Source organism: Dipteris shenzhenensis, chromosome 25 (assembly GCF_047967505.1).
Source record: "Dipteris shenzhenensis isolate YYH24624 ecotype China chromosome 25, Dip_SZ_1.0, whole genome shotgun sequence".
NCBI classification, from domain to species: domain Eukaryota; kingdom Viridiplantae; phylum Streptophyta; class Polypodiopsida; order Gleicheniales; family Dipteridaceae; genus Dipteris; species Dipteris shenzhenensis.
In genome coordinates, this window is record NC_141620.1 from 20,530,087 (window position 1) to 20,602,175 (window position 72,089).

The following is a 72,089-nucleotide window of genomic DNA, read 5'->3' on the forward strand; positions in this document are numbered from 1 at the left end:
TTTTTGGATTCTAGAATGATGAGGCATTGAGGGTGCTATATGGGTTTGATGTTGACACAATTACCCAAGATCCTATATTTCTAGGATTAGGTGACAAAAGGATGGAAGATTTTCTATTGATGACACTAGCTATAATGAAAGATGCAAACAAGTCACTATATGACTATCATCCTGATGTGTACCTCTATGCTGCTACAAAAGATTCCACCTCCCAAATGAGGACAAAGCTCAGATATCCACGAGCATTGGAAGAGTTTAATGAATAGAACTTGACAATGCTATTATGATAAGAAACCACTAGCTTTGAATTGAAGTGTGTCGTTGGTATTTCGGTATAATGTCTTTTGTTGGACTTCTAGCCTAACATGAATTGTCGCAAGAGGAATTTGGGATTGATGAGTTCTTGTATTAATGGGACAATTTTCATGGCACATTTGAACTAGGCAATCATGGGCCCACCACCTTGATTGAGCGAGAGGACGCATTCACAAATTTTGACGAGAGGGCCTACAGAGCTACTAAAGTGCAAGGCCTTATGGCATATCATTGGGCATTTCAACATCAATTGGAATGCTGACAAGGACATTTTTATCCATGGCATGGCTAGCATCAATTCTTTTCCTTGAATATTCATGGCCTAGCATTGACAACAACAATTATGTCCTTGGCAGGTAAGAGAGGATAGCCTTAGTAGTGTTCTTACTAGGTTTAGATCTAGGGACATAGTTGAGGATTCAAATGCCCTTATTTTGGATGTATTAGAATTAGTAAAGAAGAGAGACCATGATGAAGCCTCTTTGTAATACAAGTATCTAATCTTGAAAATATTTTCATGCACCTATGGCTAAAATTTCTCATTCCTATATGGCTAAATGGTGAATCTTTTATATTAAACCTACCACTTTTTTTTATTTCTTATATAAACTTGGAATTATAGTGAAAAAGTTATCCCCACTTTAATTAATCATTGTTGTTAGTATTGCATCTACCATTATATCACATTCCATGCAATTAATTGTTGTTGTTGATATTGCATCTACTATTTCAAATTTAACGCAAGGCATTATGATATAACTTCCAAATCAATAAAATGCTCTTATATAGTTTTGGACACTCTAATGATCATTTCTCACAAATCCAAATGGAATTTGACTATGATGCAAAAGGCAAAGCAAAAGGAAAATTTCATCGAGATGGCATGCTCTAATTGGAAAAAAAAAACTTGCCACATTGCAGATTGGGCCATTTGGATACCCTCCAAATTCCCAAGTTTGTGCTATGGTGCATTCTTGTGTTTCAAGACAATCACATCATCTCAATGAACTTTTCCTATTTCAACATGGTGTAATTGCCTCATTTTCCCCTTTACATGAAATGTATTGTATTCAACATAGATAAAGATAGAAAAAGAAATCTTTAGAATGCGATGTACCAAAAAATCAAAATATTTTGTATTATCATATGACGTTACCTCAGTGTATACAAAAAATGAATAATGCACCTCCAAAGGCCAAGAGCCTCCAAGCACTAGATATAAAGAAACTCTATGGCTTAAGGGAGGCATCAAAGTGGAGCCACTTTGCGAGATCTAGATCCTTGTCCATAACTATGATGCACGTTGTGTGGATGGCAACACAAGTTCACATCTTCAAAAAGGCTAACTGTCATCTACTCCATGGCATCATGGAGTGCCCCCATAGTGACATGCTTCTAATTTTGTGTGATCTCATGGAAAATGCATTGGAATGGAGTAGCAGGATAAACTTATTGATACTTGTCTGGAATTTATTGGTTTCTTGAACTATCTTTATGCCTGGTTTCCCGTGCCTCTTCACCTTTAGAGCCTACATGGGTACCTGCACATGGATCCATGGCCTCTTATGCCTGGTATTTCCTCCTTCACTCATCCCTTTCTTGTGATTCCTCATCTTTCTCATCTTCCTCTAATACCTCAAGGTGTGGTCGTTTAGAACCTCCCGCCCATAGTTGAACATTGTGCTTATGATGGCACATTTTTTGTGCTCTCTTTATTCTACCCTTTGAATATGGTGCCTATGATGGGGAATTTTTTGTACTCTCTTTGTTATCCCCTTTGTCTTACTTGGAGCTAGAGTTGTTGGAGATACTAGAGGCTTCATCATGGCCCCATTGCCATGGTTTTTGTTTCTTGACACAGTGCTAATATTTTAGGCAGAACTGGAAACAATGATGGAATTTCATGTTTCCTACATTATCATAGGTCCCCAAAAAAGGTTTCTTGATATCTTAAAGATTTCTAGATAGTTTTCTCTGTTCAATATCATGATCAATTAGATGGGTGGGCGGTAGAGGGGATGCTAGGGGAGCGGGTGATAGATGAGGGGATTCTAGTGGGTCTTATTAGAGATTTTTGATGGGGAGGGGAGGGATGGACCGCTCACAATGAGTGCCATAGGTTGACCAAGGGGAACTCTCTTGACTAGGGGGAGTGTTTTTAGGGGAGTCCAGTGAGTTGGAAGAAAAAGTTTGGGGTAGAGTCCTAATAAGGCATCCAATAGGCATGGCAATATTTTAATCCTTGTCATACATTTTGAGTTAGGATTGGAAAGTTCTTTATATAGCCTTTGTAAAACTATTTTTACAAAGTTCTTTATATAGCCTTTGTTAGGATTGGAAAGTTCTTTATATAGCCTTTGTAAAACTATTTTTAGGTAGCCTCTTTAAAGTCCTATGAGGCCCCTTATAAACTAGGGTTTGTCTAGTGTGCCCACCCTCACCCCCTTGACCCATGCCTTCCAAACAAAGCCATAGTTTCATGCCTGTACTCAAGTTTTGAGCTCTAAACATGCAATTTATTCATCATAGAGCCATATATAATGAAAGAGTATTCTTGATGGACCCATATGCTCCTTGTCTAAGTCTATTTTGCAACCAACATGCAAGTCCTTAACTCCTTGTGGTGGATGCCTTCCAAGCACAACGCCTTTTGTTTTTTGATATAGTATGAAATACTTTTGCAAGTCCTGATGCCTTTTTCTTTTAACACTTTAAATTCCTACGAATTAAAGATCTAGAAATCCAATCAAACATCTCATGCAATGCATTGCTATGAGCGACACCACCACCATACGTTGTGTTCTTGAAGTAGGCTGCTTTGCCTTGATAGTGTGACTTCTCCATGCATGGTGTGTTCCAAATGGATAAAGGCCCCTAATTCTCTACAAACAATGGTCCAAGAGCATAAAGAATGTGATAAAAATATGGCAAACATAATTTTAGTAGCAAAAATAAAAAGAAAGCAAGTGCTAAAGATTGTGATGCCGAGAAGATTACCATGTAATGTGTAATATGTGACTCTTTCACCATTAACTACATAAACTCTTTCACTGCCATCTTGTGCCTTTCATGATGATCTCATTCAATTTGATCCTAGTGAAGAAATTTTATCAATGCATCTAGCTTTGGCCACTCTTTTTCTCTTAGAGTCATTGTTTTAGGATGTGAAGGATTTCTAGTAGTCCATTCACACAATGCATTCTACTATTCCCAACCCAAGCTACATTGAGACAATGTATATTTTTCTTTGTCAATATTGTGGTTGGATAAGAATCTAGCTGCCTTTGTTCCAGCCTTAGGCACCTCGATAGGAAGATTTTGTGTTGCCTCAAATATTTTCTTGACACCTTAAGTTTCACATGTCCTCTATGGAATCCCATGTTTGAAGAAACTCCTCATCTCGTGCAATGCAACATGAAAATACTTCTTACAAAATCAGCTTCAACCATAAACAAGATGTAAATATAACAACTTATCAAGTATGTGAACTTCAACATGTAAAGTACATATGCATAGTCTCTTTAGCAGGATAGGCAAGATGGGATCCCACTCTAAATCCTTCTTGTTGCAATCAGGGGCTAGTGTTTGGTTACAAGTTTTGGTTACAAGAGAGAATGCCATTCTGGCATTATAATCCTATCTTTCATTTTTGTTGAAAACACATGTAATACAAACATATGAATGTTGCATTTGCACCTATATCACAACCATACAAGAACTTGAGTGTCTTCAAATCACCAGCAAGATGTCATTTAACTCGTAATGCTCCATGCCCATTAATTGACAACATTTTCCCTACCTATTGCCTTTGAACGATTGAATGAAAATCTTGTTCTCTTTAGAATCCACTTCAATGTCTCGTGGGTAGTACTTGTCTCAAGGTACATTCCCAGAATAGATGCTTAAGTTATGTAGTACTTGTCTCAAGGTACATTCCAAGAATATGATAAGTGATGTAGAACTTGTGTCAAGGTACATTCCCAGAACAGATGCTTAAGTACAACCAAAGGCAACTGGCATTGAAAGCGTGGAAATATACTCTACTTGGAGGACAATTATATCACCAAGGAGAAAATGGTGTACTACATCGATAGGTAATGCCACATGAGCGGGAAATTATTCTCACCAAGGCATACATTGGACTTGTTGGTGGTCATTGTGGTGATGAACTCATAGCTTGAATGATCTTGCAATCCAAGTTGTGTTGGAGACCTTGTTCAAAGATGCTTATGCCCTGCGTGCCACGTGTGGTGTATGCCAATGCACAGATCGAATGATACCATGAGATCATATGCCTCTTCAGACAACTCAACCCTGGGAAGCATTTTAGAGATGGGGATTTGATTTATGGGTCCATTTAAAATAGCCCAATATACACCAAAACAAGTACGTGTTGGCAACTACAAATTATACCACCAAGTGAGTAGAAGCCAAGGCTCTACACATGATAACTTGGCTCGTGATACTGCCAAGTTCTTGTTTTAAAATATCATCTATCATTATGGTTGTCTAATTGAATTTGTTAGTGACCAAGGAACCCACTTCTCGAATGAAGTGTTTGAATCCTTGACCAAGGAATTTATGGTAATGCATCGAGTTGCCACTACATATTACCATCTATGCAATGGCTAAGCTAAGTCCTCCAACATGACTATCAAATTGATAATTACCAAAATAGTAAGCACACATAGGCGTGATTGGGACACCAAGCTACATGCAGCGTTATGGGCCTACCGAATAGCCTACAAGCTAACAACTAATCTTATGCCTTTTCACGTGGTTTTTGGTCTAGAAGTAGTACCATTTGAATTTTTGTTCCAAGCTTAAGGGTTGTGGTTGAAAATCATCTTGGGGAGCAAGAAGCTATACATAAAAGGCTACACCAACTTGCTACACTAGGCAGACTTTTGATTTGGGCAACTTAGTCTCAGCAGGTGATTCAACACCGAAGAAAAGCTTGACATGGAAGGCACATCATGCACAAGCATCTAAAGAAAGGTATGCTTGTTCTTTTGTAAAACGCTAAGCTAGCTCCCATTAAACTAACTTTAAGCTAGAATGGAATGGACCCTATAAGCTTATTGAAGTCTTTGACAATGGGATAGTACAACTAGAAGATCTCTAAGACCAAGTTATCCTTGAACACTTCAATGGTACCTAGGTAAAACCTTACCAAACTCTTATCTACTTGGTGACTACACCTTGATGTTCTATGCAACCACATTAGCTTGTTCAATGTTTAGCAAAGCTTCATGGTCGTAATGGTGGTCTATTTATGGAAGATCATGGGACCAACGTGGGGTTCACACAGCTCATACTTAAAGATGGTGCCGTCCTCAAGACAACGACCCCTTGAGATGCAAGCTAAAGGAGGTGATTGGGATGCATAAGTACACTACACTTTGCCTTGTTCATCTCCCATACTATCCTCTCCAACGCCCCACCTTTGCTTATAGCTTCCTTCTTTCTTTGTGCAACCTTCATCTTCATTGCCATGGCATCCCCAACTTCCTCTAAATCCTCCAAGCAAGAGTCAAACAAGCTCCTCTTGGGAGTATTCGTATTCATGGGGCTTAGCATATGGTCACTCTCTCACCATGCCATTGGCATTGCACCTCTTTCATCATCACACACTTCTCTTAGACAAAATGTCTCTTTACTACTTTTTCCATCTTATCATTGCAGCATTTTTAATACTCTCATATTGGTTTTATCCACTTTGTAATCACAATTTCTTACTCTTAGGGATAAAATGCACGTATAAGGTTGGACTAACCTTGTGAAGCATCAATGTTTCTTTACCTTGGCATTTGAGGTGTAAATTGAAGTGAGTTTAAATCCATATTTGGAATGAATATCATATCCTCTGGCAAAATGTCTTTATTCATAGAATTGTGTAATTCTATATGTACAAGTTATAAACATTATACCGACACAAAGGTGTTAATAATTTATTATATAAGGAAGCATATTATCCTACTAAACTAGATTAATTAGTTATACGGCTAAAGTATATGACATGAGAAGACAATCAATGCATAAGTAATGTTACAATCACTCCTAAGAAGAAAATAATCTGTTAAATATTTGAGACCTTTATCCAATAAAAAATAATACGTTTTTTCCCATACTAAACAAGGGGGCATGTAGAGCATGGAAGCTAATTCAACTTTTAAGACTTAGGCTGACACTCAGCTCTCTCAAGAGTTGTGTTGTAGTTTGAGTTTAATTGAAGATTCTTTTCAATTGTTTTTAAAATGTGAAATTGTGTAGGTTCATGTATCATAATTGGCACTAAATCGAATTTAGATTGTGTCATAGCTTTGTCAAACTATTAACACTGCCCTGCAGGGAGTGCTCTTCTTACACTTTTCTTAAAAAGTGTCCCTCCAACTATTTTAGGCCACCTCTTACACTTTCTATTCTGAGTGACATCTCTCTCTCTCTCTCTCTCTCTCTCTCTCTCTCTCTTCCCAAATCAACCCATCCCTCTAAGGGCAGTGCTCACGAGTACTTGTACTCACTTGTTTTGTAACCATATTGTATAACATGTCGTAGTTGACACTCTATACAATTTTTGAGAGTGTGCTGCAATTATAACACATTGTGTAATAAATGCATTATGTATTCATAGCTTTGTCCAATTATGTTTTAACCATATTGTATAACATGTCGTAGTTGACACTCTATACAATTTTTGATAGTGTGTTGCAATTATAAGACATTGTGTAATAAATGCATTATGTATTCATTTTCGTTGTCTTAATTACACTCTATCTTAATTTGGATCGTGTGTTACAAGTGTGACATTGTTTTGCATTTATAAATTACGATGCTTAATATCTAGTTTCAAGTTGGCACTTTGTTTTATTTTGAGACAATGTATTGCAACCTTGAGACATTGTAGCATTGTGATCCCAAGTTGGCATTGTACCTTGGTTTTGGTAATGTGTTTCTACTATGGGACAGAGATTAGATTATCTTTAATGTAGTCTTAGGTTGATAGTTCATCAATTAAAGTATAAAAGATTAAGAAAATACAACATAGGTAGTATATATAACATGGCATGGAATTCAAGAAGTACTCAAGGGACTTATAAATCCAAAAGTACTCAAATTTACTCACATCAACTAATTTTGCAACCTAGAACCTCAGCACAAATATAATAATAATGGTATATATACAAGAAATGTAATATTATAAGACATTTGAATGTACAAGAAATGTCATATTATAAGACATTTGAATGTACAAAGATCATCATTCATCTACAAGCCTGAATCCTTGGTTAGGATTGAAATGTAGCCCACATCTTGGTGCAATATCAAAAATTTGGAAAGCTCTGATACTAAAGGGATGGGTTGCATTCTTGGACTTTCCAATATTATGTACTCATCTAGCCTACCTAGTAGAGCTTGTGTAGGAGCACTATAGGTAGAAGATACACATATTACCATCAGATCGGGAATGTGATGGGACATTACATATACATCCTCACTGGTGGAAAAATGGTGTCGTCATGTACAAGTACTCGTGGTGTCACGTGACAAAATTATTGCACCATGTTGAGGCTCAATACTAGATAATGTGCTTTAGTTCTTATCAGTGTCATCACAAGCGACTTTAGAAGAACAAAGAGTTTTGTTAAGAAAGAAGAGTTTAAGAGCCTTGATGATACAATAGGGACCCACTCAGTCTTAGAGAAGCAGCTAAACTATGTCCATCACAATTCATAAGAAACACTTGTATCTTCGATCAAGACAAGCTTGAAACAAGTACCAAAGCTAGCACATCTTCAATGCAGGGTTTGTTAGTGCCCTACTTCAATGCTTTATTGAGATAAAATGAAAAATGCCAAAAACCAAAAAATCCCCATCACCGCTATCCAACGAGTGTATGTTGAAGACATAATGCACCTTCATGTGGATTGGATAGACAAACACCATCTATTGAGAACAAGAAAGGCGTAAGAGAGCCAAGACGAAGAATAGACAAGCTGGTCCACAAGACCTTGTATGTTGATACCACAAGCACACAATCAACCATTCCTTTAATGAGGCAAGCTTTTATCGTGGGCAATTGTAAGCTCAAGTGGTAGCTAAAGAGATCGAAAGACTACATGCTCATGTGGAGACGTTAGAGGCCGAGAACACACGTTATAAAATTATATTAGCATATACAAATATGGATGAGGCATTTGACTCAATCAATTTCACTCAATTCAATAATCTAGATGCACAAGACTTAGGACCAAGCTTGTATACAAGGAACAAAAGACGTGGAGCTTTGACCATGAGAAACTACAAGCTCAAGTTGCTGACAAAACATTATAAAAATATGTCCCAAGATATAGATATGGATGAGGCATTTGACTCGCTCAATTTCACTCAATTCACTAATCTAGACACACAAGATGTAGGACCAAGCTCACAAGGATGGACCCTATGCAACTACTCTTTTGAGAGTATTGATCATGATGGACATATTTACAATTTTATGAAACTTTTTTGGGTGGACATGATGTATGTCTTTAATTTTGCCAACATGCTTTGAAGTGAATTTATTTTTCAAAAGAGAACATTGTCTTCTTTTACATGCTTTGAAGTGAAATTATTGTCCAAAAAAAAGTATACTATAAACATTAGAGGACATTCCCGCGATGCAAGCTGAACACAATGGAGGTGCTCTGGGAAAATAGCCATGAAAATAGATAGCTCATCTTCAATCAATTTCGAATTTTCCTATTCTTTGCCTGCCTTGAGAAATCGGGTGTTCAAATCACAACCGTGGAAACATCCTATGTTTTCAAAGAAAAATTGGAGTACGAGACCACAAGAATATCATAGCACAAAATCTCATTACATTAGAATTTGACGTTGCAAGAGAGAAGATGTCAAGTAAATATCATAACAACCATTCTCATTTCCATCTTTAAACAACAACACAAGGCTTCTCTCTCCAAGCGTGCATCGTAGAACATTCTATGTCACATTTCATATAGATGTAGTAACATTGGTTTCCTCAATCTCACTTGCTTCATGAAGTGATTCTCCTCCTCTTCAACTAAAGTTACCGTCTACCCAAACTTGTGTAATTGGTTCATTGCCATATGATCAAGCTTGATAGTATATGTGACACTTTTCTCAACCGACAGATACAAGAGAGAAGTTCATTATTCAACACATCATCAATCTCATCTATTGTAAAAGCATTTGGACATATATAATTTTCTACACATCCCTTCTACCTAACAAACAATAAACCTTTAAATACGTCCATTGATAAAGCAAAATCTGTCCTAGCTAAACCTTAGCCAAAAACATATCGACAAAAACAACGTCTTCAACACTGTGACCTATTTGAACTACTACCCACGATTGCTACCTAAAACATCACAAATTGATGTAAGCTGTTTCAAGGGGGATGCCATTCACAAATCATGATTGCTTGGTGAGATGACCATGGTTAGTTCTTAATCCCTCAAATCTCGTTGACATTCACCTAGCATTAAATTAACAAGCTTGGCTAATGATAACATGTGAGACTTCAATTCATAAAGAAAAAGTATTTACAAAGCTGGAACAAATTGATGAATGCGGTAAATCTTCTCTCATACCAAAATGTTGCCTGCCACTTATTGAATTGTCAAGCTTGTAAGCAACCTCGATCTCCCAAATTTCAATACAAGAGAGCAAGGTACTAGATAGAAGTAAACCCCTTCTTACAGCCCTAATGCTCTGACATGACTGAAACTAAGGGTGGGCCTAGGAAAGCCAACCTACCACATTGCCACGTGTCAGACGTTACAAGAGTCATGGGTCCCCACCCTTTTATGCACCCATTCCTATCTTGAATATCCTGACAAGCATTCCTCATTTATGAGCCCTATAAGTTAAGCAACTAAAGAACCTAGAACCAGAGAGAGGAGCATTAATTTCCAACACTGAGGGGATATGACAAGCATCCAAGCTATTTGAAGAACCACCTCATTAGCTTTACATTATCCTAGGGAGAATATAGTTTGTGTTTTTTCTCACTAGCTTTGGGAGATATACCATTACTCCTAGAAAAGATTTAATCATTAAATGAAGATCTATTTAGAGGTGCACCTTTTCCCTTACAAGGCCTATGCACTAAAACCATATTCAATTATTCTTCAATACCCAAGATTATATATCGCATTAGGGCAGTGTCAACCCAAACTTTTGGTATGGGTACCAAAAGTCCTTACAAGTCATCAAAAAGCTCAACTTTAAGGTCTTCATACATACCACAATTTTAAATGAAACAATTTGAAGCCTGAAACACTGCCAGACCAAAACAGCCCGTTTCAGAAGGGCTGAAAAGTTTCATTCTGGGGGAAGAAACGTTTCTGGACAGAAATGGCATTTCTGTCTAGAATCGTTTATCTGAAATGTTTCAGGGCAATATAGCCCCTGAACGCATTTCAGCGTAACTATGACCTATGTACAAGCATGTCAAACAACTCACTTTTGCACTTTTAAAGATGAGATGTACTGAAAGTTTAGAGACTTGCACTAGAAAACTTCATTTGATTTGCTCAGATATAGCCTATCCAGTTCCAACTCTTTGGAACTATGACTAAGTACATAGAGAAGCAATTCTCTCTCTCTCTCTCTCTCTCTCTCTCTCTCTCTCTCTCTCTCTCTCGCACGCACACACACACACGCGCGCGCGCCCAGCCTCCCACCATAAAGAATGCAACCATGCACAATGCACAGAAGTTAGAAACATAACTTTGTAGAGATCTAGTGAACATTCCCCTTGACTAGAGGATTCGCCTGACTGCACAACTTCGACATCATGCTGTCAAGGTCCTCTTTGCAAATGTAGAAACATTTAACAAATATCCAAAGAGTTTGAGCATTCAAAATACTTTACATGGCAACTGCTAGCAAAGAAATTGCCTCCATGGAAATGACAAGACTTTCCACTGGGGGGGGAGAGAGAAAAGGGCGAAGTGTCTTTTTATGTGTGTGGCGGGTTGAGACCACTCTACCATGAATCCAAACTGAAAAAATCCAGGCTGGAAGTGTAACGAATAGAACAGCATACACCTAGAATATTTTCATGGTTGGCCAGCAATGTTGTGGCCACCATGCTCAAGAAATATGATAGAAGATCACCTGAACTGCCTCAAGTTGTGACCTTTCAGCATCTTCATTTTGTACTGTAGGGTTAATGCCAGCAGAGACAAGTTGAGAGCATGGATTGGAATCCACATGACCTCATAAATATCCAATGAAACAACTGGCCGACAATGTCTTTAAGCATTCCATTGCAAGAAAGTCAGGAATAATGCTAATTAAAAGTGGGCTTCGAGATAATTTGAGCATACTTGAAGGGTCATTGGTCCTCTGAGGAAACCTTCTTCAGCTCTTTCATATTTGTAGTCTCAACGCTGCGAGGAGAAGAAACAAAGTAAAGCAGTGTAATACATAAGATAACAACAGCCCTATTGTATGCACTTGCAGCAATATTCAAATTTAGACATAGAAGAATAGCAAACATTGTTCTTTCCCTCCGAGTGCGTTGCTGGATTACTATTGTAGATGTTGCTCTTCTAATGTGAAATCAAAAGGTATACAAATTTCAAATTGCTTCTAAATTCTTTTCAATGGAGTAGGTTTGATTTTCATGTGCCTCATCCTTTACATATCCGTGATGGAATCTTGTAAAACTTCAGTCTGCCTCCTTGCTGTTAGGGCTGTCGATACTTTTTACCGCATCTTCAGAAGACAAGAAATGTTCCTTTCACCTTTCCAAAGAAGAGAAGGAAGCCACAAAGCTAGGACACGCGACAAAGAGACTCACAAAAAAATGTTGGCATTTATACTCAAATCAACCAGACAAAAATGCTGTTCAGTTGCCACATCCTTAAGAACTGCGTGAAACTCAAATCTTGGAGGATGACTTTATACAACCAAACCATTTCCAACAGCACTCCCTTATAGGGCAGTCCTAGTAAGACAAAGGTTGATAGTGTTGACAGCACTTTTCCCTAGAGTAATCACCTTGAGTTAGAGTCCTTAAACTAATCAAACCACAAATGAATACACACCACACAAAGAAACAAAACCCTCAAAAGTCAAGCTAGCGAGCTCACGTACCAGATGTTTCAGCACCACCCCTAAGCCTGAGCTCTAGACCATCATGGAAGCTAGTCCGCATGAAGTTTTGGTCATGCATCCCATTCCACATGCCCCTTCCACCAGTCTCCTGACTGCCTTGAACATGGAGCCCCTGGCTTGTATTTATAAGACTAGCCTTACCCTCTGTCTTGAACTTTAGAAGCCATGCCTAGAGCAGTTCACTTTCCATGAAGCCCCCTGCTTTTCGTATAACAGCTTGCTTTTCCTAGAATAGGTTGCATTTCCTGGATTAGCTTTGCCTTTCTTGGATCAGCTCTATGCACCAAATCTAAACCTCTCTCCTCTCAACCTTAGGTTATTTTAAAGCCTCACTTAGACTGAGCCATGGCCCTCGCTCTACACCAATAGTAGGTTTAGTCTAGTCTTAAGCTTGGCGATGACCAACTATGGATTGGACTAGCATTAACGGTAAGCTCCAAGATTAGCCTAGCCTTAACACTAGATTATCCAATCGTGGTAAGGATCTGGTTAGTCCTGTTAGGAAAATAACACCCACCCACTACCATGGGTGAACTTAGGCAAATGATTGAGAAGACTGCCTACGATAATGTAATCTCATTCTAGGGCTGCTGTGTGCTCTATGTAGTTTTGCATTGAAGTGTGCTCCTTGCACTCCCATTCATAAGTATTATTTTGCTCACCTAGGTTCACCTTCTATTTCTAAGCCTTCATAGACCCTTCATGTTATAATTGAAAAGATCATGTGTTAGAGATGGGTTTGCACGCACACTGCATTCTCATTCGTAAGTGTTTCTGTTATTTGAACATGGCATTCTTATGCTCAGTTGGCTTCTCATTCTATGTTTAGATCCTTCATGTTACTTGTAAGCATTTTCAAACCTTTATAGCTACCTATCATATGCTGGTTTACGGCATGATCTGATTTCTCCGGATGCTGGCTCATTGCCTATGGTAACCCGGGAGCATGTGCCAACGACTCATGTGGTGGGCTATTCAAGCAATGGATTCCTTGATCCAGGACATGCAACGGTCCAGAAGACTGATGCTCATAGGCACGGCAGGCATCTACCATAAAACCCTTGCGTGGAGCAGACAACATCCTGATTGTCTGAGTGGTCCCCTTGCTGGGGTGTGGGCTGCTTACCCTTATCCTGCATAGCAACGGCAAATGTGGTCTGCTGTCCCATCTGGGCAAGAGCGATATCCTGCATAGCCATGGCTGTGGTAAGCTGTTGGCTGAACTTGTTAGAAATTACCCAACAGAGGGTATGCACAGCAGAAGACTGATAGAATAGCCCAGGAGCTCACACAGTGTGGTGTGGGGTGTGGAATCACAAACTTCTTAACTTATGTGCATAAAATAGATGTGCACACTGCAGACTCATCAATAGACAATGAACCAGCCAGATTTAGAGACCACCAAAATAATATAATTCCGTCCAAAGCTATGGAGGACCTACTAACCTAACTCACCCCAACTAACTAAACCTAACTAGCCTAACTTGACCTACCTTAGTTAGGACCTTAGACTAAAGTCTAAGGTGAAAAGAAAGCGGACGACGGTGCTGCAGCGGAGTGGGCACAACAGGAGGCACGGCGACGTGAGGTTGACAGTCATGAGGCGACGTGAGCAGCTTGTAGGCGTGTGCCCGACCAGGACGTGAGGTGATATGAGTAGATCACGACATGAGGCGACGTGAGGTCGGGACCCAGCCTGGGATTATCTGGACTTAGATGATGCATTTTCTATATCACAGAGCACTTTCTTGCAGGATGTCAGGCCATCTTTTGGCTCACGGCTTTCTGCATCTATGCAGACTAAGCCGTCTCTTTTGGGCCAACCTATTGGTGTGCATCCGGTTAGTACTCCTTTCACCGCACTAGTCCTACACTCTCTCCCCCAATCTCTCTCTCTCTCTCTCTCTCTCTCTCTCTCTCTCTCTCCCTTTCCCTCCTATCTCTCTCTCTCCTCCTCCTCCCCTCTCCTGCCATCTCTAGCCTTCACCAATTCAGCCCCTATCCCCCTTGATTGCACAATGCCTCTCACATAAGGTCCGTACCTACGGTAACCATCTTGAGTAAAAATCAGCTGAGATGCCAAAAACCATAACAAAGACCAACCCCATGAGGCAATCGTACCCCTAAGGGTTGAGTTTGCAAGCTCAGCTCCCGACCATGGGTTCCCAAGCCTGACGTCTAGACCACCAATGAAGCTAGTCTCCTTGAAGGGTCAGGACATGCAGTGTCCCTTCCTCCAAGCTACTCCTCTCTAGCCAAAAAGCTCAACGTCACTCCAATTACTTGTTCTCAGACGTCCCAACATTAAGCGCCTAGTTTGTATTTATAAGACTAACTCTGGATCTTTAGCCCATATTCTGCCCACAACAGCATTTGAAAACAGCGTATGACACACTGCTTGCACATCAGAACGTTTGAAATCTATCGCCGAACTCCATCAATAAATATACCCTCATAACTGATGATCTTCTATAATAGCATGCACCCTTCATAGACAATATATGTTAGCAATGCATATGATCAAGATATTAAATAATCAATATGAGAATATGTCTTTTAGCAAATGACTCAAAAGTCACACCAACTGGTAAATTATGCTAAAACCAACTTACATACTGTAATCTTTCAATTGACTACCATTAATGTATTTTTCAAGAAACCTTCAAAACACATTGTCCAATACTTTGGTCAACTTGGAACGGATTATTGTCACACCATTTGGTGTCCTCAAGTAGATTGATTAGCTTTATAAAATATTGGCCAACTGATTCCTGAAGTCATAATCGTCATATGACACTGCATCTCCTTGCCATAAACATGCCACACTTTCTTCTCATCCAAGTCATAATCGTCATATGACACTACATTTACTTACCATAAACATGCATTTCCTAGAAAGTAATATTTTCACCTTGTGAGAAGTGAACTGCCATATACCAATCCTTTGGTCTATACCCATAGGTAGGTTTGGATTCCACTATTCAAGAACTATGATACATCCCTAGACCATACCACGACAGACCATCCCTCACATGATCCTACTAGCTTGGACCATCACTAACCTTTATAGGATCCAAGACAGGTTTTGAGGTTATATAAGATTATTGTGAATCCATTTTGAGATCTAGAAAATCAAGCCCAATCTTCTCTACTCTCTCCTCAAAAAATATCAGGGCTGCCTTACCTGTATAATACTACATACAAAGCAACCTTTAGAGAGAGACGTAACTTAAGGGTGGCTTTTTGTCAAAACATTCATTCTTGAATACTCCATCTTATCCAAACATAACTAACCTTCAATGTCCCTCCACGCACCAAGGACATCCACCATGAAAAGATAGATCCTCACACTGAATCCAGTTCAACACGTCAGTACTGTTAGAAAACTAGGGTCAACTCTGTAGGCCCCCAAATGAGTACGGGGGGAAGTGACATCCATAGGAGGGAAGAGGGGACAAGAGAGGCTGCCATGTGGACAGCACATAAAGATCCTTCTTATGTTTGATTTGCATCGACCACATCGGGCAGATCCATCCTGCTGGGACAGCCATTCTTTGGGCCCTGACATAGGGCAGGATAGCAGCCAGTATATGGCCCCATTGGTGGGGCTGTCATTGGTGTCTGCAGCACATGGAATCGCTGTCCACTTGGCAGCCACAACAGCAGGTACAGCAGGTACAGAAGGTCAGCAAGCAGTACAGAGCAGGTGCAGGTTGACGTCAGTCTGTACGGTGGCTTGTGTCAGCAGATGCAGGCAGAAGAAGAGCAGAACAGGTCAATGCACCGGTCAGAAGCAGGAGGCAGCCCATCAGAGGCTGTATGAAAGGAGAGAAGCCCGGTCAGGGCAGTCTGGAACAGGGTCCCGTGCAGGCTGTGACAGTCGGCTATCACAGACTGGGTCAGTCTGTAGCAGCGCCAGTTGGCTGACATCAGCCCAGCCGCTGTAGACAGTTCTTGCCCTCATTCCAGGATCATCCAGGGTAGCAGGAGTCCCAGTAGCATCCGCAGCAGTTCTAGGAGTGCCTCCACTTCCACCTCCAGCCAGAGTCAGCACAGCAGTTCCAGCAGCAGCAGGCACAGCAGCTCCTTTCGTTCCAGAGGCAGCCCCAAGCGATGGACCAGTAGCAGCCCTCAGTCCAGCAGCAGATGAAGCCCCTATAGCCTCTACCATGACCCTCCTCTCATGGGCACAGTTACCTGCAGTAGTCTCAGCCCTTCAGCTTCAGGATTGGAACCAAGATGAATGCCCTCTTTATTGAGGGACCATTAGTTGTACAAAGGGATATTCTGGTGATTGCCACGCCCCAAGAGTAAAGATTGTAGTTAGCATAAAATGAGTGTCCATCATGTGTTATCTTTAACGCATTTCTCTTTCCCCCCCCCCCCCCCGCAGCAGATAGCATTCCACGCTTCCACACTCAATAGTTAGGATGGGCACGGTAAGTGAGAGAGTATTGCCTTTTACAGGGGCACATGGTGCTGCAAACAGGCCCTGAATAATGGCAGGGAGGTTCCCTAAGCCACTGAAGACCTTGCCGAGAGGCACGCAGCAGGAGAGCAGGAGATTTTGCAGCATGTGGAGACCTTAGATCTAGTACAAACGGAGCAGCACATTGCCGTCCAGGTTGGTGAAGGTTGAAAGGTTCCTTCTGCACTCATCCTTTGGTCCTGTTTCTGGACATATCTATTCACATTACGGTTGCAGTATCTGGCTGTCAATTTCCAGATCTGAGCGTCAAGTTCATTCATTGCTTGTGAGCATACATGATCAGTGTCAGATCTCATGGGTTCATAAATTTTCCGCTGTGAATATTGGTCCTAGAAAGGAAGTCCCTAACAAGTAATCTCTAACAAGTACCAAGTCCACATACCTCCACCCTATGCTATACAAGATGTGTAAAAGTAAACCTGCCCGTTGCGTCACTTGACATGTGAGTTCCTGATCCAAACACTTTCACCCTGTGCCTAATCAAGTTAGGTGACAATAGACCCTCGGCACCATGTGAGCCTCTGTTCCAAATAATTTCACTTGTATCTATTAGGGACACGTAAAAGCAATTCGTGCCGGCCTCATCAAGCAGCCACTAGAGGAATGTACTTTCTTGTTAGAGTTTAGAAACCCTAAACCTATAAGAGTCATATTGCATTGAGTTGTGAGCTAGATATTGTAGTACATATTTCATGCTGATTGTTGTTCTCTCCTATTTTCTGCCCTGCCTCCTATGCACTGCAAAATCAACATTAACACCAGACGAACTACCACCACGCACACAAAGAGTAGTCGTGCATCAATAAAGTGACTAGGAGTTTCCGACTTGGCAAATAAAGAGATCATGATTATTGTAATGAGGGATGGAGTGTGGGATGTCGTTAATGTTGGAAAGGTCACCTCCCCATCTGTAAGCCCCCATATGAGGAGAGCATGGGGGAGGGAGACCTAGGGCAGTACCCAACAGGAAATGAGAGAAAGGGGCTGCCACATAGACAGCATCATGGCTGGCATGTGGGCAGCACATCTAGGACTGTTAAGGGCAGGACACAGGGCCAGGAAAGTACGGAGCAGAAGCAAGACAGTCTGGGACAGATTGCGCAGGATCTAGGACATGGAGGCGCACTGTTTGCAGAGGCACAGACATGGCAGGGAGTGCAGGCTCAGATCTGCAGCAAGGAATGTGACTGGCAGTGGGGAGGTGGCAGGCCTTTTATAGGCTGCATATCTGCCTTGAATGGAGGGCCAAAAGCCCTGGAAGTTTGGGCCATAAAAGGCCTGAATTGTGAGCCCTTTAAGGGCAGTTTTTCCCAAGCAGACTGGGTCGGTTTTTTGTACAGACTCAGTCGGTTTTTGTACAGACTGAGTCGGTTGGCTGGCCAGGCCCTTGAGGCCTATAAAAGGAGAGGCCTCAGGCCTCATTTGAACATCATCTGGAGCAGCAATTCCACCAGCAGAAGGAGCAGCAGCAGGGCTATCTTTGGGCCTACAGTCAGGAGGAGAAAGTAGTACCTTGTGCTGCAGACTTAGCTTGCAGGAAGCTGCCCACCTAGGCTGGTTCCCAGACAGCAAGGTGGAGAAGATCATTCTAGACGGAAAGTCTACTCACGCTCAAGGTGGAGCACGCGGACTCTAGTCTAGAGATAGCCAGCAGATAGGAGAAGGACTTTTGTGGTAAGATCAGAGGACCACACCATTGGTGGGACTCCGGATCTGTCTCTTTTGTATTGTGTCCATAGTTGTGGACGGAAACATATTATTTGGTGGTTTCTCTATCTGATTGGTTCATTGTCTATTAATGAGTCTGCACACCTATTGAATACACATAAGTAAATAAGTCTGTGATTCCACACTCACACCGCACACTGTGTGAGCTCCTGGGCAATACTATAAGTCTTCCGCTACGTGTACCCTCTGTTGGGTATTTTCTAACATGGTATCAGAGCCCAAGTAGGAGGCTCACAGGTGTGGGAGCCTGAAGGCAGGGACCTTGCTGAAGGACGACCCTGATTCAGAAGCTCTAGGGAATCGACTTCCACGACTGGAGGATTGTGCCCTTGCGAGGAGGGTGACTCAGGTTCAGTTAGGTGCGTTCAGAGTTCTGGGTTACTGCATTTGAGTTTGGTTGATTTTGCTGCGTGGTATATACAGCAGAGATGTCGACAGCCTCTTCAGCCCCTGCTATCCCTTCCTCCTCCTCCAGTTTTCTCTCTTTCACTATCCCTAACTTTGGAGAGTCTGGGAACCTGGACAAGACTAATTACCCGATCTGGAAAGTGAAGATCCGGAGTCATTTAGTGGCTCAGAAGTTGTGGAAGCTGACCACGGGAGACGAGTCGAAGGCGAAAGACATGGTGGACACTAAAGGGAAGGTACTCATGGCAGTAGACAGAGAGGAGCTTGAAGCTTGGGAAGAAAGAGATGCCCATGCCCTGGCAATAATCATAGGGACTACGGTGGACTCTGTTCTTCCGCATATCCAGCTGGCCGAGACGTCAGTAGAGGCGTGGGCCACCCTGAAGGATCTGTACGAGACAGATAATACCTCCCGGATCGTGCTTCTTCAGCATCAACTCTACAATCTTGATATGGAAGAAGGCGATACGGTGCATGATCATCTGACGAAGGTCAAGGTGGTGCGGGATCAGTTAGCAGCGATTGGTCAGAAGACAGACTCATGCCATCTGGCCTTGATGGTACTGAGGAGATTGCCTCGGAGTTTCAAGAGCTTTGTTACAACTGTGACAGCAGGACCGAGGACCAAACCTCTGACATTTGAGGAGTTGTGTCCCTTACTGCTACAGGAGGAAGCTCGGGAGAAGCTCTACAACGGGGACAAAGATGACAAGGCGATGCTGGTGAAGGATTCCGCAGGTAAGGAAAAGGGCAAGCCTAACAGTGGCAAGTCCAATAAAGATGACTCTGATGACGAGGGGACTTCAAAGAGGAAGCACAAGAAGAAATGTTTCTATTGTGATACGCCCGGACATTTTGCAAAGGACTGCAGAAAGAAAAAGGCGGATCTGAAAAACAAACATGAGTCTGACCCAGATTCAGAGGGAAAGGCCAAAGCTAATGTGGTAATCGAAGAATTGTTCCTGGTGACATCACCGAGTGTTACCGAGGTCAGGTATGTTGATCCCGAAATCACAGTAAGGATGTCTGACATAGAGAGTTGGGTCGACAAGCAGTCAGATGCCTTTGTGAAGGTGAAGGACAGTATGGAGCGCTTGGTACCTTCCAGGTGTGTAGCTGTTGACACTGACACGAGGGTGGATTCCATAGAAAGCCCTGGGGTCTCATGGTCAGATGAGTGCTGGACTTCAGAAGGGGACAGTACAGGATTACACAGGATCTTGGCGGGTGCCTCATTGAGGTACAGGGTTTGCTTTCAGAGCGAACATTCAGGCAGTACAACAGTCTGGTATGTATTTGATATTCTGCATTTGAGCCTTTATAGCATGCTGTGGGGAGATTCTGCTCTTCATTTGTCTCAGGTGATAAGAGATTGGAAGGAATTGGCCTTCTTTGAAGGCAGAAGGGGAGTATTGGTGCTTCTTCAAATCTCGGACGCAGATTGCTAGAAGGTGGTGGACAAAGAGTACTGAAGCCAGAAGAGTATCTGCTTGAGAACTCAGCGAGAGTTCGTGGTCCAGGTTATCTGGATCAATTAATTGGTTACAGACCTTGCCAAAGGAAGGACGGGTTGAAACAGACCCTCAGAGCATGGTGCCTGGAAGACTCCAGGTTGTTCACTCATTATGAGAGGGACGACTGGAAGATCGTGACGGCTGGATTGTTCGAGTTCAGAGGCGGGATTGTGACTGAAGGAGGTGGTACCAGGAGGTGCTACCAGAGATGGACCTGTGTACCAGGATGGTGTGCGGAAGCAGAACCGGACCTGGTGGAGCAAGAGCCACTAGATGAAAAGCCAGGAAAAGATTTCGACACCGAAAGGTTCCAGAGGACTACGACCAGGGAGTTACTGGAGCATCTTCATCGACGTATTGGCATTGGGCTGAGATGTGTCGGTGAGAGGGGGTGTTGGAAAGGTCACCTTCCCATCTGTAAGCCCCCATATGAGGAGAGCATGGGAGAGGGAGACCTAGGACAGTACCCAACAGGAAATGAGAGAAAGGGGCTGCCACATAGACAGCATCATGGCTGGCATGTGGGCAGCACATCTAGGACTGTCAAGGGCAGGACACAGGGCCAGGAAAGTACGGAGCAGAAGCAAGACAGTCTGGGACAGATTGCGCAGGATCTAGGACATGGAGGCGCACTGTTTGCAGAGGCACAGACATGGCAGGGAGTGCAGGCTCAGATCTGCAGCAAGGAATGTGACTGGCAGTGGGGAGGTGGCAGGCCTTTTATAGGCTGCATATCTGCCTTGAATGGAGGGCCAAAAGCCCTGGAAGTTTGGGCCATAAAAGGCCTGAATTGTGAGCCCTTTAAGGGCAGTTTTTCCCAAGCAGACTGGGTCGGTTTTTTGTACAGACTCAGTCGGTTTTTGTACAGACTGAGTCGGTTGGCTGGCCAGGCCCTTGAGGCCTATAAAAGGAGAGGCCTCAGGCCTCATTTGAACATCATCTGGAGCAGCAATTCCACCAGCAGAAGGAGCAGCAGCAGGGCTATCTTTGGGCCTACAGTCAGGAGGAGAAAGTAGTACCTTGTGCTGCAGACTAAGCTTGCAGGAAGCTGCCCACCTAGGCTGGTTCCCAGACAGCAAGGTGGAGAAGATCATTCTAGACGGAAAGTCTACTCACGCTCAAGGTGGAGCACGCGGACTCTAGTCTAGAGATAGCCAGCAGATAGGAGAAGGACTTTTGTGGTAAGATCAGAGGACCACACCATTGGTGGGACTCCGGATCTGTCTCTTTTGTATTGTGTCCATAGTTGTGGACGGAAATATATTATTTGGTGGTTTCTCTATCTGATTGGTTCATTGTCTATTAATGAGTCTGCACACCTATTGAATGCACATAAGTAAAGAAGTCTGTGATTCCACACTCACACCGCACACTGTGTGAGCTCCTGGGCATTACTATAAGTCTTCCTCTACGTGTACCCTCTGTTGGGTATTTTCTAACAGTTAAGGCAACCAACTTATGTTAGCATTTTCATATCACATGATTGCAGTCTGGATCCATCTTCACTCAGACGGGGGATTTGTTGGGATTCAGTGTCTCTGTTCGTCAAAAGAAAGGGTTAGGGTTTCTATAACTTAAACCTATAAAAGCTGTCACGGGGGCGTGAAATTCTAAGTACTTTAATGTACTACAAGACCGTGACAACTTTTGTAATTAAACGCGGCATGGTGCCTAGCACATAAGCGTAATTAATCCCTAGGCCCAAAGGCATTCCAAGGAATTAAAAGAGTGGTTGTTGGGAAATGATGATGTGGCATTTTTAATGGGCCCCCTAGAGGGCCATGTACCTTCAGTGGCCCCCCTAGAGTTCCAGGTGGCTCTAGTGCCTTCTACATGCTCCTTTGCCATTCCTGGACCTTCCTGGGCCTTCTAAACTTCACATGTGTGGTTTTCTCTCTCATCTCCTCCCTTTGTTGAGATTTTGGACTAGTTTTTCAGCCTCCTTCAGCTGAATTCCGTTTTTCTTCATAACTCCTCACCCGTTTGGATTCCTCGACTTCCGTTTGGCCCGATGGCTTCCCCTCTGCCTCCCCTTCGTAGCGATATGCTTCTCCCTCCGTGCGTTTGGTAGAACGGGCAGAGCTGAGCACTTCTTTTGCTGGTCGAATTTGCAAAAGTGGCTTTTTCTGGACCTTTTTTCTTCTACCGCCTCCTGGGCCTCTCCTCTTGCAAAGCTACAGCTTTCTGTTGAATTTCGAGTGGTCCGACGCGCTGGTTGACTGGTTTTTCTCAGTTTTGGAGGACTTTCCGGCGATGAAACTTCTCCAAAACCTTCTCAATGCATTCGTCTCTGAAGCACGCTTCTTTTGAGCCCAAGAACTCCCACTTCTTCGCGACAGAAGTGCTTCTTTTCACATTTTTCAGTGGAATTCTTGCTGGTCGGCTCTTGTAAATGCTCTTTCTTCATGCCTTTGCACTCCTCTTTGGCTGAGAATGCAATTGGGCATTGGCTACTATGTCCTCTTGGCGATTGAGGACTTGGTTCGAGTTTTCAGGGCTTGGTGAGTTGTGATTTTGCTACTGCAATTTCTTTTTGCCATAAGCTATTGGTTGGCCTCGTGTGCCGCCTCTTTCTTGGCTCACAGGTGCCCAGGCAGTGCTACATGAGTCATTCTTTGGTTGGGTACTTTGCTGATTTTATTTTGGAGCTTTGAAAAGCTTTGTGAATGCCATCTGGAAACCACTCAAAGAGAGTGCAGCTGGGGTGCAGTGTGATTGCATCTGGACAGCCAATGGAATTGCACTCGGAAAAGAGAATGCCTTTGGGTTGAGCCTACGGGTTAAGTGCACTTATGTGATGGTGTTATATGCTTGAAAGCCTTGCGAAGGCTTAGTGAATTGAGGCTGTGTGCTCAGTTGCAAGGAAGGTCTCCCAGATGCAACTTGTAATCATTTCACTGTGAAATATAAAGAAATACCGAAAGGGGCGCCACGGTGTTTGGGGCCAATCGGGTGCACTTGTCTATGTCTGTTGAGCAGGGGCATTCTAGCCTCCATGCCTTTTTCAGTGGTTTTGTTTGTTAATAAATGGGTAAATGCCAAATGGTGATCATGCAATGGTTAATGGTTGTGATATATGCTTTGTGAGCTGTAAATAAGTGCTGAAGTGATTAAAGGTTTAGTTCCACTGCCCTCTGAGTGATTAGAGGCCGGTTTCATTGGTTCCATTGCTGGGATACCACACACTCTTTTTCAGGAGGTGGGCCTCGGTAGTTTGGTGGAAGGATATCTTTGCTACACTTTTTGACAGCTGAATATTACAACCATAAACATGGTGAGTACCCATGAGCAAGAGAGCTCCACAACTCCTCAAAGGAGAAGGCAGGAAAGCGTTAATGATCCAGCTAGTGTACAACTGCAGGAAGCACAACAAATGCTTTTTGAGCAGGCCACACATGAAGCTACAACTGAGCTCAACGGTGATACTAGTTCTAGCAGTGAGTCAGATGATGCTACTATGTTGAATGCACAGCTTGCAAGTGCAGTGACTGCTTTGACTCAGCTGGCTCAAAATTTGGCTCAGATTGTGCAAACAAATGCCAAGAAGAAGAAGCAATCAAGAAAGCACAAGCACGGAAAGAGTGAGTTCACACATGCATCAACTTCTCATGGCGGACCGCACACTCATGCATCAGTTTCCCATGAGGGACAGCCATCAAAAATGACTCAGAAAGTGACTTCCAAGAGAGAGGAATCGCCCAAAAGAGCACTTGAGAAAGAGGTACAAAAAGTACATCCAGTGCAACAGTATGAGCAGCCAGCACAAGGCCTTGGTTTGGGTATTTCTACTCCTCAAAATAATAATGTGCAGTCCATAAATGTGGCTCAACCACCTCAGCCATATTTGAGGCAGCAACCTGAATATTTTGGTACAGATTCTATCTTTGATGCTATGTTGATTTCACCGCCAATTGGGCATAGAAAGCAAGCCATGTATGACAATGTGGGAATGCAGCCAGGCATGCAAGCCACAGCACATGCTCCCATGCCTAATGTTCAGCCAAGCATGGCTCTCCCTAGTGAAGGGAATGCTGCAAATATACAGCCATCTTTGGGACAGCCAATATCAAATGTATATAAAGAATTTAAGGATGGTGGTTCTCATGTCAAGTTTGATACATATAATGGAGTACAGGACAGGTACAAAGCCCTCACATTCCTTCAACAGTTTGATGCTGCATTTCTTGGGGGTTTGTTTACAGAAGCATCCAAGATGAGGAAGGTTGCCACATTTTTGAAAGGCAATGCACTTAAGTGGTACACTAACCTTATGCTTCATGGAGATGCACCTGCTACTTGGCTGGAATTTAAGCAAGTGTTCTCTTCTACTTGGCTTACTCCAACTTTTGAAGTTGAAGTACTTTCACACTGGCATGACTTGTCATACAAACTTTGCAAGAATCTTGATGATTACACCAAGAGGTTTTGGGATGTTTTGCTGCCATTAAGCTCTTACAGGCATGTTTCTTTGAAAGAGCAAATAGAGAGGTACTGTTGTGGATTGCCTAGTGAGCTACGTGATTATTGCATCAAAACCAAGGTGGGTTCTATGACTCAATTAATTGAGAATGCAAGGACAGCATATGCATGGATGCAGGAGAAGAATTTGGGCTTTATGGACAGCATGAAAGAAGACAACAAACGGGCTGCCAAACACCAGGATAAGGACATCAAATCTGAAAATAAAAATTATGGCAAACGACCGTTTCAAAAGGGAGGAAAAGCCCAATTCAAAGCTGGTCAAAGGCATGGACAGCCTAATAAACAGCCCCGTACCAAGTTATTTGATGAAGAGAAAAAGTCACTCATGGAGCAAAACAAATGTTTTATATGCAAAGGAGAGGGACACCGCTCTTATGATTGCCCATTCAAGAAAAGAGACAAGTCAGATGATGATAAGAATGGTGATAAACAGGCTGATCGGAAGGGCAAAAAGCCTAAACCTTCTGCAGGACTTCTTCCAGATGTGATTGGGAGTTTGCCACATGCACATGATAAAGAGGAAATGAAAAAGACTGAGATGTGCAGAGCATGGGGAAAAATCAGAAATCAGAATTGTTTGTTTTTCTTTGATTCTGGGGCAAAGGCAAATTTCATAACTCCTGATATGGCAGGAAGGCTTGGCATTGAGCCTGAGGAAATGGGGCCATCCGGCATGTGTGATATGGCCAACCCTGAACTCAACACACCTGTCACTCCTATCATTGGCAAGTTGAGGATGCATATCCAGGGATATCAGGATGCAGAGGACTTCTACATTATGCCTTTGCCAGAGTGTGATGCTTTGCTTGGGATGCCTTGGATGTACAGGGTGGGGGCTGATGTGCAGATGAGAAACAAGAAGATTTCTTTAACTCGTAGAGGCAAAAATCATATACTTGATGTAAAGTTTGAAAGGGGAGTCCATCCCTGTAGTTTCAGCTTCTTGTATTTCCAATGTAATAAAGCGTCATATTTCAGCGTACTTGATTTTTGTCAAAGAGGACAGCCAACCAGTTCAGGAAGGCTCTACTCTTTCTGCTTTAGATAGAGAAAGGGCTGCTTTTATTTCAGATTTTCAGGATTGTTTCTCATATGCACTTCCTCAAGAATTACCTCCCAAGAGGCCCGAGGATCATCAAATTGATATAATTCCAAGAAGCTCACCTTCTAATATACCTCCCTATCGTGTCAGTAAGGCACAACAGGAAGAGATAATGTCACAAGTGAAGGAACTCTTGGAAAAGGAATTAATACAGCCAAGTAATTCTCCTTACTGTTCCCCTGTGTTGCTTGTGCAAAAGAAGGATGGCAGTTGGAGAATGTGTATTGATTATAGGGCTTTGAATAAAGTCACAATTAAGAACCGTTTTCCAATTCCATGCATTGATGATATATTGGATCGGTTGGAAGGTTCCTCAATGTTCAGTCGTATTGACCTTAAAAGTGGATACCATCAAATAAGGATACGGCCTGAAGATGTCTACAAGACTGCCTTCCGCACTTCATTTGGCTTATATGAGTTCCTTGTGATGCCTTTTGGTTTGACTAATGCACCTGCCACTTTCAATAGAATGATGGACAGAATTTTTAGAGCACACAGAAAGTTTGTGGGCACTTTCTTCGATGACATCATTGTGTTCTTCTCTAAAAATGAGCAGGAGCACAGGAAACACCTCACTATTGTGTTTCAAGAGTTGAAAAGACACAAGCTATTAATAAATACCAAGAAAAGTGAGTTCTTTATGCATGAGATTCATTTTCTCGGTCATATAGTGTCAAAGGATGGAGTCAAGATGGATCCTGCAAAAGTTGAGGCCATAAGGAGTTGGCCAATTTTGAAAAATCTGCATGAAGTCAAAAGCTTTCTTGGTTTGTGTTCATACTATCGGAGGTTTATAAAGTACTTTGCAAAAATTGCTTCTCCCTTGCATGCTTTACAAAAGAAAGCTGTACCGTTTCGGTGGGGACCAAAGGAAAATGCAGCTTTTGAAGAGCTGAAGCAAAAATTGTGTTCTGAACCTGTTATTATCTTGCCAGATCTTGCAAAACCCTTCGCTGTAACTTGTGATGCATGTGGGAACAGCATAGGAGGCACTTTGATGCAGGATGGCAGAGTGGTTGCATATGAGAGTAGAGTTCTCAAAGATGCTGAATTGTACTTGCAGACATACGAGAAGGAAATGTTAGCAGTGATACATGCTTTGACCACATGGAAACATTACCTTCTTGGAGCTGATTTTTATGTGCAAACTGATCATCAGTCACTTAGATATTTTCTCACGCAGAGAAAATTATCTGAAAAGCACATGAGATGGGCTAACTTCCTCTCAATGTTTCATTTTCAAATTGTACATGTGCCGGGTAACAAAAATGTCGTGGCTGATGCACTTTCCAGGAAACCACAGCCTGAAGCAGTCTCCAAGAAACCCAATGTTTCAGCAGTGAGCATTGCTTACAACAATGTGTTAGATGTGATGAAAGATCAGTATGTTAATGATGCTGATTTTTCAACTATTTATGAACAGCTTTCTGATGGTCAAAGGCATGATCACTATATGTTGAAAGAGGGTTTCATTTTGATGCATGGACGACTCTGTGTCACTGATCAGATGCGACAGAAAGTCATAATGGAAAGTCATGCTCCTTCATATGCAGGACATAGGGGAATTACAGCAACAATTACAGCAGTGGAGCAATACTTTTATTGGCCATCTTTGAGGAAAGATGTGGAAGAATATGTGAGAACATGCATGGTTTGTCAGAAAGTAAAGTTTGACAGGCAGAAGGCACCTGGGTTGTTACACCCTTTGCCAATTCCGGATAGACCATGGCAAAGCATAGCTATGGATTTTGTGTTTGATCTTCCACGTACTCCTACTGGACATGATGGATTGTGGACAATAATTTGCAGGTTTAGCAAACAAGCCCACTTTGTGCCAGTAAGAAAGAAAATTACAGCAGATCAAATGGCCAAATTGTTTTTGCAGCATGTCTTCAAGTATCATGGGATGCCTGAATCCATAATCACTGATAGAGATCCGAGGATGACCAGCCTCTTTTGGAGAGGACTGTTTGAAAATATGGGCACTACGCTGAATTTTTCGTCATCTTTTCACCCTCAGTCTGATGGACAATCGGAGCAGGAAAACTCTACCATCTTGGATATGTTTAAATGCTATGTCTCAGACCACAAAAGCAAATGGGAGCATTATTTGCCTTTGCTGGAATATGCTTACAATAATACGGTGCACACATCCACAGGTAAAGCACCTTTTGAAATAGTGGAAGGTGCCAGGAAGATACCTCCCATTTTGCATACAAAAGAGAAAATCTTCGAAGCTGATCGTTTTGTGGAAAGCCTTGAAGAGGCTTACAAGAAGATCAAATATGCCTTGCAAAGAAGTCAAGACAAGCAGAAAAGAGCAGCAGATAAGCACCGCAAGGAATTGGTATTCACAGAAGGTGATTGGGTTTTGCTGCGTTTTCAGAAGGCAAGGCTGAAAAATAAGAAAGGCAAGGAAAGGTTGTACACAAAGCTGAACATCCGTTACTATGGTCCTTTCCAGGTTTCTAAAAAGATAAACGAGGTAGCTTACAGGCTGAAGTTGCCTCCGCATTGAAAGATACATAATGCCTTTCATGTGAGCTTATTAAAGCAATATCATGGAGATATTCCCGAGGATGTACCTCATGAGGTGCAGCCTGAAATGGAAGAACACGATGAACTTCTAGTCCCAAAGCAGATTCTGGCACAGAGATAGAAAGCTCAAGGGTAAAGTTATCCGTCGCTACTTGGTAAAATTTCAAAATTACCCATCACTTGATGCGAAATGGATGGAGGAAGGTGAATTGGCAGATTCACCTGGGATATTGCAGCTTTACCTTGATGCTTTCCAATTAGAGCCAACTGCGGTCTAGGCTCCTACAGGTAGTTCAGCAGAGCGAGCGTCTGGAGCATTACCTGATGTTCGAGAGGCGGATAGCACCTCCACTCCCTCAGTACAGACGGGCTCACTGTGATTTCATGAGGTCGCTTGATGACACTGTATGTTTCATCCGAGATACTGAGCTGACAGTATTTCTGCTGTGAGACTTCATGATATTGATGCATCTTGACTATTGATCGCCGAGGATCACATAGATTTTGAGTAGTATATATGGATGGATGCATGCCTCTCCTAGCCATATTTTCAGCGTCTCTGTATACTATAGCTGCGGCTTTCTTGTATACTCTTTTATGCTATATTTCATGCTCGCTCCTGTGTTTTGGGGCAGCAAACTGTGGTTTGCTGTTTCAAGAGAGGGGTATGTCACGGGGGCGTGAAATTCTAAGTACTTTAATGTACTACAAGACCGTGACAACTTTGGTTTTAAAAGTCCAAGCGTGGGCTTAATAATGTGTAATTAAACGCGGCATGGTGCCTAGCATATAAGCGTAATTAATCCCTAGGCCCAAAGGCATTCCAAGGAATTAAAAGAGTGGTTGTTGGGAAATGATGATGTGGCATTTTTAATGGGCCCCCTAGAGGGCCATGTACCTTCAGTGGCCCCCCTAGAGTTCCAGGTGGCTCTAGTGCCTTCTACATGCTCCTTTGCCATTCCTAGACCTTCCTGGGCCTTCTAAACTTCACATGTGTGGTTTTCTCTCTCATCTCCTCCCTTTGTTGAGATTTTGGACTAGTTTTTCAGCCTCCTTCAGCTGAATTCCGTTTTTCTTCATAACTCCTCACCCGTTTGGATTCCTCGACTTCCATTTGGCCCGATGGCTTCCCCTCTGCCTCCCCTTCGTAGTGATATGCTTTTCCCTCCGTGCGTTTGGTAGAACGGGCAGAGCTGAGCACTTCTTTTGCTGGTCGAATTTGCAAAAGTGGCTTTTTCTGGACCTTTTTTCTTCTACCGCCTCCTGGGCCTCTACTCTTGCAAAGCTACAGCTTTCTGTTGAATTTCGAGTGGTCCGATGCGCTGGTTGACTGGTTTTTCTCAGTTTTGGAGGACTTTCCGGCGATGAAACTTCTCCAAAACCTTCTCAATGCATTCGTCTCTGAAGCACGCTTCTTTTGAGCCCAAGAACTCCCACTTCTTCGCGACAGAAGTGCTTCTTTTCGCATTTTTCAGTGGAATTCTTGCTGGTCGGCTCTTGTAAATGCTCTTTCTTCATGCCTTTGCACTCCTCTTTGGCTGAGAATGCAATTGGGCATTGGCTACTATGTCCTCTTGGCGATTGAGGACTTGGTTCGAGTTTTCATGGCTTGGTGAGTTGTGATTTTGCTACTGCAATTTCTTTTTGCCATAAGCTATTGGTTGGCCTCGTGTGCCGCCTCTTTCTTGGCTCACAGGTGCCCAAGCAGTGCTACATGAGTCATTCATTGGTTGGTTAAGTGCACTTATGTGATGGTGTTATATGCTTGAAAGCCTTGCGAAGGCTTAGTGAATTGGGGCTGCGTGCTCAGTTGCAGGGAAGGTCTCCCAGATGCAACTTGTAATCATTTCACTGTGAAATATAAAGAAATACCGAAAGGGGCGCCACGGTGTTTGGGGCCAATCGGGTGCACTTGTCTATGTCTGTTGAGCAGGGGCATTCTAGCCTCCATCCCTTTTTCAGTGGTTTTGTTTGTGAACAAATGGGTAAATGCCAAATGGTGATCATGCAATGGTTAATGGTTGTGATATATGCTTTGTGAGCTGTAAATAAGTGCTGAAGTGATTAAAGGTTTAGTTCCACTGCCCTCTGAGTGATTAGAGGCCGGTTTCAAAAGCATTGTACTTGAGGGATTTATTATGCTTCTTGGAATACAATCTCGCAATGTTGTGGAGTAGGAATTTGTTGCAGTGCCTATTTCTCCCAGACAATTATGTCTTGCATATAGGAGAAAGTGAAGCATGCTAACATTCAGAGTGGATAATAAAATCATCAGATTGCAACTACTGGTTGTGGAGATGTATGCACCTCGCTGAAATTTTAGACTTTCCAAGTTGTTTCTAATCCTGAAGAGGCGACATTCAAATTTTTTCCTGTCCAGGCTTGAATTCTCCATATGAAGGATAAAGCACATGGTGATCTTGATCTTCAAGGGGAATTGTTGACGAACTTCCACTTGCAATTGCAGAGTTGAAGGATTTGGCACATCTTTTTCCAAACAAGGGCTTTAAATTGGACTGGAGTGTAGTGTACTCCTCGCCATGGTCATGCACTAAGAAAAGTGACAAGGGGCTAAACTGTCAAAATGCCCGAGCACCAGGACTAGAGGGGGTTTGATGGTAGATCACAGTCCTAGAGTAGAGAGTTGTGCCGATTTCTGCTCAAAAGAAAGAGAGAAATGGATCTCAAGTTTCAATGGCAGGTGGTGGCAAGAACAGGTGAGAACGCGTATGCATATCATGAGAGAATTAAATGATTTAATGAAAGGCCATGAAAAGTAAGTGCATATTAAGCTTGGGGTCATGACAATTCATACAACAAGAGTGCCAAAGTTGACTTCAAGAGTTGTATAGAGGCTAACTGTTGCTCGAGCATGTGAGCAAGCGTTGCTGGGTGATACTGCTAGCTAGAAAAGCGCATTCCCAAGTTGGAACTTGGCTGTGCTTTTTTGGCAGCAGTATTTATTTCAAGACGAATTCTGAGCAGGGGTGAGGGTATTTTGGTCCTAGTCCACTTGATAGCTGAAAAATGAGGCAGTAGCTCATGTTAAAAAGCTTGGCTCTGCTATAACTGGCAGCTAGCCCCAGTTACAAGAGTCGTGACCTATATAACCTGATTTTCCAAAATTAACCACGGTTAATACCTCTCCTCAAGGGATCTAGACCTAACAGTTGCTAGTTCCAGCCTCAATCTTAGCTTATCCGGTCAGATTATGCCCTACATCAACCTATAACCATATTGGGTTAAACCAACCTCAACCTCAGTTCTTGTCAGGCCCTACGTTAGACCATTCACAAACATTAGATTTATATCCATCATAGATTTGGTTTAACTTAACCCTGAACATCTCCTCCTAAAGCGGAAAATTCCACATCATAATGAAAAGTTTGTTACATAAAGTTTAAACAAAGTAACTCCAGTATCTAGAGAGTTTTGAATGTTTGGTAGTCCACAAGTACTCGGAGCAAGGTTACAAAAGTTGGAATGAAAAGATTTTGCTTGTGCTTCAGCATAGAATAGTACCCTTGCCTTGGCAGCTCATAGTCACACAAAAATGGTTAGCTGAATCGTCACAGAAGATGTTAGCTGAACTGTCACAGAAGATGATTTGCCTGACCAGGGGATGAATAGTTTCTACAAGACTTGGAAGGGGGTGACTTGTCATCCTGTTGGTGAAACCTCCACTTCAGGTACCGCACACCAGGTGGAAACTAAGAGAGCATATGCAGGCTTAGGCCTGTAGAGATAGAAACTAATCTAGCCTCAAACTTGTACAAATTGGAAATCCCACCTGCCAGTATTCCTTCCCATATCTATCACCAACCAAGCCAACGGATTACGGATTATCATCTAGCTGTTACCTCCCAAAGCCCCTCCTACCTTTGATCCTCCATCCGTTGAGTTTTCTTGGCCTCCACAAGATCCTATTTCCCCGCCAGTTCAACACTTTGGCGGACACTGAATGGATGGTCATAATTCTCATCAAGATGTTCCGTTCTGTCATCAGCTATAATCCACTGTAAGAAAATATGTTCTCATTATGCACACCATGCACACGAGTGTCTACTTATCTGAAGGCCTGTCACAGAACTCAAAGATGAAGGTCAAACTCAGTCATGAAGGATACACTTAAGGAAAAGAACTAATTCAAAAATATCCCACATCCAAACTACAACTGCCAGTGAAGTCATGAGTGCTTCATTTTACCATCTTCCAAATGGACAGTTCTTTGCAATAAGGCTTAGGAAAGGTAGCCAATAACAAAGAGGCCCATAGTTGGTTCCGTACTCGTATGGTTCGGCCAACCATACGCGTATGAAATAATTTTTCCATACGCGTATGGTATGGCCAATCATACTTGGTTTTTTTTTTTTGGGGGGGGGGGGGGGGGGAACAGGGTTCCCAGACCTTAATGAAGACGGTTTTTTATCGGTTTCTTGACTTTAAAATTAATACAAGATTGAAGTTTGAAGTTTGAAGTTGAAAGTTTTGTAGCTCTCTGTATATTCTTTTTGAGGATAAATCAGGGTCACGTATGATTCAACCCTAGGGCCTGATCCATACTCCTATCATACTTCCATACCCATACGGCGTATATGGTAACGTAGGGAAAAAACTATGAGAAGGCCTGACATGAGTAAGCTTATAATTGAACAAAACAATAAAACATGGACTTTTAACTTTTTTATTTTAAAACTTCCAAAAACCCCTTCAAAATTTAAAAAATCCCTATTTAAATTTGCTAATATAACAAAGAGGTCAAACACTGAGACAGTAACGATTTGATTGTCACTCCTAACAAAGGACAAAACATTGGTGAAGGAGAAGCTAGCTTACGTGGATCCAAAGAAAGCTATCTTATTGATTTTTGTCACATCTGTAGACCCTTGATTGTCCTCTATAAATATTGTCAGGCTGGTTATACAAGAGAGCCATGCCCATGAAGACAGAAACATCAGAGAGGGAATCAGCGATGGAAAGTATGCATGAACTGGAAACAGCTTAATTCATAAATGCCAAAGAGGAGAAGGCGATAACTAAAAATCAGCTTGGAAACAAAATATGGTGCTGAATGAAATACTGTTAATACACAACCCAATCCAGGATTTGAAAAGAAAATGCTACCTTCTAACACTTTGGAATTTGACATACTTCAAAGAGATGGGCTTTCCCTGAAATGGTAGGAAAGAATTTGGTCATGCATGATAACAAAAATGCAAATTGACTAACTGCAAAGCCAAAGTTTCAAAGTAGAAATCTTGTCAGGGGAAAGGTCTCAGGAAGAGGAGGGAAAGGGGAGTAGAATGAAGGGAAAGGGGAAAGAGGTTTATTTGCAAAGACTGTAAACATTATTTAAATTATGAAATTCTGAGCAACTTTACCATCAAATGCTCTGATGATAAGTTAAGAACGTCACTTGCGGGAAAGTCTCCTGCATTACTGCAAAAAACAACATGTGAATGTGCATCTACAAACAGAACTCAAAGGTCTAACACTTGCAAGCATCGCAAATAACAGCCTTCCGGTGTTACTTTCATCACACGGAGAGATTCCCCAATGTTTTCATGACCTACCTGAATCCCATGTTTTGACGGTTCGCAAAAAGTTTCACTGTTTTTGGCCCTGTGAAAACAAAACCAGTTATGTTACTTACTACCATGCTAAATTGATTAGATAACAATATCGGCAATGCACAGCTATTTACAAAAACTTTCAGGCAGCCAATGCATCAATATCAATTTCTGCAGAGCTGCCCTATATGAGCAATTATTCAAAGAAGAATCACAAAACCACCAAGGACCAACATAAAGATCAAAATCTGGTGAAAGATCACAGTCTTGAAAGAACAACACCGGGAACGATGCACGTCATGCTCTCCTCTGATTTGGTTGGAACTGATTATTAAAAAGTAGCTCTGCTTTGGGTGAAGTCAACATGTACGTGTCTTTGAGAGTATCTACTATCTCATGCCCTTTTGGGTGTCTAGGCATCGCAAATGGATGTCAACAGGGCCTGGCTGTTGGGCCAGGCTGTCTGTTCTACCTAAGCTGCTTGCCCAAGGTTCCTCCAACACTAAAAATGCATGAATGTACACATTACTTGACCAACAGCCAAGGTAAATATTTAACAACATAGTTATTTGGTCAAGTAAATAATGTTATGCCAGCAAAGGTAAAGATTTGACAACATAGTTGTAAAGTCATGATGCAGTAATTGCTACTTGTGTCCCTGATGAAAGATAGACTAAGATGCTACTATGTACAGCAGTAGGTACGAGGATAAACAATCCATCTGAGGTGTTTGTGCTTATGTGCATCACACAGATCATATCACGATATAGCCCTCAATATTTTAACAGATCATCCACTATCTTCAACCAATACTCTTCCTACTAAGGCCCCCTTGACAGGGCAGGGTCTGTTAAACCTGTATAACTGAAAAGCCCAGATTTATGCCCAAACTCAATACCGTAGGCACATGCGTCATTCTCTTCACAATTCATTGACAAAGATGTATGTCAATAAAGTTACCATGCATTGCAAGGACTGCATGCTATGGTGTCCCTGATTACATGTTACATCACCAATGCCAAAAGATAGTCCAGATCTTCTCCATAAAACATAGTCATTGTCTGTGTTTGGTAATCTTGTGCAACAATCAAAAAGACTTGGGGCCATGTGTCACTAGCCTTTAAAGTTACGGACGATCAAATTAATCTTGAAACAGGTTTGGAGCATGCGCACTAGACCTTTGTGCATTCACAGACCTGCACATATGTCACAGTTGACTGCGAAGGAAATGTCAACCACTTTGATGTACACGTTTGAAGAGCGTTGACATTTTAACAGAACAGACCTTTAACAACCATAATATTTAATATGAAAGGAAATTTGCCAGAGGCCACATTCTTCTTTGACCAGTCCCCTGATACAAAACTTATGAACGTTCTTCCCAATGTTGAAAAGGCCAGGTTTGTTCACAAATTCGGCATTCACTACAAGCTATGTTTTGGAGCTCCATGTGCATGGCCTACACCTTGTGTCAAGCCTTAAGTTGGTCGCCACAGTTCTGTGGAAACTGGTAATCGGAATTCAAACACTTCGTCACAGTATTTAAACGTCAAACCTTCCTTTTCCTTTGAGAACGCTAGGCGTTTTGTTGTGCTGAAGAAAGTTTAATTTCTTCAAACTTTTAAACAAAATGAAAAGGTCGTTCCCTTCGTGCAAAACACCTACTAGTCATACGTCCCATATTATCCGCGCCCTTGAAATTCGCACATCCTAGCTTACACAGCTAAGTCAGCAGTTCAATGTCCTTTAAACGCACCTTCCTCAGGGGGACCCAAAATTATCATCGTATGTAGCTTCACTACTTGGGTGAAAGGAAGATAGATCAACAATTGCTCATCAGCGTCACTTTCCAATGACAGACCCTCGTCCTCCCTGTATCCCTGGCATCATCCGATAGGAGAATGTGGGGATGCTTGTAACAAAATCCAAACGCAAATTCAGTATTCCAAAGAGGTACGTGTTTTGCACCTGCTTTAAAGCATTGACATGTGTATGGCTACCGCTTTCGTTCAAGCACTCCACAGAAGGCCATTCTATAAACTCCACCAAGTCAACCTTCACAGACAACCCACCACAATCTGTGAGATATAAAAGCCGCAGCGACAGTGTATGTCACTTAGGAAAAAAAAAATTGGGGAAAAACGCAAACTTGCATGCTGCGCCGTACCAAAAAGGGTCATCGGATGATGCAATTGCGCGTGCAGGCGATTGAAGAATCGAGGCAATTTTTTAGGATGTTTCGAAGCGAGTGCCCAGATTGATACGAAGGCCGACAAGGCTAAAGAAGAAACAACAGCAAAGAATACCTGTCCTTTGGCGATCGAAGAGGCAGCCATAGCCATGGATCTTGCGAGCGCACAATTGGATTTTGCAGAAATCTGTCTCGCTGATGACCCAAAATCCTCCGTGACGTACTTTATACTTAGCTTCTGATTAAGTATCTGATGAAGCCAAATCAGTCCCCTTCAATTTATACTTGGCTTTCCTATTGAGTATTTAAGTGTCTCTAGCATTATTAGTCTTGAATAAATATTTAATCTTTTTTGCCCTGCCCTAATCGTTTGCCTTTCAAAAAAAATCAAGTATTTAGTTATTTTTATGTTCACCTTTTCTTTTTGGCATGCATTGATTGGAGGAACATGTGAGTATTTTATTTCTATCTCATGAAATTCTCTCTCTCTCTCTCTCTCTCTCTCTCTCTCTCTCTCTTCTTCTTCTTCATCCCTTTAAATCCTCCATATTTTCCTCACCTCTGCAATTCGCCCCCTTTTCGACTCACCGAATGAAATTCATCTTGTTTTTGCGGGAAGTGTGTGTGTGTGTGTGTGTGTGTGTGAGAGAGAGAGAGATATATATATATATATATATATATTATATGATTGTATCAAAGTTCTTTACGGTAGGCAACCTTAAGAGGTGTTTGGGTTTCTTGAGCCCTCCTTCATCCATGTGTCTTCATCTCCATTGTTGATGTAGATCTCGCTTTTCAATGTGTCTTGATTTGTACCGTTGATGTCAATCTAGCTTTTCAACAAGAAACTCTATATTTGAAAGCTTTATTGTATTAATATAGTGGAAGGTGGAGATTTATAGCTTCTCTCTCACTTATTAATACACTTCCTTCGTAATCTCTTTCATCTCAAAATCTTTGCGCCACCTTCAATTACGTGCTCCAGATACTTTGTTTTTGTCTTATTCCTTGCTTCTTGGATTTTCGTCTTACTTCTATGTCTTTCCCTTCTCACATCCAAACAATTCAATTCCACCCCATATAATAACTTAGCTGATATGGCCCCCCCTTATGCACCTCTCACACCACAAGCTCCTCATCGATGTAACTTCCCACTCGGCCCTTTACATATATAGTGCTCTCCCTCAAGTGCTTACTCCCTCTCCAGCGTTGCTCAATATGTGAGATTTGCTTACTCTCTTTTCAATCAAGTTCGCGAGCATGGAGTTGGGAGCAAAGTGGTAATGCATGACACCTGCAGAAGCTTGCATCTTGGGTAACAGCAAGCTCTTGAGCATCAAGGGGGGATACTTGGGGCTATTACTGCTTATACTGCTGGTGAGGGACTAATATATCCTTTGCCATTTTTTGATGTTATTGAGAGATCTGCGATGCATATACACCAAATCCATCAATCCAGCCAGAACGTACTCACGAACGTTGAAATCCTCCATGTAAAGCGATACTTCGAAGATTGGAAGAAATTTGGAGAATATGTAGTGGGAATGGAAGCTACAAGCCACAGCTAATTTGAGTGTCTAAAACCAAGCCTCCTTTTGCTAAGATTGTAGACCACGCCGGATGAAACCTACCAGTCGGCTACCTTCAACTCCCCCTACATGAGTACCCTCGTTGATGCCATGCTTAATTGCAAAAAAAAATCCCAACATCTTTGCAAGGTTATCGGCAAACACTGGGATTGAAGGTAGAATTTGTGTTGGGAAAAACTCTAAAGATGAGCTCTGGCATACTACTGTGAATCAAGCAAACCTAGTAAGGAAAAAGATAGGAGACTGAGGCTTTGGTTGAGAGCACGGCTTGTAAAGATGGACTTGAACGTTCCGATAGAGGATTAGAGCTCGAAGGATCAAGGCTGCACCATAGAGCATGAAGCCTCGCACAACTGGGCAGATCTATGGAACCCCCTGCACCTTTGTTTTTCACTACAAAAGTGAAAATGGTGAAGCAGAACAGCAGCACAATGAAAGAAACATGACAAGCAGGTACACCCACAACCAGGTGCTGCGCCAGTGAGCTCCAACGAAACTGGCAACAGACATGATGAACATAAACAAACTGATGATAATAATAGGGCCTTGGAGGAATCTAAGGCAGTCATCATAATTTGCTTGAGATCCTCTCAAGCCAATTGCGCATTGGGAATGGGTGGCTCCAAGCATTGAGAGGTGAACTGAAGATTTCAACTCTGGGCTTCTATTAGCAAAGCCTTCAGAATTAGTTGTTTCTAGGCAAACTTTAGAAGGCCCTTCCCTTCCTATGAGATCACGAATAATAGGAAGCAAATGCAATGAATTCGATTAAACTAGCTTGTGAAGAGACCACCAGAGCAACAAAGGGTACTCTCACTCACATGAGGGACTTGGCGGCCAAATGGATCTTGGAAGTTGGCAACATAAATCACTTACAGTAACGCCTACTTGTTAATGACCTAATTTTTACGTGACAGATTCCCTATGACTACATCTATTGTATGATAATAGATCTACATGTCTTAAATTTGGGATGTTCCTTTATTCCATTCAAGAGTGAGATTTAATGATGCCTTCACGCGTTCGAGTTTCACTCCTAGCGTAAATAATGATTACTTTTGTGTTTAACATAGAGAAAATTTTTGAGATAATTTGTCTTTGCTGTTCTAGATTCCTAATTCAACTAGCCATCCGGAGTAGCAGCAACCCACACGAATTCTCAATATAGTAAGCTCCTCCAGAACCAAGTCTTCATCAATGGCTTCATCAACTAGCACGCAAGAGTCTAGCAATAAAGAAAAGCTCAAGGTCTCAAACAAAAAGAAAATGGAGACAAGTCAAAAAGAGAATCGAAGAAGAAGAAAATGAAGTTTCAAAGTCGACCCAAAAAAACAATAAAGTTCCTTCATCATATCTCGATGTCCTTCACCTATATGGCGAAGGAAATTTTGACTTTCCTTGTATGTAATAAAGAGGAGAATATGTACGCTTGCATGTCGACGATGACAAGCCAAGCATTACAAATTTAGAGCAAAGCGAGTGTCTATATTGAATAATATATCGTTGCAGCTGATGTACCTAATATTGTCTACACACATATAGCACATTCAATATATGTACATGTAATTTCTGAGCTTTCCTAACCTGCAGGGCAAATTCTTAACATGCTAATTCAATATTTGTTAAAGGTAGTTAGAATGACATCGTTCTTTAGATATGCACTCTATTTTTAATGTTTCTTTTTGCCCATTTGTATGAGATAGACCCATATATACGTACTAATTTTGATCAGGATATCGCCTTCTTGTAGAGCAGTACAAGACCAACTACTAACATTCAGGTACAAAATCAACATCCTATGCATTGGTGCTACCTCTTCGTGAAGCTATTGGATGCTACTACTCTTGATGCTAGAAAACACAATGCGTAGGGAAGGGCCCGTTCCCTCGGATTATAACTCTTTGGGGAAGGAAGAGCGTCCCCTCCCCGCCCACACTATGTGTGGTTACTATAATTATACTATATATTATGAGACAAACGTCTTTCATTCCTCGTTCTTTGTCACCTTCTTATTGTTTCATGATCTAACTTCATTTCATTGCGTTGCTTGCGGTGCTTTTCATCTCCTCAAAGTTCCAATCGTCTCACCGTTGCACCAGCAGCAGAAGGTACTTTACTTGTCTCTAACTTTGTCACGCAATTGTTATTGAATTCTAGAAAATACACACAGTACATGTGCGATATTTCTTTCGCCTAAAATGTGTACCGATTAGTTTGAGAAACACATAAAAAAACTTACATGCTTGCACCTGGCGATAGAATAGCTATGTATACAACCACCTTAATGATGAGGTAGTCGATTATAGAGAGGTGTTGTACGAAGAATGTTTGATATGAAAAAGTGTAAATTATAACCATCAACAAGAAACTGGATCTTTCTAGATTGAACACTGGTAAACTGGAATAATGAATGCTCACAACGAATTAAGAAGCTCCAATTTTGTGCTTCGTGTGGAAAGTGTGAGCTCTGGACTGGGAGAAATCGAAAACTTTCACAAATCCACAATGCATTGGAATCAAACATAGTCCCTCCTTATTGTTCCTCCAATATCCTACTTCATGTGCACGCAGAGAAAGCGCATGGTGACCTAGCATCATATATGTTTTGTAAGGGGTGCGTGTCTCAGCCTTTTCGAAAGTTATACTCAGTTCCATATGAGGTCAAATATATATAAGGCATTCTTCGCACAAATGTTTCCACATGCAAATGCTATCACTATTAGATGTCAGTATAAATATCAGCAAAGTGATGCAGTCATTAGCAATAGGGCAGCTGACATCAAGATCATTGTTAGATAATCCTCTCATTTGCTGGAATCGAGAAGAGCAATTCTATCAAAACACTGAACATTTCTTAACGGCCACTAGAGACATCCTCTCTTTGAATTGCGCGTCGAACCCGTTGTTAAAGCAATACAAGACAATGCCGGAAAGACCTCATCCAAGACTAGGGATCAGTGTTGTCTCGTCAGATGCTATTGCAACAATACTAGAAAAACACCCTACCAATTCTCCATTTGAGGCGATGGTGGGCGCTGCACATGAAAGGAACTACTTGTCTATATTGGAACGCATTGACCAAGTTCCCAATAAGTTGCAATTCTCTAGGCCGGCAACTAGAGAGGTTGGGTTGATTGTCGTACGTACAAAAGAAAATTCAAGGGAGCAAGCGGCAGTCGCCACAATAAACGACATGATATAAGGCAAGGAACTGACGATCGAGAGTGCCCTCTTTCCATTTCTTTTCCCTTTCGGGCATGGTTGGCACGATGGTCATCTTTTCTTCCATGACTATTTAAAAATGAGGGTGTCTACATTCTTCTCGCTATTCACATTGTACAAGCCGTATCTTTTGCTAATGTATCAACTCCGTCAAGCATTTGCTATAGCAAACGGGACACAAACATCTATCCTTCAAAGAAACATCGATCAAAAGCGTCGTGAAAGACCAAACACAACAACGAAGGAGTTGATAAGGGACATAATCAAATTCAAGATCCCAGCAACAATCCCAGGCTCTCCCTCCTAGCATCGAAGAAACCTGAAGGATCTAATGGCAATGGTGGATCAATGGGGTCTATCGCATATATTCTTGACATTAACGGCTGATGAGGTTACAGACACACGATGGCGAGAGTTCAATGATCTCGAGCAACTTGTAAAGTAGTACAACCCACAATTCACTTGGAGAGATTGCCCTGTCTAGTGTACCATGATTTTCCACCTTAGGTTGCAACAGTTCTTGCATCAATACATTTTTGGCAACAATGGCTTGTTGGGAAGAGTCAATCATTACTTGATTAGGTATGAAATACAAAATCGTGATGATGTCGATCAAGTTAAAAATGAAATAGATGCCCACATTCCATATGAAGAAGACCGGGTTCCATAGCTTACACATGCTTCTTCCACGATGAAACTAGGAAGGATGATGCAAAGAACACCAAATCCATAATTGCAGCAGTTCTTGCAAGCGTGATCCGCAGATTTCAGGCAAATGCAAGTATGGCTTTCCATTTGATGACCATCCAGACACAAATCCATCAATAGATCCAAAGACACATCGATGTTTGTATTTCTGCCCAAATCAAAAGCACCAAAATGTCGTTTGTATCATGCTGTAGTATTGTTACTATGGCAAGGACATATGAATATTCAAAGAATCACAAATATCGGTCTGTCGTACTATCTGCTAAAGTATGCTATGAAAACAAAACTAGTAGGCAAACTAAACCTAAATGTCAAGGACGCCAAGCGATTGGGCCTTGAAATGCTAGATCCATTGAAGCTAAAGATGATCTCAACATACGTCTTGGCAAATCCGATGTCACCTACCGAGGCAACATTGGCATGCTTGCAAGTACTAACAATCCATCGTAGCGATGCTATGTACTCGATTGACTCCTCCCCTCCGGAGCTTCGTCAAAGATACTTGCAAAACTATTGTGTCGCAACAATGCATCCAATTAACACTTACAGCGTGCGCCCGGTGGTACTAGAGCACCTCATATTTTAGTAGTATTAGAAATCCTTTACACCCCAAAAGGAACGAAGGCATGAGAGAACCCATGCAATGATGAAGGATTTATTCAGGAACTACGTTTATCCCAACACATGGCTCGTATGCTTCATCGATTACCATCCCGCCCACCACTTTGAGGGCTTCTTCTTCAATGAATTGCTAAAGAAGGTCCCCTTCAGGAATGAGAATGAATTGCTCTCGACATCCAATCAGACAAGGTCAAACTTTTTTTTTTTGGGCAAAAAAAGACTTCTATTAAGTATTAAAGAAAAACCGTTAGAGCAAGCTCCATATGGGATACATCATGCAATGCACGAAAAGCTCAAGAGCCAAAAAGAAAGGATTGAGGTTGATAGTGCCATCTCAATCCGGTAGAAACCTCCGAGAAAAAGGGAGAACCCCTCCAAACTCGAAGAAAAATAGTCCTTGTCAAACTTTTTGGAATGTCACATGCATGGGATTATCCGAACAGAGCAAGACATTGATACACTCGTATCAAATTACTGTAAGATTCATATGCTTGTTGATGAGAGATGACAACAAATAACCAACATGATCTTGCAAAAGAGTCCTCTGTGAGCCATAGATGATACTTCTCTGACCATTTGCGAGGATGGGAGCGACAACACAATCGAGAGGAGTCAAATCGAGATTCCGCAACTACTAGATGAATTTAAAGGCATGGGTAATAGTACATTGACAGAAGATCAAAGTGCTATCTACAAAAACATCTTCGAGACATAAGGGGGGCTACACATTGTTTGTGGAACACTAGGCTCAGGTAAGACGTTCATGATCAAGTATATTACATACAATCATGTTCTGCACAAAAAGTCCATAATTTTATCAGCAACAACTGGTGTTGCAACACGACACTTGAGCCACCTAGCAACAACAGTCCATCATCAATTCGCCCTCCCAAAGAAGAACGATATGTTTCATAGCACACTTGCCAATTCAGATGAATGCTACTCTACTTTACTTGTGGCAAACACAATCATTGTCGATGAGATATCTATGATGATGTCCCAAATGATGAACCTGGTGGTTTGACAACTATGTGAGGTTTGCAACAATAGTACGCTAGACTCGTTCCAAGCCAAGAAGTTGATTCTTTTCGGCGGCATGCAACAACTGCCACCAGTATGCAAATGTAGAGTCGCTACAAAGGACTATTGCCAAAATGCCACATTAGTAATTCGCCCTTCTGGACAATGGGAAGATTTCACTACATGCATGCTTCCATACGGCACCTAGAAGATCCACATTTCAATACATTCTTAAACATCATTCGCACACCACCACCAATAGAAGAGCAGATCGAACTCATGATCATAGAAGAGGAGGCAGCAACATTCATCAACGCAGAGATGACTATTCTATGCATTGATTTAATGACGCAATATTGACATCATGATTTGCGGGCTCCGACATCATACCAATCCAAGTCGTGTCGAATGTCACCAACATTGGTGAACTACAAGATTGGATCATGGACCCAAACTTCCATGAAGTTCCTCATGTGGCAATCAGGGCAAAAGTCATGCTTACAGAGAATATCAACTGGATGATTGGGGCGGCCACTAGAGCAACAACAATTCAAAGACTGGAATGGGACAAAACAACATCCATATTGATAAGGATTCATGCCATCATTTCCTCGATAGGAGAGCGTATAATCCTTAGATGCTCAAAGCACCCAAGAAAGGTGTTGAATGGAGCTTGGTACCACAAAACCACATTTCCAATCATGCTCGCATACACCATGATTGGCCACAAATCACAAGGCACAACACTACAAGGGAAGGCAATAATCGTGATATGATAGTCGTTCGCTCCAGGACTGACGTATGTCATGCTCTCTCAAGTGACTACTCATCAGAACCTTTGTATCTTGCATGGCATAAATCGATTGACGCCATTCATCGCACCACTGAAATAAAAGAGGTATTTTCTTTAAAACAACCATCACATCCACTCTTAGGTTTCCACTAGCAGTTTGGTAAGAATAAATAAAAAAATAAGGTTGACATATGATAAAATCAAACAAAAGTAATAAAACATAACCAAGTTGCAATTCCTCGTTTTGCCAGATCAAGCAGCCCAAAAAAAACAAAGGAGACCTCGAAGTAATGGCTAGTGCAAAAGAGGTAAACCTATATGCTTTTCCATTTCGGCTGCCCTACATCGAAGTAAGCGTGCCTCAATGATATTCAACAAATTTAACACTCACTACTTTGCAACTCTTCCAACAATTCAAAAGAAAGGTAGTACAAAAGATAGATGAACATGAACATGCCTCCAAGACGCAAAAAAAAGGAACAAAGATATTCTTCAATGACAAACAAATGTGAAGAGCTAACATAGTAAGAGTACTACCAGCAGAATACATATACGGATTCAATTCTCACGCAGAATATCATCCACTAATGACAAGAGTGACCCGGATCTTGATAGACAAACCAAAAGGGTCAAACAACCTCATAGATAGGCTAAATAAGCACATTATACAGAAACTGTCAGATGGAAACGAATCAGTCAACGAACAAATGACTTGTTTGATGGCGCAGACACTCCTTGATAAATATGGCAAAGGAATATCCACGTACTGCATGATAATGCTATACTTCGCATTCAATGTCAACATCGAAGAGCTCTCCCAATTGGACAAGCAAGAGGCGGATACCATACTTGAGCAATTCAAAGACATATACAGTGTGGAGGTAGGTCAGTGGCCAGTAACTATTGAAAAAGTGACATACAAGGTAGACCCCAAATTTGCTGAAGAACATTACGGAAAGGCAGAAACTATCTTCTCGGCACCAACAAAGATAAAAAATGAAGGTAAAGTAGAGTTGACATAATAGTCTATAATCTTGCTTTCAGAACAACATGAGATTAAACTAACACTTTCCTCCACTGTATCCACAAACCTTGCAGAGACAGAGCAAAGCAGAAAAAACGAAAAGGGGACTTTGGTAATGAATTTTATCTATTGCATCACTTGTCTTGACAATGGAAAGAAATATGTTGTCCAAACTACAGATGCTGTAAAGTGACTACAACAGCACAAGGCGTTATAACCCTTGAACTAAAATGCTCAATGATGTATACAAGCATGCCCCATTTGAAAGCCACTTCAAGATGGCCATAATAGCATTGACTGCAAGCAAAAAGGAGGCAAATATCTTGGAGCACCAGCACATTCTACACCTAGGAACAACATCGATCTCAATGGGTTACAATAACATACAAGGAAACCCAACTGTTGACATGGCTGGCAGTTGCCACGTGGCAGATAAGGTAAGTTGACATGGCACTTGGAGATAAGGGTGCCACGTGGTGCCTAGAAGACCAGAGGGCTTGGAGGGACAAAATATATTGGATTCCATCGGAATCTCGTGGGAACCAAGATGCAGTTGAAGAGGTCGCCTCGTGGGATGGGAGCTGAAGGAGCTTGAGTCAGTTGTCGAGTCACTGTGTGTTGCGTTGATGGAGGTGCTTGGCTATCGTGAGGCTGAGGTGTTGCTGTCCACTGGCCTTCTCTGCAAGCCACTAAGCTCGGAGCTTTTGGAGAGTCTATTAAGCCCGGAGGTCACGTTGACAGGCTGGCGTTGGTGACGTATTTGCAAGGCTGTGTTGAAGGAGACTCGTTGTATGCGGATGCAGTCGGGTGTAGATGGCGGCTGTAGCTAGAGCTGGACACCCATGCGAGGTTGTTTGATGTAGGAGCCGATGGTGATGCAAATCAAGGTAGCCATCTTGGATTCGATGGTGTGGAGGTTGTAGATTATGGCTATGTTGAGGGCTCATCTGCAAAGGAGCTGGTGTTGAAGCCGTCGCTGTGTCATAGGAGCCGTACCTTTGCAAGAAGTTATCATAGATGGATGGAAGAGCGTCCGACTCAGGAGTTAGATCTATGTGCATAAGAAGAAGGAATGTTGGGCCATGGGCATCCATGCTCAGGTTGCTGCTATGTGAGGAGCCGTAGGCATTTGTGTGTAGCAGAGTCAGGGTGGCATTGTAGCTAGCCGTGGAGAAATATGTCTTGGAAAGAAGGATGACTACATTCCCAATGATGCCAAGTTAACATAGGTCAAAGTAAATAGGACCATTCATTATGGAGCTCAAGGATGTGAAATTTTAAAAGACAACCTAGATCTGATGTGGATAAATGCATTACAATCCCTAAGGCAAGCTTGCCACATATTAAAATATCACATGAGTATAGTAAATCCATCGTGTAATGATGGAATACCTAACCTATTGATTTAGAGCAAGAGGATGTGTAGGATGGACACATATCACATTACAACAAAAAACCTTCAACATTACAATGGTATATATTTACACACCAAGAAAACTCTTTTGATCTAGGGAAACATTTTATTAGTTTTTTTTAAATAAAAAGGTTCATGAATTCATAAGGATGAAAAGAAATGCATGGGGAATTTTTAGTACAAAACATATGCCTTCAAACCCCTCATCCTTTTTTTATGATGCGTCTCAAGACCATTTTCTACAAAAAGAGGCCCCATTAGGAAAAAAGGGAGCTCATTTTGGGGCCCTGTAAGAAATTCACTATTTTCTCTTTTATCTCTCTTCTAAAATGTGGAAAAAGCAACAAAATACAGATATCTGTTAGTTTAGGACCACAAGTGTGTCAGTCCAAGGAGGAATAAAAAAGTCCTTTCAAATAATTGAGAAGATGCTACATCTCTCCATATAGATTCTCTCTCCATATAGATCTCGCATCTCTTTTGATGGCGGCCTCTCATAAAGAACCCATCACTCCATCACTAATCTGTTTGTTTTCAAATATTTGAATGGTCACCGCGAAAGATTAGATGAGTTTTATAAAAAGTAGACAAGATGAAGAACCAACCCTCACGAAATGGCTGCATGCAACCATGCTGTTGAAGAAGAACCTCAAAAGAAGTGACTACACCATTTACATATTAATTTAGAAGAAAAATATGCGCCGCTACAGAAAAGAGGAAAGGTTTCGCTTGTGAATGCTGAGCAAAAGGAAAACATGAGAAGAGTAGGCTCCCAACATATCGACTTACGGTGCGACGGACACATTTACCCAAAATGTCCATCGAGAAATTCGAGCCCTCCATTTTCTAATCTGACAATGCTATTGAGGTTTGTGGATGACGGGAACAATGGAATGTACAGATACATTTCGACTCAATATTCAACTGCGGAAATGTACAAGACATTGTATATCTGAGAAAGAACGGAGAAGGACCAAGAAATGTCGATAAATTCAGACTTGAAAGAGCAACTGCAAAGGGAAATCGAAGAGCATTCAAAGACAAAGAATGAGCTAAGGAGAGCAAGAATGAAGAGAACCGTTCTTGGAGAGAGACAACAAAGCAAGAGAATTTGAAACATTGCGGAGTTGAAAGCTGGCACTGGAGGACGTAAGTGCAGAGTACAAAAAGCAAGGTAAGAGTACATGTTGTTTAGCCATTGTATTTGTATGTATGTGTCTATCTTGCAAGAAAATCTGTAATATTGCAAATTTTACTTGTTGCAGGGAAATTTTAGGACCTGAGAAAGAAAACATTGATCCTTATTTAATTCTTGTTAAACAAATGAAGGGTTTATTTTCCATTGTTGTTGCAAAGAACATGATGGAGAAAAAGAAGTTTAAGAAGGTAAAACGTGAAGTGCTTGAAGAATTTGTATTGGAAAGTAAAGCTAATGTCACGAAAATTCAAGAGGCTCTTGATGTGAGCGGAGTGAGCAAAAAGGGATATGCTTCAATATTTAGAGTTGTGTCATCAACATTAAAAGATCAATGTATAAAAGGTGTGTTGTTACCAACACCAGCACAAGTGTGGAAGGAATGAGGTCATCTCAACCAAGAAATTGATAAGTTTATTGGACAATACTTTCATATCGAAAGTGTATATGAAAGTGAAAAGGGAAGCACTACATATAATGCTTGGAATAATATTTTTGTAGATCGTGAACAATTGCAAAGACTTATGGTTGAGTTCTACAGTATCACATTTGAAGAATGTAAAGGAGTTTTGAAGTTTGTTGTGAAGCTCGATGAGTGTGAAATCGTCAAGGAAAAAAAGATAGAGAGAGTTTCTATCACTTTCATGAATTGAGCACTTGATTAATCGATCACAAAGTCCAGCTCAAAGTACTTCAGTGTCCAATCAAAAAAGCACACATGGTGGTTGGGCGCATTTGAGGTATGTAAACTATCACCTTCTAAATTAGTCTTTGCTCGAAATGTAATAAATTTTATATCATATATCTTGCAAACCTATGGTTTTAAATTACAGGTGAAGACTGAGGACCATGCAGTACTTTATTGGGTATTTCATCAAACAGATATACCATCAATTATTAAGAGTCAAGTCCAAGGATGCCATCTTCATGTTCCAGGGAAGGGTGATTTTCAAATTGAATGGCATATGGCAGGTGACTGAAGACACTAAAGTGTATGTTCAATATAAGCAAAGGGGGTAACTCAAAATCTCCTTGCTTGTACTGCAATGAACTAGCGCATGTCCTAGATTCTAAATGGTGGAAAAGAGCACCTAATAGAGATAAAGCAGATAAAAATTTCAAAGTAGTTCTTGAGATCCCATTATGCAATGTTCACATTTGTACATTGCATGCATTATGTAGGATCATTGAGAAATTTGTTTTCCTATATATTGGATTTGCATGGAAACTTCGCTCTGAGAGCAGAAGAAAAGAGGCACTACAATCGTTAGAAGCAGTGCTATCAGAAATTGGTCTGCATGGAGGAGATGTACATATTACAAAGGATCTTTAAAAATCTACAAATGGAAAAGATGCTCCTATCAAGCCATCTATTGGTGGAGTAAAAGCTAGAAGATTTCTGTCTCATCTAGAGAAAAAAAAAAAGGCAGTAAAACAACATACGTATCAAGGATAAAGTAAAACTTGTGGAGAAAAGTCCACAATGCTATCAAGGATCATCAGGCAGATGGATTGGCAAGAGATGTCAAGGCAGAAGTGTGGAAATGTTTAGATAAACTTTTTGTTTTTTGTGACTAAGCCACCTTTAGTAAAAATGATCAACAAGCATTTGAAGAAGCGGTAAAGAGTTTTGGAAAGGCAATGAAAGAGGCTTGGACAACATGCAACATCACTCATTACATGGTAAGAACAATATCCTATTTTTGTGCATGTTTTTTTTAAAGCAAACAATCTTAGTTTTATATATTCTAATGCCCACTTGCCTATGTATGAAAACATCATATAATCTACAATCACCTTCCTTTCTTTGTAAAAAAATACGGATGCCCTGCAATTTGGTCCACATAGGGAATGGAGAAATCACACTACATGGCACGAAATGCATTCTTTAGACATACACAACATTTTGGAGGAAAACAAAAAGTCAATAGTTTAAAAGAAGTGTTCCAGTGGTTCTATCAAGGAATATTACAAAGACTTCAAGTCAAGAAGAAAGTTAGCACATCATAGGTTAAGCTAGCTTTCAGGTTGGCTCAAAAGGAAAGAAGGAGGCAGATTTTGGAGAACTCAAATGCAGCACAAAGATATGCTCAGTGGAGACACTCAAAGATATTTGTAAACCACAAATAGGTAGATAGAAGCTAAGTGCTAAACCTTGATCATCAATTGGTGTCATCAAATGTAACAATTTTTTTTTTTGCAATGACCAAGACTTGGATCTTTCATTCATAAGAAGTCATTGTATGCAACCATTGAAATATTTGAAATGTACTACATATATTTCTATTTCAAAATGTACATTGTTTTTGTCACAAATACACATAAACATAACTAAGGCATTCTAAAATGACAGTGTTCTCACAATTCAACCTTACTTCTATTTTGTAAAATATACAATGCCATACAGGCTATCCTTCCAATGGTTTGCCAACTTTGCTTGGAATCTTTCTTTTAACTTTGATTGGAGACCTTTTTTTCTTGACCTGAGGAGCAACTGAACTCTTCTCATCTTGTGCAAGAGTTGTTGTACTCGCAGTTTTCTCTTCAACTAATTTGTCGGGGAGGGCCACCAAAGAAGGCTCTCAATTCCTAATGAGCTTATGCTTTCCATAAGCTTCCAAGGAGAGGGGATCCTTTACACCACAAGCTAGTGCCCAAGCAGTATATGTCAAAAAGTAGCCAGCTCTTGAGCCTTGCTTTCAAGCAAACACCCAAAAATAAGTAAAGCAGACCGCTTCTCTATGCATATGATCTTATCTGTTTGCCACGATATAGGATGACCACCCAAAACTTTTGAGAAACACTTGAAAAAATAAGTAAGAGCAACCCCATCATTGCTAAGCAATTTGCTAAAAATCAGTATCTTCACAGCAGATAGGTCTTTAATATAATGAGAAAGGCTTGATAGTTTACCAAGCCCAAGAATTCTACTTCCAGCTGCCCTCAGGAGGAAAGTGTCATCTTCAACGAACAATTGCCATATGCAAAACACACTTTGATTTAAAACAAACCATCAAATTGCATATCTAAACTCCAAATGCAAGAAAGGTGGGTTCCTTACCTCAATATTCTCATCTTTCTCTCATATATCATCAATAAACAAGGAGATACCCATCTCCTCCTTCCCCTCGGAGCTGTCACTGATATCCAAGCTTGCTGTGAGGTTCATTCGTGCTTGGGTTTCTTGGAAGATTGTCTCATCCACCTCTTCATACATTTTGGCTTGCTCAAAACAGATGGACAATGCTTCCAAAGCATCGAATTTGTCCTCCAGCTCTAACAAAGGATCGTCCTTAATCCTTACTTCCTTGTCAACCCTACAAGATTGTGCAATAAGGGCAATTGCATAATCTTCTCTCAAATTAAATAGGCACTGTACGTCATACAACAAGACATACTCTTTTCCCTCAATATTGAATGAGGGAAGAATGGGCACAGTGAGGTCAGAGCTCTCAACCTCCACGTCATCCACTATGACAGCATCTCTTAGGGTCTCGTTTTTTAAGGCCACTAGGTCTAATGCTACAACTGCAAGCTCTTCCTCTTTCGGGTTGATCTTCTCTTCCACTTCTGGTAGATCTGACTTTTCCTCTGTTTTTTCTTCCTCATCGCTATCCTTTGGGTCCTCAACTGATCCATCAGCATAGTGTACATACATGGTAAATGCAAGTGCCTCTTCAAGTATCCTGCAATTGCCCTTGTGTACAGTGCATATTCGCTTGTGGTAGTCTTCAAAACTGTCAAACACCTTGTGCATTTGATACCTCATCTTGTCGTTTGCAGCAATGTCTTTGACATGTACAAAAGCCTTGCTGTTGACAACGTTTGATCCTTCAGTTGTAAGCCTGTGGAAGGATTCACACATCTCTCCAAGAAAATCCTTGTGCTGTGTCAGAAGAGACTGCAAATCTAGCTCCTTATTGAACATATCATGGTATTTGTGATAGTACATTTGGCATTATTACTTCTATAGGAATTCAAAGAGCTGTAGTTGGGGTGACTTCTTCTCCTCCTCCTTTCCCTTACCAACTGATTGTCCACCTTTGTCTGAACCCTTGTCATCGGGCTTTCTTCTCTTCACTGCATCATACCAAATCAAAAAATGAGTCTTGCACATATAACTAAAAAGAAACAAAAGCACTCATACAGAAATTCTTACCAGAAGATTCCTCCTCCTTTACAGCATAAGCTGAGAGGTCAATGGTCTTCCTGACAGGTCTTGGTGCATCACCTGCATCACCTAGATGCTTAGCTCCTCCTCTTTGAAAGTTTGCAGAAAAATGCGATATGACTGTCTTTATAATTAAATAGACTGAAATCGTGTTTTCTAGCATAAAGTCCTACTGATGCAAAAACATCATGTCCAGAGAAAATTCAAGTGAATATGTAAGATAGTTGTCTTGATCATTCAAAAGATGAAGCAAATGACTACTACCTGATGTAGTAGTATTAGATAGATGAAGAAGACAATTGGAAAGGTAGATCATGACTATGGTGTATTTAAGTACCTGTAGCCTTTCTCTCCATGGCTCTTTGCACAAGTATAGGTAGGTGGGGATGATGATGGGAAAAAGGCAAGGTCTAATGTATTGTCCAGATGAAAATGAGGAAGAAGATGAAGATTCAAAACTGTTGAATGGATGGAGAAAAGTGAAGATAAGAGGAGATGGCAAAGATATCTATTCAAGTCGTACTTGTCAATCACACATGCCAAAACTGGTCTTCAAGGTACTATATTTAGAGTATCTAGTGATTGCATGCACCTATTTTTAGACCAAGCTGCCAGACTTAATCATTCTCATTGTCATCTCCATCTCTAGTTTCATCTTCCTCCCTACAAGCTCTAGGTCCTTCCCCCAGACCCACTACAGTTGGACACAATACAGCTCTAGGTCCTTTCCCCATACCCACTACAGCTCTATCTCAACCCATCAAGCTGACACCCATCAAACTGTTATCCACACTGACCCACTACAACTCAAGATACATCAAGCTAACAACCATTAAGCTGGCACCCATCAAGCTCTTCTCAAGCTGATACATACTAATAAGGTTAGTACCTTTTGCTAGAAAAGGTGATATTCATGTTTCTATAGGAAAACTGCTCCAAATCGCATTTTTTATCTAATTCTTGCACACCTAGCATATTTATAGTGTGTTTCAATTGAAAAGAGCCTCAAATCGCATTTTTTGGCAAAAGAAGTTATTCTCTATGTGCTGTGTCACTGGCACCTAAGGAAAGGTGAGGTCTACACAATCACAGAGCAAGAAAACACTACTGCCCACAAATATAACAGATTCCTTAGTGGTATACATGAGTACCTAGATTTGCTTTGTCCATGGCTGGCCTTGGTGACTTGTTTGTGGCTCTTGCACAGGTGCAGTAAGGGGAAGGGGTGTTGGGGGATGATGGGAGTAAGGGGGGGAGGGGGGTTGTTGAAGGGGTAATGGGCGGGGGGGGCGGGGCGGGGGGGATGATGGCTGTGATACAAGGTAAGGATGTGGTGTAGGATGGACGAAAGTGTAGATAAGGGATGGAGAAAAGTGTAGATAAGGGGAAAGGGCACAGTTTTCAATGCATGACACATTTGTCTTGTCAGCCACATGTGTGGAAAACGGTCTTCTAGGTTGTTATACATTTATTTCCTCATGATTGCTTGCACACATTTTGAGACAAAACTGCCTCTAAGTAGAGTTACCCTTCATTTCATCCCTATCTCTAGTTTCAGTTGCCTCCAACCTCACTAGCTCACCAGCTCCAGCTCCAACCTCACTACCTCTCCACCTCCAACTCCAACCACCTCCAGCTCCAAGCTCACCACCTCCAGCTCCAACCTCACTACCTCACTAGCTCCATAGCTCCAACCTCACTACCTTACCACCTCCATCGTAGAGTCCCATTGCAGCTCCAACTCCAACCTCACCAGCTCCACCACCCACTAAAGCTCCAGCCACAACCACCCTAGCTCCATCTCACACCTCTCCAGCTCCAGCTCCAGCTCTACAGACAAGCCCAGGTAAGCAATCTGTCTCCTATCATTGGTCTATCTCATCTGTAATCTAGGGTTCAAGAGGATGGTGGAGTACAACTGATTGATTAGATTGGGCTTAAGCAAAATTTGCTCAAAAATGCGATTTGAGCTCTTTTTCTGTTTTTCTCCTCCATATCGCGTTTTCTAGCAAAAAGTCCTTCCTCTTGATGCTACAAGTTCAGGTAAATGCCTAATAGCTACTGATGAAGTAGAATTAGATAGATCAAGACTGTGGCTTTTGCACAAGTATAGGTAGGTGGGGATAATGATGGGAGAAAACACATGCCAAAACTGGTCTTCAAGGTACTACATTTTGAGTATCTAGTGATTTCATGCACCTATTTTTAGACCAGGCTTTTTAGAGTATCATTCATTTTGTCCTCCCTACAAGCTTGTGCACAGCTAGCATGTTTTGCTAATAAATGCGATATAGGGTGTTTTTATGGAAAAGAGCCTCAAATCGTATTTTTTAGAAAAAAATGTTTTCTTCTATGGACCAAGTATTGGCACCTAAGAAAAGATGAGGCCTACACAATCACAGATCAAGAAAACACTAGTAGCAAACAAATATAGTAGATTTTTAAGTGGTAGAATGAGTACCTGGATTTTTTTTGTCCATGACTGGCCATAGTGACTTGTCTGTGGCACTTGCACAGGTGTAGTACAGGTGGGGGGGGGGTTGGGGTTGGGGGGATGATGGGAGTAAGGGGGGGTGGGGTGGGGGGTGGGATGATGATTAGGGGGGGCTGGGGGGGGATGATGATGGCAGTGATGCAGATCAGAACTACTAGAGGGATGGAGGAAAGTGTAGATTAGAACTGTAGATAAGAGGAAAGGGCACAGTTTCCAATGAATGTCACATTTATCTTGTCAACCACACTTGTGGAAAACGGTCTTCTAGGTTCCTGTGCATTTATTTCCTCATCATTGTTTGCATAGATTTTGAGACAAAACCCCCTCTAAGTAGAGCTACCCTTCATTTCATCCCTATCTCTAGTTTCAGTTGCCTCCAACCTCACCACCTCTAGCTCCAACCCCACTACCTCACTAGCTCCAGCTCCAACTCCAACCTCCCTACCTCACCACCTCCATCACAGAGTCCCACTGTAGCTCCAAATCCAACCTCCCTCACCAGCTCCACCACCCATTGTAGCCCTAGCCACAACCTCCCCAGGTCCATCTCACACCTCCATAGCTCAAGCTCTAGCTGTACACACAAGCCCAGGTAAGCAATCTATCAGAAGTCATTGTTTTTTCCTGTTAGTAAGGTGAAATGACCATTCCATAGCTTTCTCTCAAAGGCATTCTATGAGTTGTTTTTCTGAGCACATCTCATCTGCATTGTAGGGTTTAGGAGGATGGTAGAGTGCAAACTGATTGATTAGAGTAGGCTTCATTATATTTGCTCAAAAAAGCGATTTGAGCTTGTTCTTTGTTTTTCTCCCCCATATCGCATTTTCTAGAAAACCTTTAGCATGCTGGGTGTTCCTAGGGTATGTCCAAAGATATTTGCTGAAAAATGCGATTTGAGGCTTTTCTCTATCTTTTTACACCATATCGCATTTTCAAGCAAACTATTAGGTTGCTGATTTTCTTGTGATGTTTGGGTTTTTTTCCAGTGGAAGAGCATTGTCAATATACTATGGCAAGAACCAAAGCAACAACTAGAAGGAAAGGAAAAGGACCAGACATTGCAGGGGCTGCCACAGCTCCATCCAGGTCCAAATCTTCAAAGAAGGGGCAACCTTTGCACATGCTAGCAAGGAACAGGAAGAAAAGAGTGAGCCAAAGCAGATCTATCCTGATGGAGATCAGGAAGGTTCAGAAAGCCATAGGATATGCAGTACCCATGGCACCATTCAAGAGGCTAGTCAAGGCAGTATGCATGAACTGGAATGTGTACTTTAGATGGCAAAGGATTGCACTCCTTGCTCTCCAAGAAGCTGCTGAAGAGTGGCTCATAGAGTTTTTCATGGACACCATGATGGTAGCAGCACATGCACATAGGGTCACCATGAAGAAAGACATCCAAACACTTGTCAGGGTCAGATATAGATATGACAAGATCCTTCATGTAGAGGATTGGGATGATTTGAAAATGAGGGATATCTTGTTGATACCTCCAGCCAGGAAACCTAAAGATGATGGATTCAAGGTTGTAGAGGTGTTTCACCAACTTCATACCAGAGGCAAGGTTGCCTATGAAGAGTCCCTCAGGGAAAGAGTCAAAGAAACAGTGTTTGTCTTGCAATCCTAGACATAAATCTAACATCTTTAACTTTGGATCACAGAGGTCCAGTGCATCCATTAGTCTTTTGAGACAACTGCAATGGGAATGAAGGGCAACAAATTATAAAATTCACACTTCTGCAAGTAAATGCGATATGGCTGACTTTTCAAGAGAAAACTTGAACATCGCATTTTAGAGAAAAAGTATAGGCAATGACTGACTTACAATTCCAAATCCTGGTGGGTACCCTTTAAGGAGTTGAATGTATAGCATAGCTTTTGCTGTATATCTATATGTACCAAACTCCAATGATTGCTACAAGAGAAACAAATAACATGAGGGGACTAGACCAACAGGGTGTAAATTTAATTTATATAATCAAGATTTTGACAACAGAGGGTAGTAGTGGAAAAGGTCAAGGAACATACTCTGAGCATTATGGGAGGAGAATCATATCAACTACATCAAAATTACAATAACAAAACCACTTGGAAATGCTTTTGGTTGATGTCTTGTTATCTTTCAGCTTGAAAGATATAGCTCGATTAACTATATACACATATTGCTGAAGGCTCTGGTGGATCTGACTCTTCAAAAAACTACAAAAAATAACTTCACTTAGCTTACGAAAAAGTGAATGCTACAAAGACATAAACACAATTGACATAGAAAGATAAACTTACTATAGAACTGCAAGCATGATTGTGCAAGTCACATGTTTTTCTTTCTGTGCTAAAGCCATGATGCAGTCTTCTATCAAGTCCCAAGTCAGGTCATCATTCACAGTCTAGATGGCTACTCTGATCCTTGGTCCAAGTTGTAAGAGCTTCTGTTGAATTTGCACCGTATAGTAATCATTGTCACTTATCTTTATCTCCCTCTTATTTTTGCACTCTTCATAGTCCAATATACATCTTAGCTTTCTATTTTGATAAAACAAACACTACAACAGGAGGATCCTTTTTCCTGTGGATGGAGGACCCTTATCAGTGCCAAATATATGATTGACACATACTTTTCAGAGAAACAGCCTGAATTTGTGAGTGCTTGCATTGCATACTATTTTGAGAAGTTCTAAATTCAATGCATTAATACAAAAATATTGAAAATATTCTTTATTTTTATTGCAGATGAAAGAGGATAGTTTTGGTGCTGAATATGGAGATAGCTTCAGAGCAAAGACAATTCTGAAGCTGCTAGAGCACTCTTCCCCTTGTCCAGCACCATGCCAACTAGTCCATATAGGAGAGCGCTCAAAAGGTGCTAAGGATCTCCGAGTTGAACAAGAGGCTCAAAATGTCCCAGGCACTAGCAATCTAGAAGGCATTCTAGAAGGTGTTGGTGTTAATGAGCTGCTTGATCTTTTCCAAAAGCCTGAGCCTATGCACGAGGAGCCAGGGACATCAAAGCAGCATGAGGCCGAGGCCAAGCCCATGGACGAGGAGGTAGGGACACCAAAGTAGCAAGAGGAGTGGATGCAGGAGGAGGCAGTACCGACAGAGGATGTGCAACAGTAGGATCCACAACAGGATGTAGAGGAGTTGGATCCATAGTAGGATCCACAGCAAGATGTACAACAACAGGATCCACAGCAACAGCAACCTGAGTAGCATGTGGAAGATTCTCAAGAGTCTCCACTGCAAAAAAGTCAAGAGAGAGAATATATTTTTTTGGTTGCAAGTAATACCTGAGTCAATAGCTTTGTATTATTTGAATTGTTCTATTTACAATGTCCTTCCATTGAATTTTGTTTGTGCTCCTTTGAAGTATCTGCAAAAATAAATTTTTAGCAATATGTAAATGTATTATGCAAATGTAAAGAGAACCAAATTAGGAGAAACACAGGGTGCTCAAATTAGGAGAAACACAAGGTGGAGACCAACTTACTTTCCTGTTGTTCAAAATGAATGAAAATTCTTTCTGGATATTGTTCTCAATCTCCATAATAATGTCATTGCATAACTGATAGAGAGTGCAACATTGTCCCAATGAGATGGATGTTAGAAGGATGTCATTCTCAATAACATTGATTTCAATTATTGGACATGATGACCTCTCGTCTTGGTCCATTGCCACAAGTTTTGTGCCTATCATCCTGCTGCGTTTATAGTAAAAGGAGAAAATAAAACTTTGCGAGGCAATCATGTGCTTAATGTTGATGGAGTTATGAGCAACCTCACAATACACATTGTTGGCCACCATTCTATCCCAACCATTATCCAAAAATTTTGGAATTGGAACTTCATCATACCCTTTTGCTCTGAAAGTCAACATGGTTTTACAAACTTTAACTGGATAATCCTGAAAAAGTTCTACAAAAACTGTAAGTGGCATGAAAACGTTGATTTTAATTATCCTGGTAGCAATATTTGGTTTTAGGGAATGCTGTACTTCCAAAAATAGTTTGGCTCTATAGGATTTTGTGATGCTGCCATCAAGGACTGTCCAATCAACTGTATTCCATGCCGTGCTTTTTTAATAAACCGTGTGAGTGAGCATTGTCCATCAATTGATAAAAGTGATCATAAAAAAATATACCTGATTCAGCCAGGGTTGTTGATTTTCTACCTCGGTACTGTAGCTCCCCAATAGCACCATGTAAAGCATCAAAGAATCCCAGTATGCACTCTAGTGGTTGCCACTCTTCGTATGATGAGGGATATATATCTGAACGAAAACAAAGAGACTGTTTGTCATCGAAAGAAACAAATATTTCATTTCAAGTATTTCATTACACAAATACACTTACAATTGGGTCTATAGTGTGAAAGATAAGCAGGATGATCCCATAATACATGTTCTCGGTGCATGTAGACATGTTGTATCTGAACCTCTTTGACGCATCTTGTGCCTTCCTTTTTTACTCTGAAATCTTTCACTCTGCCCTTCCAAGAAGCCAAAAAAGTGTTAGTTGATTGCTGCTTTCTCCGCTTGTTGGGTTGCATTAGAACCCAATCTCCTTTCGCCACTGCTATCCTTTTCTAGCTACCGTCCACATTCATAGTATTGGAAACTTCTACACATGAGATTAGTGAGGTAGGTCTTCCCAGCAAAGAGATACTTTGTACATCCACATCTTCGCCAGATAGAGTGACAGACCACTTCCTAGTGGCACCACCAAAGTTTTTGGTTGCCATATAAAATCCTTACTCTAATACCTGCAAAGTCAAAGAAACACACACTAAAATAGTAAGACATTAACAAAAATGAACGAAACTGAGAAGAAGTGAATAAACAGTGAAAGGAGCTTATTGTCTTGAAAGTTTATGAGCATCACAACAACAGTGATACAACGAGGAATGCTTGCCGAAGAGAGAATGGAATGGCTCGTCGTGGTGAAAGTAGAGGAATGGCGTCGAAGAACAAGAGAAAGTGGAGGATTACCAAAGTTCGAGCGACTGCGTTCGAGCGAGGTGGAGGTTCGAGCGAACATGGCTATTGATTTCCACATTTCAATGCAAATATTTATGTTGCAAAAGTGTCATTCGACTTTGAATAAAATATGTTCTTACATAGAAATAAAATGGCACCCTTATAATTTGGAAAATGAAAACATTATTTCTTAGCATTAAAGGTCCAAGAGGAACTCGAGGTGGGAGATCAAGGTGGGGATAAATTAGAGGTGGATGTTCCTGCTAGCATAGAAGACACGACTACTGATGTGTATGATGCAGATGTTGTGGGAGATGAGATGGACTAAGTGGTGGAAGATATTTCCTTGGATCTTGTTAGTGGGGGTGATGTTATTTCAAGATGCAGGATTCTCAGTTCAGATGAGTGTCCTAGGTTGCCCTTGTGTATACTTCTTACATATGCTAGGGTTAGGGTTTGAGAAGTGATGTGGCTGCACTTAAGAGTGCTTTCCAGTATGAGGGATATCTCCCTGAGAAGGGTGCATTTATAGTTTCTGTTTGCACTGGGAGTGGAGAGGAGACAGAGGTTACATCAGAGATCAGGCAAACTTGGTCACCGATGTGGCGAGAAGTTGAAGAAGTATTCGAGAAGGGACTTGCAACAAAGCTTGATTTGCTATGCCTATCTAACAAGATGTTCTATGTGTGGGAAGTAAACCATAGAACCATGGCTTGGATAACTGTGATTGAGGAATCATATAACTAGACCAAAGCACGGCATATTAGGGTGATGTGCACCTTGATTGACGCACGAAAGACAACTGAAATTTCTCTTTTGGCAAGTTTGCAGCACATGAACTCGTAAGATTTTTTTAATAGTACTGTTTTTTTCTAGTCTTCATTCAATTTTGGGTAGAAGAACTCTTAAATTTTTTCTTTGTAGATTGAATGAGCATGTGGTGATCAAGCCTAGCTTGAGGGATGTGCTCATAAATGCCAACAACATTTGTGTGTGCGATGCCCAAGCTTTCATGAACTCCTTGTCCTCACAAGAGCACAAGGCAATTAACAATGCTAGAACCAAGGAGGTTAAGGGGAATGCTGGTTGGTACCCTTTGAGCAAAGGGTATTTGGCACGGCTTGTATTCCAGGTGATACTAATATTTCTATCCACCCTAAGATTTTATTGTGATGAAAAGCCTCATTGATCGTCTATCAATGCTAAAAGGTGCATTTAGGTTGCTTTCATTATGTCTTGCAGGTTGAATTTAACACTGATGTCAAGAGAGCTCTAGAGAGGATCAAATTTGTAGTTCCAATAGAGGAGAGAGCGGTGGCAGAGAAGAAGGAGATAGATGCAGTGCAAAGAAAAATATCCGATCGGATGGGACAGGTAACTTCACTCTTGGTTTATGGCTCAGGTACATTGGTCAATTTAAAAAGTTCCAGAAATCATGCCCGGTAATGTTTTGTAGGTGCTCAATTGTCTTGAACCCCAACTAGGGGATGTTTGGAAAGCCAAGATATTTTCTTTGAACTTTGATGCTGTGGAGAAGGTTATCACTCTTGAAAAGATTAAGTGCATTGCCCTTGCACCATTGAAATTGGAGAAGAAAATTTAGTACCTGTCTTTGTTGGAGGCTAGCACAATCATGCGGTTTATGTATCACATGCCTCCTTCAGTTATTCCATACCGAGCATAAGCCAATTAATTCTCCTTTTTTTGTGCTATTGATTCGGCAATCATAATATTACTTCTTGTGTTTTGTTATTCCAATGCGATGGCATATTGCTATTATAGGTGGCTGGTGGCCTGAGAAATTTTCTTGGAGAAGATTGAAAATCATGCCATCGGTGTGCTTGAGAAGCTAAAAAGCATTGGGCGGTTGTTTGCCCTACCTTCTGATTACAGTCTTGGTCAGTATTTTGATGACATCAAATTGGAGGGAAGAAAGTGTATGTTTACCTCTTTGAAAATTAGAGAGTCTAGTGAACTCAGTGGTGTTGGGAAGGGGAAGGTAGCTACCAAGATGACATCAGGCAGCTCACCGAGTCGTCTTTAGGTGAACACTTTGTCAATTCTTCGAACATGTATTCTTTTCCATTCATTGTTTGCCTCATAATTCTAACCACTGTTACCATTGGGAATGGCTCAGATATCTCACATGTTTGAAGAATAAGGGCAAGATCGATGAGCTTCCGAGACATTGCAAGGGTTGGACAGAGATGGCCAATCCAACTACTTGTATGTATCCTAAGTACACTCACAGTGGGAGCTTGTCAATTGCCCTTGGTGGTTGGATTTTTCAGGTGGTAATGTGCTTATATGAGAGCTTGATTTGTACCAACAATATTCTACAACAGAAAAGACCATAGAAATAAGTAAGGATCAGGATAATCCAAGAAGAACAACAAGAAAAATAGAGAAGAAAGACTGCAACGAAGGTTGGTTTATTTGGTGTGTTTGAAACATGCTACAGGGGGGTAGGGTCAGTCAAACTAGTTGTAAATCAAAAGTATTTTGAGCTCGTTTGCCCTTTTTTTCTTGATAGCCAAGGATGTGGGGAGGACACCGTCTCCACCGCCTACGGAACCTTCTATTGATGTTGGTGATGGGATAGATGGTATTATTTCAATTCCATCAATCTTTGAGTTTTTTTATTTGAAGTGCATAAGACTTGGGATGAGCTTCTTGCATATGTTCAGCAATGGATTGTTTTTGTCAACATGAAAAAAGATAGTGAAAGTTGTCACTACATTTATCTTCTGTCCACCACTATCGCTAGAACATGCTATGCGTTATGGAGGGTTGGCTACGTATGGATGCTCTATGGGAGACTACATTTTGGTGGGCCAGGACTTTGCATGTGCTAGAAAAAATGATATGTATGCTAAGATCCATGAGTTCTTTTTGTCTACACGTGACGCTTCTATGGAATACAAGAAAAAGGGGAGAAAAGTTAAATGGGCAGCAGATTTTATTTACCTAGACTTTCCCATAGGACAGAACTTGGGTGTCAGTAATCCATTACCTTCTTGGAATATTCTTTTTGAGGACCATGTGAAGTATGGTTTTGCCATAGCTGTATCCACCATAGGAGACAATGGATGGCTTGCCATGCTTTGTCCCATTGCAAGTGGTGTGAGATGTTAGTAGGATTCTTGATATGTATATGTGCATTTGTTAAGCTTTCTACTATGATTTGAACTAATGCAAACATGGATGGAGAGGTATGTCAAAGTCGAAGACCTTCAGATAGCAAGAAGAGTGATGGTGTTGGACAAGAATGAGTACGGCTTCGTTAAACAATCAGGGGAGGACATGCCGGTATATGCTTCATCTACTTTTTTGAAAGCCTTTCGCAATTGGAAAAGTGAACAATGAAGTTGATTTAAGTATTTTAATGTAGATTCGTACTTCCATGCTGGTATTTGCATGTTGTAATGGAGCCTCCACACCCATTTTCAAAGCCGAGAGCCGTTCTCTATTTGATATGCATGGGGTGCGAGTGAGCGATGACATGTGGACCCACTACATGCCTGAGACAGAGCGGACTCGTGGTGTCTCATCTTCCAGCTCGCAGCTTCAGGGTGCTAGGGGTGCTCTCGAGCACTCCTCAGGATTTGTCTCTATGATTTTGGCTTTGCTATGTGTGCCAAGAGGTCTGGTTCTAGAGATAAGATGTGGCACAGGCCCTCTCATGAGGACATGCCAAGCTAGTGGAAGATGTTGTTATTCATTTGATGTGGATACAATCATGGTGGATACATATGTGCTGCCACTAGTGCAGGCATCCCTAGCAAAGAGGCCTCATAGGGATGAGAAGGATATGGGGGAGGATGAATATTCTTTAAATCCCACTTATAATCCCTTTGATGACTAGTGAGACACTTTGCTTTCCTATTGTCATGCTTTACATTGGCTAGTGGCACACTTTTTATATTTTGTGCTTGAAAATTACACTTTTTATATTTTGGTGGAAGCACTGTTAGGTGGCCACTTTTCTTGGTGATCTAATCACCTCAATACCCAAGAAATAACGCAGCTCTCCCAAATCCTTCATCTCAAACTTCTGCTTCAATAGCATTTTCACATGAAGGATATCTTCATCACTATCACCTGTGATGATCAAATCATCAACATAAATGACAAGCAGCATAATACCTTTCTCTGTTTTTCTCACATAAAGTGATAAATCTACCTTGGAAATCTAAAAGCCAATAGTGACAAGATAGTGTCCTATCTTGTCAGACCATACTCTAGGTGCTTGCTTCAAGCCATACAAGGCTTTCTTCAACCTACAAACAAACTCAAGATGAACAGCATGAACATAACTTGGTGGCTGCTCCATAAAGACCTCTTCTTGCAAATCACCATGCAAGAAGGCATTCTTTACATCCATCTGATGTAAAGACCATCCCTTTGATGCAGCCATAGCAATGACTGCTCTCACGGTTGCCATCCTTGCAACCGGACTGAATGTTTCTTCATAATCAATGCCATATGTCTGTGCATACCCCTTGACAACTAATCTTGCCTTGTATCTGTTCACAGAACCATCTGCATTGTGCTTCACCTTATAAACCCACTTACATCCAATTGCATTCTTGTCTTTAGGCAAAGGCACCAATTCCCATGTAGCATTTGCTTCCAAGGCATCCATTTCTTCATCCATGGCTTTCTCCCATTTTTCTTTTCCCATGGCTTGCTCAAAAGAAGTGGGTTCTGGTTCTTGTATCACTTTGACCATATAGGCATAGTGAGTGGCTATAAATCCATCATATTTCAGCCTATCCACAGGATACCTAGCTCTAGTAGACCTGTGCAAAATAGGCTCACTTCCAGGTGCTCTCAAAACATCCCTGGTCTTCCTTACTCCAGGTGTAACAACAGAAGGAATACCCAACTCATCATCAATGCTCTGTTCTGAGCCACTCGATTCACCGTCCACATAAAAGTGACCTGCATTCACATCAAACATGGGCTGATCTACCTTCTCTTTTCCTTTTCGTGATACCTGCATACCACTATCTGCATTGCTTTGAGGAGATTCTCCTGATCTCAATCTGCTTGTCCATGGCGAAGTATGTGAACCACTGCTAGAGGACACTGCAGGTCCACTAATATTTTGTGATTGCTGCTGTGAATTCTGTGCAGCCTTACCATTTTGTGCATCTACATCATCAATCACATTTACTGGTTTATACCAGCTGCTCATCTCATAAAAAACAACATCTCTGCTCACTGTAAACTTACGAGTAGAAGGGTTATAGCATCTATACCCTTTCTGCTGCAGAGAATAACCAATAAAGATGCATTTCTCAGCTTTTGGATCCAACTTGGACCTCAACTCATCTGGCACATGAACATAGGCAATGCAACCAAAAATTTTCAAATGAGAAATATCTAGTTTCCTACCAGTATACATCTCCTCTGGCGTCATGCCATGTATTGCTGCAGTGGGAGTCCTGTTCATTATGTAAACTGCTGTAGCAACTGCTTCAGCCCAATAATAACCTGGTAGGTCTTTTTCATTTAGCATGGCCCGAGATACCTCTCCAATATGCATGTTTTTCCTTTTTGCAAGTCCATTTTGCTGTGGGGTATGACTGCATGAATATTGCTGCTTTATGCCATGCTCCTGCAGGAACCTTGCAAACTCATTTGAGAGGTACTCTCCCCCTCCATCTGACCTTAAGCATTTTATTTGCAGGCCTGTTTCTTTTTCAACCATAGCTTTAAAAGCTTTGAAATGCCCAAACACTTCACTTTTCTTTTTCATAAAATACACCTAAACTTTTCTACTATAGTCATCAATAAAAGTGACAAAATAATGACAGCCTCCAATAGATGTAGCTTTAGTAGTCCACACATCAGAGTGGATTAATTCCAATGGCTTCTTACTCTCTTGAACATGTCTAGGAAATGGTTTCCTTGCCTGTTTTCCAAATTGACAGGCTTCACATACCTTATGCATTTCTGCAACCTTGAATTTAGGCAATCTTGCAACAATATTTTGGGCCTGCATTGATTTAAGTCGCTGTACATTAACATGACCAATGCGTTTATGCCAGATATCAATATCTACAACTACACCGGTCCCATGTGCAAACATTGCTGCACTCAATTCAGGCATGTCTGCATCCAACGTAAACATCCTGCCCTTCTTCTTTCCTTTTGCTATCAAGCGACTGTTATTTTTCATATCCTCAACAAAGCATCCATGAGAATTAAATCTGACCTGCAAGCCCTACTCAACCATTTGACCAATAGAAACCAGGTTCTTGGTGATATTCGGGACATGAAATACATCAGACAGGTTTTTCTTTTTCCCATCCTGCATAGACAAAGGAATTTTACCAATCTGCACAATAGGATGTGCAATATCATCACCAGTCTCCACAAATCCTGGTCTTTCTATTTTCCTTGCATCCTGCATCCATTCTGCATGACCTGTCATGTGGTTTGATGCACCTGAGTCAACATCCCACACATCATTGCTTTCTTTTGCACTTGTCACAGAATTGGTCATGTGTTGCACCATAAACAAATGCTCATTTCTGTCATCACCCTGTCTACTAGAAGATGCATAATTCCCTTGCTGCAATTTTCCATTCATGATGTCATTCTGCTTTTTATAGCAGTCTTTAGCCATATGACCCATTTTACCACAGTAGTAGCATTCAACATTGCTGTTTGCATTTTGGCCTCTCTGCCATCCACCACGACCTCTTTGGCTCCCCCTGCCTCTAGAGTTACCACGTCCTCCTCCATAGGACTGGTTTTCTTGAGTTTGCTACATATTCTGATTTCTACCATGGCCTCCAAATCGGCCTGCTCTACCTTTGCCTCTACCTCTTCCAGCATTTGAGTAGAAGACAGTTTCTTTTGAAGTTCCTCCTGAAGAAAATGCACCACCATTTCTCTGCTCTTCAGAAATTAGAAGAGCAAACAACTCCTCAAAATTAGGAAATTTTTCACGGATGGCAATGGATGTCCGGAACTGTGCATAATCCTTTCCTAGACCATTCAAGGTCACAGAAACTAAATCATCATCTTCCACTGGCGACCCAATGGAAGCAAGTGCATCTGCAATTTTCTTCACCTTCATGTGGTAGTCATTGATGCTCATATTTTCTCTCTGCACATTGTGCAACTCCTGCTTGAGCTGCATTTTCCTGGCTTGCGTATTTGTGCTGTACATTTTTGCCAAAGTATCCCATGCCTCCTTTGGTGTACTTGCATCCTGAATATGCACAATCATAGAATCTGAAATACTAATAGACAGCCAGTACATAACTTTTCTGGCTCTCTCATGCCATCCTTGAAATGCCTGCATTTCCGATTGATTGGGAACATTAGGAAGAACTGGTTCTTCTTCATTTCCTCTAATGAACTCCCAATAGCCTTTTCCCATAAGGAAATTCGTCATTCTAAACTTCCATGCTTGGAAGTTGTTCTTGTCAAGCTTTTCAGTGACAATCTGTGAAAGAGAATCAGATGCCATTACATAACACTACAAAATATTCTGTCACTGCAAAAAACATAGCTTCTGCCTCACAAGGGCAAATCTGCAAAACTGACGAAAGTGGTATTTGACCACACAGTCACTTCCTAGTGATGATTTTGCACGAACAGGCAATAAGGATGATTTTGTAACTCCCAATATCTCTACGCACAGGCATACAATGCAATTTCTGCGGCAACTTTTCACCAACCTGCAAAGCAGTGGTCGCACAACCAAAACAGGGCCTTTTTCTCAGTGCTTGTGGAGAACTTCCGCCTCCAAAACAGGCCCCAAAATGGCCTCGAATCAGAAAAATAAAGTCACCGAGGGCTTTGCCCTCGCCCGCAGCATATACTGCCCTCTCACCACACCACGAAGGTGATGGGATATCTCAAGGTGTATGCCCCAGGCACACCTTGGTTTCTATGTGTGTGCTAGAGGCACAGTTAGGTGCCCATAAGCATAGTTAGGTGGTGGTAGAAGCCACATAGGATGATTGAGAGAATCTAGGAGCAGATTGAGGAGATGATTGTGGAGCTCAAAGGTCATCAGTGATGTTAGTGATCATGTAAGAGGTGCCTACTTAAGGACCTCACCTTTCTTCATTCCATAAGCAAGAATTCTCAGTTTGTGTTCACTCCATGCTTTCCTTTCAGTTTTCCAACATGGTATCAGAGCACTTTGATCCTCCTTGAGCCCACTTGTGCCACATCATCTTCTTCTTCTCCATCTTCTTCTTCTTCATCTTCACCATTTCTTCCCTTTCTTCCCAAATCTTGCTAAAGCTTGTTCTCCCTCAGTTCTCCGCCATTCTCCAAGCCCTTCCTGCTGGAGATACCCCTCATTTGGGCAAACTTCCACCTGCAAGCAATTGAAAAAAAAACGTCTCTGCTGGCTGCCATTCTCCAAACAACGCATTTTTTTGTCATTCTTCTATTGCAAAATACTCCCTGCCTGCTGCACCATTGCTCGAGCCCTCTTAGGAGTAGATGGGCGACCTCAAGACAAACATTTTGAGTCACTTTGTAGCCCATTTGGTTTAGTAACGAAGGAGAAAATGTCAAAACACAGGTTCAGCCTGCAGCAACTCCCCCGGGCAATATCGCATGCCATTTCGCCCAACCTCTGTGCTGGATCTTCTCTGGTATATGAGCTTTTTTTTGCTTTAGAAAGCCCTCTTTTCTTTGCTTTGAAGAGTGAGATACAAGCCCTCCAAGTTCACGCCTTTGTTTTGGACAATTTTGACAAGGTTATGAGTTTGATGCTACATTAGATGCTACTTTAGCATTTCTGAGATTTTAAAGTATTGAAAAGCATCAGTACAACTATGGCTACAACTTTCTTTTAAGTTGCTATACCTGGATTTGCTTGTAATACTTTCATTTAGTCACCTCTATGAAGCATGCAAGTGAAAACATCATTGATTTGTAGTATGGATTTTGGTTGCAAGCCTTTGCTACCCTAAATGCTTGTTTTTTGAAGCTCTTCAACTCTTTCTTGCCGTGTAAGAGAGTAGACACTGCCCATTCTGGGTTAGACCCTCTCATGGCTACCATCTTGAATATGGATAAGTTCAATGGTAAGGGCTTTCACACATGGCAGATGAAGGTTAAGTTTGCATTGATGAGGGAAAACCTCTGGGGGCTTGTCAAACCGGCTTCAACTTCTTCTTCAACAGCCTCCAATGCTGGAGAATCCTCAGCTCCAACATGCCCGGCAAGAGATCCTGCTAGAGAGGAGAAAGCATATGGCACCATTACTCTTGCCTTAGGAGATGACTATATTCATCACATCTCTGACTTAGAGTCTCCTTCAGAAGCTTGGCAGAAGCTTGACATTATTTTTGGTGCTAGCTCTCACATCTCAAAATTGTCACTTAAGATTGCTTTCTTTGAATTGAAGATGGTTAGTGGCACTCCTTTGGCTGCCCATGTCAATTACATGCGGAGTCTCATGACTCAACTTGCTTCTATCAACTCTCCAATCACTACAGATGATGCAATGGCAGTGTTGCTCAAGAGTATGCTTGAAGATTATGATCATGTTGTTACCACTTTGAAAAATCTTCCTAATCCTAATTTTGAAGGTCTTATTTTTGCTCTTCAAGAAGAAGAAAGGCACATGGAACTCTGGAAAGGTAATGACATAGCCTATGCCATAAAAATCGAGAAGGGCAAGTTTTCACCTTGCAAACATTGTGGGAAGACTAATCACCTCTCAAAAGACTGCTTCAAGATCAATCCATGCAGACACTGTGGCAAAAACAATTACCATGAAAATTTTTGTAGAGCCAAAAAGGAAGCAACTTCAAAGCCAGAAACTGCGAATCTACTTTCAGTTGATGTGCCTCCACAAGATGAGGCATCCTTTGAAGATTATGCTTTTTGAATCATCTGTATGTATGCTCTAGATCTCTCTTTTTTTATGTTGAGTCAAGGTACTCAGCCTGGATAGTCCTCCAAAATGAATGAAATAAACTATTGTGTGTTTCGTAAACACCTCTGGTCACCATATGATGTAGGCCATGTGTATGTGTTTTGCTCCATGGTACCTCCTGTAGACATTGTGTGCATGTACATGCAGGGGAGATAACCATTGGAAGGTCTTTTGTATCCCTTTTGTTTACTTCACACCCTTGGGAACCCCTTGCTAGCATGAGAACCTAGCCATAGATTTATCCTTGACCACCATCAGATGGCATGAGAAACTATGAGACTAGATGTATCCTTGACATAGCCTGAGGCATTCCCTTGAGGGGGGGTATGATGGGATATCTCAAGGTGTATGCCCCAGGCACACCTTGGTTTCTATGTGTGTGTGCTAGAGGCACAGTTAGTGGTGCTAGAAGCCACATAGGATGATTGAGAGAATCTAGGAGCAGATTGAGGAGATGCTTGTGGAGCTCAGAGGTCATCAGTGATGTCAGTGATCATGTAAGAGGTGCCTACTTAAGGACCTCACCTTTCTTCATTCCATAAGCAAGAATTCTCAGTTTGTGTTCACTCCATGCTTTCCTTTCAGTTTTCCAACAGAAGGGCGTCTCAATCTGAGACAATGCACGAGTGTCTCAATCTGAGACAATGCACTCTTGCACTTTCCGGCTGTGCTACCTGCAGAGATTTGCTCCCAAACTCGAAAAAGGAAAGCAACATTGGTCCTCTTACAGGACTCTGCAAACTTGGTTTGCTTTCTTGAGCTCCTTACCACGAACCAGGCTCTGATACCATGTGAAGATAGTGGGAGAGAAGGAAGGAGTCTCACTTGCGGCTTTCTCACATACACAATGGGGGAATACACACAAAGGTGGAGGCTGAAAATAGTTTTCCTCTTCTTAGTTGTGTAAGCCAAAAGAACTCTAGTACAAAGAAATAGAAGAACCCTATATGTGGGTCTCAAATCAAACTCAGCTAACTAAGGTGGCATACTAACTGAGCCACGAACTAGAGTACATAAGGATAGCTGTCATCCAGCTATTATTCATGGGCGGTGTACCAACCGCATCTGCAGCTAACAAGTCGGTGACATAAATGCACAACGGTCACCCTGGCATATCACGAGTGGAGCTCGATATCTCAACACTTAGCCCCTAAACCCTTGACCTCCATGATCTATGAGGGAGACGAGTTCTCCACCATGTACTCTACCGTGAACCATGGATCCTCCTTTTGAACCCTGAACCTCTTCTAAACCCTAGACCCTCTTCTAAACCCTGGACCCTCTTCTAAATCCTGAACCCCTTTTGAATCCTGAACCTCCATCTTACCCTTAAACTCCTCCTAAACCTTTCAATCGGTGAAAGCCTTCATTACCCCAATCATGATGATGCACGTTCCTTTTACACATGCATGCACTATGTTTGCTTACCACACTTAAGCCTATGTTTCTCACTAGAATACGACTCGAGGTCCTAAGTTACACTTATACTACAAACGACAACACCAATATATCTGTAGGTGACAAAAAGCCTCGAAATCCTGCATATTGAGAATACCTTACTCTTCTTGTAGAATCCGTGGGAAAGAGCCAACATTTGGCCCCGCTACTAGAGAGACTAGCATCTTCCAAAATGGTCTGCAGATATCATTGGGTACTTAATGGCGAGAAGATCACCTCCAGAAATGAAAGCAGTGGATTTTAGAAAACTAATTTTAAAAGCTGCACCCTATCAACTCATTGTAGGACAACTATACAACCCTTGACCGCAAGGGCCAAAGACATAAACTCTGTTGCTCAAAGGCCTCCAATCCAATGCTATACCTGCCAGGGCCTGCACAGGGCAAGTGAGTGCCCCTACAAGGGTACTTTGAACCCTCCGGTGTCATGCTTCAAGTGTTAGGGGCTGCATTTCTTAAAGGACTGCCCCTACAAGGATCTTACCCCAGCTGCTTCCCCCATGATAGGCCCTACACCCTTGTGTGCCGGGTGCAGAATCGAGCATTATTCAAAGATTGTCCCTTCAGAAGACCAAAAACCCCCGTAACCCTGCCTAAGAGCACTAGCCTTAACTTGGTTAGTATCGAACAAGGCCAGGCTAGGTGGCCACGGTACCCTTGAAGGTCATCACAAGGATGAAGGCCAAAGCCATGGGTAGGGCAATGAAGAAATAGGCAAGGAAGGATAAATGGCCCCTACTACAAAGCCCTCAAGTTTCTCAACCCCCACAAACCTGGTCCAAGAAAGCCATACAGGTAGGTGATGGGGCCGACTAGGTGCTCATTCAAGACGCCACCTCCTCTTCCTTTGAACATACTTCCACCCAGGGTGACTTGGTTGTACCTTCATGCCCAGATGTAAACAAACCAGTGCAAGCCCAAGGCCTCGCATCTCTGCCTCCATATAAGGAAGCCTATCTAGACCCAGTCCTAGAAAAACAATATGTAATACAGGCTC

At 41.7% G+C, this 72,089-nt stretch overlaps 2 protein-coding genes across 3 annotated transcripts; one reads left to right on the forward strand and one right to left on the reverse strand.

The window, feature by feature from the left end:
* Window positions 1-11,080: 11,080 nt before the first annotated feature.
* LOC147885581 (PITH domain protein (DUF1000)) lies at window positions 11,081-36,753 on the reverse strand. 2 transcript variants are annotated; one of them, XM_087396462.1, is made up of 9 exons: window positions 36,606-36,753; window positions 36,268-36,354; window positions 36,056-36,179; window positions 34,303-34,351; window positions 34,111-34,168; window positions 33,854-33,900; window positions 33,566-33,643; window positions 11,676-11,738; window positions 11,081-11,507 (listed from the first exon to the last, which is right to left on the reverse strand). In XM_087396462.1, the coding sequence occupies exons 1-8, from the start codon at window positions 36,639-36,641 to the stop codon at window positions 11,684-11,686; spliced, it is 534 nt and encodes a 177-aa protein (XP_087252588.1). In that variant the 5' UTR covers window positions 36,642-36,753; the 3' UTR covers window positions 11,081-11,507; window positions 11,676-11,683. The 2 variants fall into 2 exon arrangements, with proteins under 2 accessions (XP_087252588.1, XP_087252587.1); XM_087396461.1 differs by having other exon boundaries at window positions 11,081-11,738.
* Window positions 36,754-60,481: 23,728 nt separating this feature from the next.
* Window positions 60,482-61,313, forward strand: LOC147885582 (uncharacterized). The gene is made up of 4 exons (XM_087396152.1): window positions 60,482-60,552; window positions 60,635-60,842; window positions 60,953-61,084; window positions 61,167-61,313. Exons 1-4 carry the CDS (start codon window positions 60,482-60,484, stop codon window positions 61,311-61,313), a joined length of 558 nt encoding a protein of 185 aa, XP_087252278.1.
* Window positions 61,314-72,089: the final 10,776 nt, after the last annotated feature.

Excerpts from the sequence above, each read along its gene's own strand:
- LOC147885581 (XM_087396462.1), bottom strand. The coding sequence starts at position 36,641 with ATGGCTATGGCTGCCTCTTCGATCGCCAAAGGACAG. Across the intron at positions 34,352-36,055 it reads TTTGGGTCCCCCTGAGGAAG|GGCCAAAAACAGTGAAACTT; the intron begins GTGCGTTTAAAG and ends TTGTTTTCACAG. Across the intron at positions 33,644-33,853 it reads AAATTCCAAAGTGTTAGAAG|CCTGACAATATTTATAGAGG; the intron begins GTAGCATTTTCT and ends TTGTATAACCAG.
- LOC147885582 (XM_087396152.1), top strand. The coding sequence starts at position 60,482 with ATGTGCACCTTGATTGACGCACGAAAGACAACTGAAATTTCTCTTTTG. Across the intron at positions 60,553-60,634 it reads AGTTTGCAGCACATGAACTC|ATTGAATGAGCATGTGGTGA; the intron begins GTAAGATTTTTT and ends TTTTCTTTGTAG. Across the intron at positions 61,085-61,166 it reads TATCCGATCGGATGGGACAG|GTGCTCAATTGTCTTGAACC; the intron begins GTAACTTCACTC and ends AATGTTTTGTAG.